The following is a 72,089-nucleotide window of genomic DNA, read 5'->3' as shown; positions in this document are numbered from 1 at the left end:
TTGAGTTCCTGTTGGGACTGTTCTCTTATCATTATCATTTTGGTAGTGATCATATTCAAAACAGTAATGATTTTGTGGTACCTGCTGAGTGAGATTTCAGCTTCACTGTAACATTTAATAAAGCATTATCAGTAATGTTCTGCAAAGCTGTATTGATAAGAGCCATCTTTAGAAGATCTTGGAAAGCTTAGTTGTAACAGCAAGGGTGTGCGAACAATGAAAATAACAGAATCTTTAAAAAGCAGCCAACAAGACACATGATACAACAAGATAACACCGCCTGCAAAAGTAGTGAAGAGCAGAACATGTAAACAAATAAATGAATTCAAAAGAGGCTGACAAATAATTTGAGAAAACATTGAAATGAAGGGAAAATAATTAAACTAATGTTACAATGACTAATATCAAAACAATGGCTTAAATCCAGCTAAGTGTTAATGGGATAAAATATCTATGAGCAAAATTGTGCTGGATTGTATCTTATAACCCAATTGTGAAATATATTTTTAAGCCATTGCACAACCATTGTGCAACAAGTGATTACGTTTATATCTATTTTTACAATTGGTTTTACATAGTTTTGGACTATCTCTTGTGCGATTAGTTTCACAGTTGCTTGGGGATGATAGAAACTGGTTTAGTTCTGACTCTTAAAATGTAGTCAGTGGTCAAATGGATTTTGCATGAAGACAATGTCATAATTGGATACTACACTTGTGCACAGATCCATTTTTAGCTGGTATCTTCAGCCATTCGGCTTATACATTTTGAACCAGTGCTCGAAACAGCAAGGGCCCAGAAATCACAGATTCCTATCTGAAAAGGGACCACGTGGCATTCAATCATGGTTCCTTCTGTGTTATTTGGCATCACAGTTTATTTTGATTTCCCTTTATTTTCCTAATTCATTTTATTTAGTGGGACTGACTGGGAGTTGGGGACTGGGGGACTGTGCATGGGGTGAATGTGTGAGTGTGTTTGGCGGCTTGAAAGTCACCCTTAGCTTCTTTTTCTCCTTCCCTTCCTCTCCTTTAGAAAATACTTCTAAAAGATTAATAATAATAATAATAATAATAATAATAATAGTAATCTCAGCAAACAAAAAGAGAAGCCTGCTTATCCTCTAGAGTAGAAAATAGAAACAGACAGTTTTAAGGAAGCAAAACCTCAAGGAGATTGAAGGCAGACAGTAGAGACAGAGGGGATTTTAAAGGTAAACCAAGGGGGATAGCTCACCGATCTCCAGGGGCATTGCTTTTCCTTCCCTGGGCCTCCTTAAAATACCTTGGAAAGCTGTGTGTTGAGAGAAAGCATGTGTGTGCTTGCCTCTCCTTTAGAGTAGAAACAGCTTTAAAAAGCATTAAACCTAAACCTGGTATCCTCTACAAACAGAAGGTAATGGATCAAGAAAAAGTATCTTAACTCTGATACTTTTTAAATCCAGGTCTTAGTGACGAATATGGAAGGGGAGCCTGTGAGAAGTCCTCCCATAATGGGCTGGATAGGGTGCTTTCTTAACCCTGTTGCTGACACGCAGGATTCCTTGAAAGGAAGAAAGAAAAAGCTCCCAGGGGAAAGGGGGGCCTCGTAAGTTCCCCATTACTGCCAATGGGTCAAAAATATATGGGGGTTTTTTTTGGCTGCAGAACAAAAATGTCTATTCAGCAGTGCACTCATTTTTGGGAGGCGCAAGAAAACAGATAGGGAGGGCTTCCCGTATCTGGCAAGCAAAAACAGATAGGAATTCACCTGAAATACACAAGCCTATTGGGTACATGCCACAGTTCAATAATCCTGTTTTTCTGTTTATTTGTTATAAAACATGATATTTTGGGACTTAATTTGTAAAATCATAACCTAAATTTGGGTTTAATAGGATTTTCCTTAATTCCTCCTTATTATCCAACATCTTCACTTATCCAACGTTATGCCACCCCATTTATGTTGGATAAGCGAGACTCTACTGTAGTTATGAAAAATATTTAAATGGATAGGAGGGCAAATGGAAAAACACCAGATGAGAAAGTGCAGGAAGTTCTATCCTTTTCGACTGCTCTAAGAACAAGAAAGGTGGCTGTGAGAAATAATGCTTTATTTTTCTAAATGTTTAACTCCTCATGTGAAAAAGAGTTCAAACTTGGTGCAGTTTTTGAAGATAACTCTGAGTTTAAGACTTATTTTGTGCAAAATTCTCTTTCATGGCGGCGGTGGTGGTGGGGACATTTGATTTCCTTACTGCTCTTTTTCTGTAGGCAGGTGAAGACTTTTAAATTCAGGCATGCCTTTCAGATTTAAATTATGTAGCAGAGTGTAGTGTGATGTAGTGTGCTGTGTTATTAACATTTTATAAACTTTTATAAAAGAAGACTTCTACTTCATCTTGTATTAGTTAACTGTAGGCCATCTCCAATCTTTCCTCAGAATAAAGGTGGGGTATAAATGCATGCATTCATTCGTCCATTCTCTTTTGCTATCCACCAACATTCCATTTTCCATTTTTGAGCTGAGAGTAAAGTAACTGTTTGGGGAGGCAGTGATTGGGCTTTCGAATGATGTGACCAGTCCAGTGAATAACAGCAACAACAACAACAACAACAACTAGACATCACAATTGTGGAAAAGAAAAAAGTTTGGATTATTGATGTCACCATACTGAGTGACAGTTGAGTTGAGGAAAAACAACAGGAAAAACTCAGCTGTTTTCAGGACCTCAAAATTGAACTGCGAAGGCTCTGGCATAAACCAGTACAGGTGCTCCCAGTTGTCATCAGCACACTGGGTGCCATGCCAAAAGATCTCAGCTGGCATTTGGAAACAATAAACATTGACAAAATCACAAGCTATCAACTGCAAAAGGCCACCTTACTTGGATCTGCATGCATCATTGAAAAATACATCATACAGTCTTAGACGCTTGGGAAGTATTCAGCTTGTGATTTTGTGATACGAAATCCAGCATATAGATCTCATTTGCTGTGACATACTATGGTTTTGTGTCAGAATAATAATAATAATAATAATAATAATAATAATAATAATAATCTTTATTTGTACCCCACCCCATCTCTCTAAGGGGCTTAGGGTGACTCAGCAACATGAATAATTACAACAAGATACATAAAAAATAAAATAAATAATAACACATCATTGTTATCAGTGAAGAATCATTCTTTCAAGGCTGGGTCTTTGCTTCTTCCAGAATACCAATGTTTGTCCGCCAAATATTTCCAATATTTTTGCTAGATTTTTCATAGACAACACTGATAGAATCTTTCCAGAAGTTGAGAGTGACATTTATAGATGATCCATGTTTTGCAGGTGTACAACAGAGTTGGAAGGACAATAGCTGTACATGCAAGCATCTTGGTAATCCTATGAAAGTCCCGATCTTTAAACACTCTCTGCTTCATTTTTTAAAATGCTGCATTCACACAGCTCAGACTGTATTGTATTTTGGTGTCAATGTTGACTTTTGTGGAGAGGTGGCCGCCTAGGCTTTTGCAAAGGTGTTTAAAGTGGCTTGCAGATCTTTCTCTGAATGAGCACAATAACCAACAAAATTCAAGGATCTATATTGTGAGAAATCACACTTCTTCCAGGCCAATCTGGAATAAACCAGAAATCTGTAAAGTTAGACATTTAAGCACTCACTTTTATTGGATACCCCAAGTGTAAATCTTTAGATTAAACAGGCTTAAAACTATCACTGTGCAGTTTCTTATTTACTTATATATGGAGTACATACAGTTTTTGAAAAGGATTTGGGATAAGCTCATTTTCTAAAAAAAAAACACAAAAATATCTGGACAGGTGCACCATGTTTTCTTAAGATGCTCTGTAGATATTTCAGTGAAGAGCAGAATAAAATATCACAGAAGAAAGAATAGTGGTAATGTGGCCTGAGTGATATTCATAAGGTCCTGGCTGTCCGTTTTGTTCTCTGTGCTAAGTAGTATAATAGATCTACACCATCATTTGCATGGTGCATAGCTGTGCGAAATGAATTATTTATTATATGACAAGTGTCTGGTACCTGATGCGCAGTACTGGCTGATGCCTAAGACGTGCTTTATTTGACTCCCGGTGTGTAAATTTGCATTAAAGAATTCATGATCTCTGGCGATGTTTCATTGTAGCTCTGTGGAGATAACTGTCAATGAAAAAAACTGAAGTTACTGCTTCTTTGGATTAATTGTGCCATTTGCAGAAATGCTGTTTTCTTAAAGCGAAAAAACTGTTTCTGTGCCCAGTTCTGAACAATGAGATGCGCTTAATCTTATGTATCGAAAGAATCTGTGCATGGTGTTAATGTTCCCATTAAAATGTTATGCATTTTGATAAAAACAACAGAAGGAAAAAGTTGATGAGAGCAGAATATTCTGTCTCCCAAAGATCAGAGATCAGTATATCTAGCACTCGCAATCAGCAAAATAATAACATTCAGGCTGCTCTCCCCAGACGTTAGGCATTCCTGATCTTGTTCAGCCAGATATATGTTTACATACTAAAAAAGCATTGAAAGGCTGTTTGAATAAGAAACTGTACTATTTCAGCTTTCTGTGTGAGTTCTTTTATGCATCCCTATAGACTGTGCATTAATCTTTGATGCTAGTTTGCTAACCTTGAAATCATGGTATCATATTGACAATTTTCTTCATTCAGAATGCCTTCATAGGTTGGAAAATTGAGGAAGTGACAGAATACTGAAGTTTGGGGCTTTTCTGGTAGTCATAAGTAGAGAGCACCAAGTTGGGAGCTAAGCTAAAGGTTTTACGATTCTAATGTTTCATTCCCATTAAGTTCAATGAGTGATTGTAACCCAAAATCTCCTTTGAAAATTATACCCTGGTTTTCTTTGTGTTTTCATATTTGACTTATGTACATTTCAGCTATCAGATCAGGCTAGTTGTGCCAAAACATGTGAAAGTGATTTTTAAAAACCCAAAAAAGAAAGAAGAAAGAAGTTCTATCAGTCATGCTAAACATCTTTGTACTCCCAAACATTATTACAAATTGACTGGTCATTATATTTCTAGTATGTGTCTTTGAGTGCAAATGTCTGCATTAATATGCATGCTGTGTTTAAATATTTATATAACTATTTTGTCACGAAACATGCATTTTATTTTCAAGCCAAGAAGTAGGCTGGAATGTTTGGAAGATTTGAAAACTGGTGGAATACAAAATCCATGCAATCACATTACTTCTTTCCAGATATACAGTTCATATAAGATCACTTAAAAATTCACAGTGACTTAATTTCCCAATCACAAACTAGCTTTCATTGTCGTCATCATCATCATCATCAAAATTAGGTAGCATATACAAAGTATTGCATAGTATCTGAAACAAAAGAGCCAATTCATACTATTAGAATTGATATATCATTTTAGACTAGAAGTGGTGATACCTCCAGCATTTGGGATAAATCCTTGAGACACCTTAAGATGCATATATCTAAAGGAGCGCCTCTCTGTTAGGGCTGTGCAGAGTTCCATTTTTCAAAATGGGCTCTGGATTATTCGACATTTTCAGCTGCTGGATGGCCCAGCCACCATTCCCACCCACTCCCCCTCAGTATGCCTACATGGGGGCCTCTTCCTCCTCTTCCTCCATCCCTTCTCCATTTTTCCAATACTCACAACTTTTCTTGCCAAGCGAACCTTGAGGCTGGTGAGAGACTGTACGAGAAGGTGAGTTTTGGCAGCACATGGCAACCTTTGGGGGATGACAGGGGGCAAATAAGATGCCCCCCTCTGTGTAAACCCAGATTGTGGGAGGCAGAAAGCCAAGGGATGGAAAAAAAGAAAGGCCGATTTCTTGCATATATACACACAAATAAAACGTGCAGAGAATCGAGAGGGCCTCACTAAATACAGGTAATGGGACCTGGGAATGCTGACAGTTGGGTCTGGGAGGAAGAGGAGTGCCTTTTCTCTGAAAAATCCCTTCAAGGTCACCATTGGAATGGATTAATAGCCTTTCGATAGGGAAATTTGACTTGATATATGAGGAATTTGAGTTATGAGCTTGGTCACAGAACAAATTAACCTCATATGCAAGATCTCTCTCTCTCTCTCGATCTCTCTCTCTCTCTGTGTGTATACACACACATAACATTTATTTTAGGGTAAATGAATACTAAAACCTACAAGCATTTAGAGAAACCATTGCTAGAACAGTCTTGTAAATTGAAATATTTCATTTTATGTAGATAAATACTTCAAGATATATTCATTCTAGCATTTGATCTAGCATATTATCAAGGAATGAAACATGATAATTAAAGTAAATTGGAACAGATGAGATAATAGATTAGTGAAATGAGAAGTCAGAGGAAATAAAAAAGAATCCAGAGGAAAAATAAACTCCTAATGCATGAACCACCTATTTGGTTTAATTTATGACCCCTCTGTGGACCCATTAGTCTTCTGAGAGCTTCTATTGCAGTACTGCATAAATATGCCAATTGTGAATTTCATGAAATCATGGTCATATTTTGGCAGCTTTTCATTTGCACCAAGAGGTATTATTTCCATAATAGTAAAAATAATGGGACCATATATAGTACGATTTTTGAAGGATGTCAGAATTTGTCAAGAACTAGGCAAAGCTTGGTATAGTTCTGACAAACCTAGTCCTCCACCACCCTAATTTTCCTGAAGTTGAAAGAGAAAAAAGTGAACATGTCAGGAGCTGCAAGGAAACAAGAGGCATCAGGGAATGGAAAATGAAGTAGTTGGCAATGAAGTTTGAGTGGCTAGCTTTAGAGAGGAGAACTGTTCTCCAAGCCAAAAGAATTTGGAAGGAAGGCCTGGAACAATTGCCTGCCACTGAATTGTCCCATGATACATTCTATGAATTTCACACACAGTCATTATAGTTTGCTATATCATTGCATGTCCCTGAGGACTTGTGGACTTCTTATGCTGAATGGGTTCCACTCATGCAAATCAGTAGCACTGAAGATTATTGACATTTTCTTTGCTTTTATGCTTTTGTCTGTAACATTTACTTTGTCAATTACATCCTTCTTGGTATTCATAGTCAATTCTGCCTCTGTGTGACTCTAATTGTATTTTCCTAAATTAAAGAGGCATTATGAAGTTGTTACCCTTTGATTTGGTAGCTTTAATTTCATTTTTCTTTAATCTTTGGAGCACACTAGATTATCAATTAGCATAATAAAACACTGACGAATTTAGTAACTGTGCTAGATATTCTATAAGAGGATTGACCAGAGTTTTCATGCTCAAAGGATAGATACCAAATCTTAAAAGTACAATTTCTGCCAATGGCATTTCTTGTTCAGATTCTCACTATCTTAGGGTCTTTTCAACCTTTATGAGCCTCTAAGAACCAGGTTGCTCCCATTTCTTCCATCTGCATTCAATATCAGCACAGGCCCAGCTCCATTATACATAGGCTCAGAAGGAAATGAAACATCCTCCATCCCAACTGCTAATGTCCTGTCTTAGAGGCAGAGGCGGCCATAGGTAATTTTCAACGGTAAGCAAACAGTATTTTGGTGCCCCCACAACTTTTGCCCCCCCCCCAACCAATCACTGATATATATTTTATTTTCTATTCGTCGTGGGAGTTCTGTGTGCCATATTTGGTTTAATTCCATCACTGGTGGAGTTCAGAATGCTCTTTGATTACAGGTGAACTATACATCCCAATAATTACAACTTGCATATGTCAAGGTCTATTTTCCCCCAAGAGCACCTCAAGAGCGCCCCTGGGCAAAATAAACTATACTGCAAATGATTACTTTGCGTAATGGGTTGAGTCACCCCTGCTTAGAGGTCAAAGAGAATAGGCAGGCCCAACTCAACCATGCCTAGGCCCAGAAGCATCCTGTATCCCAACTGCCACTGATCAGTATCAGAGGGAGATCTAAATCTTTTCCCAAACTGCCATGCCCCTTTCCTTTTCTGTCATATTGCAATTCAATTGTAAACCTAAGGATAATGTACCTTTTGTTGTTCTTTTACTTCTAATTACCTTTCCCTGATCCAAGAGAAGCTGGAGAGGTGAAAGGGCTTTGCCTCTTCCTCCCAGAGAAGTAAACAGCCCAAAGTAGTTCCCACCGGAACTACTTTGAGGGCGGAGCCTGGAGGGAAATAGCCTACCTCGGGCTCAGTCTTTTCCTGACGGCGAGGAGGACAGATGCACAGTGCAGGTCTGGGGCAGTTAAGCCTGGGCCTCCTGCCCCAGTGTTCTGGATCCCTGCAGGACAGTCTTCTTCTCCAGGCTGCTGGGCAAGCCTTTTGGCTTCTATGCCCAGCCTCTACAATGATGGGACTGTGTCATGATACAGGGTAAGGGGCCTAGGGGGTGTGGGGAGGCCTTTGGCCTCCTTCCCCCCTGAGGCCCATTCACTGAGCTCTTAGTGCGTGCGCGCGCACGCTAATGCCTGGGGTTGCTTAGCATTGCTGGTAAGCCCCTGGCTGGCAGCCTGTTGGGATAACTTTGGTGAGGCACTCCATGCCCCAATTTTCAAGCCCCCAGGGTGGGAGAAGCCATCACTCCTCAGCGCCGTTAGGGATACTGCGTTATTACAACGCTCAGGGACTGCTTATAACAGCAGATGCCTTTCAGGTCAGTTATGGGGTGGCGTTGGCCCCATTCCCCCTGCCTGCTTTTGTTTGGGCCCAATTTGACCTGCATTATATACATTACAATTTCTCATTCACAGCAATGTCCCTTGTTTTGATAAAGGCATTAGATTTAGCCTTTACACTGTTATTTTCCTCTCTGAGTTTGTGTCCCCACTCCCTCCTGAGATAAAAGGTAGAAGGGCGGGGGGGGGGGAGCCATTTCACACACCTTCTGCTTGCTTGACTGTGGGGTCTCCCCCCCCCCAGCAGAGCTCCATTGGGCTTAAGTTTGACTTTCAATATACATTGAGACTGTATATATACATATGTGTGTGGGTGTGCTTATGTGTGTGTATATATATATATATATATATATATATATATATATATATATATATAACATGTCTATCTATATATGTATTTATGTAGGTGTGTGTGCGTTTGCATGGATATATCTATATCTATGCTTATAATACGAAACAGAAACTAGGCCTCCCTCATGGCCATCAGCCATTTTAACACTACCTCATGGCCGGTGGCCATTTTGGGGGTGGCTGGTGCCCATAAGGCCCAACTGAGTGGCGGCCATCTTGGACCCTTACACAGACAATTGGGGCCAAGTTGCTACTTACAATTATAGAATCAGTGAGTTCTGAGAGACCTCAGGGGGCATCCAGTCCAACCCCCTGCCAAAACCAAAAATATTACATTCACTGCACCCCTGATAGATGGTCATCCAGCCTCTGTTTATAGGCTTTCAAAGAAGGAGCCTCCACCATACCAAGGGGCAGAGAGTTCCACTGTTGAACAGCTCTCACAGTCAGAGAGTTCTTCCTCATGTTCAGATTGAATCTCTTTTCGGTAGTTTGAAGCCATTGTTCCATGGCATCCTGGTCTCCAGGGCAGCGGAGGGCTTGCTCCCTCTTCCCTGTGACTTCCCCTCATATATTATACAGGGCTATCATGTCCCCTCCAGCCTTCTCTTCTTCTGAATTGAGGTTGTTTCGCCATCGAATGCTGTCAACAACCCACTACTAAATTACAGGATATTACTGTTTCATAATCATCCTGTTTTACCTCCATGCGGCGTTTACAATAATAATAATAATAATAATAATAATAATAATAATAATAACAACAACGAAGTTATTATATACCTGGCCAGTCATGATAAGATTGTTAATCAACACAAGATATGTGGATATACATATATATAATGATATGCACATATCTAGCTATATAGTCATATAATAATCCACATCTATCGATCAGCTATTATAATTCAAATTATATCATTATAGAGTTGATGAGCCCTCAGGGCCATCCAGTCCACCCAAAAGACGGCTATGCAGCCTTGGTTAAAAGTTCCATACAAGACCATCCAGTACTCACGAGACGGAGAGTTCCTCAGTTAAACGGCCTTTACAATAAAAATAAGGAATAATAATATTTTGCTTATTGTTTGATTTGCCTGTGTTGTGATGTTATACTTTCTACTGTATTGTGTTGAGGCTTCGGCCTGTGTAAGCCGCATCGAGTCCTCCGGGAGATGCTAGCGGGGTACAAATAAAGTTAATAATAATAATAATAATAATAATAATAATAATAATAATGTTTTTGACTGTTTTCTCCAAATTAACACATAATCGGCTATACTGTTGATGGCAATGAGGAGACGGCTATGCAAGAGATAAGGTTATATAGAAAGACCCTAACTATAGTTCGCCTAACAGCTACATATATACTGGCCAGATCACAATATCTAACTTAATAAGCAATATATTATATAACAACCAAACATGATTTTAATCACGAGACACAACGGTTCCATGGCTCGACAGATACTTATACAATAACGTTAACTGTATACTGATATGTTGTTACAGGATTTTACCCACAAAATATGAGAGGACTGAAGGCCAGGTCCCGGCTGATAAAAGGCCGACAAAATGCAGTCAGCACCCCCGGAGCTCGGTTTCAGATGACGGAACATCAATGCAGGATTCAACATTTTTCTAGCTCTCATTGAGGGGGTTGGAAAGGATATTGACTATTTACTGCCTGAACTATTCCTACAACTTAATGGGGCTCCCTTTACCTAAACCACCTTTTTCTTCCAATTTTACATTAGTGCCTGATGCTGAGGGGGAACCCGATCAAACTTTGACCATCACATCCCTCCGAGGTCCAGTGACCAAAATCAGAGCCTTCAGCGCCACCGGCTTTACCTGCATTGGCTTTCTCAATGATAACAGCTGCCAACGCAGGTCAGATATAAGCGATGCCCCTAGTCGATTCAACTGAGTCACTAGTTAATATTGATTGGCCTTCAGGTCTGAGAAATGATGTACCACGTAAAATGCAGAATGGTGCTTCACTTAAATCAAACGGCACACTGAAGTAATTCCCCAGTGGCCATTAGTTTTAGCACCCAGACACTTGCCAAAACGACCTGTTGTTAAAATTAGCACTCAGCAACTAGTTGATAGAGCCACAACTTAAGGCCATTGTTAGAGGGACTTGCCCCTGCATCGTTGGGGTCACATCTGCAACAATAATCAATAGTTGCTATTTTGGACAATGAAGTTATAGATTTATTCACCCTATTTAGACATCACAACGGGTCATGGATTGAACAAGCACATAAATGACAACACATGCAGCCAGGGTGGATCGGAGCTTGGCCAATTGGATTACTGATTTATGTTTCACGCTGGGAAAATAACACAATGTTACCTGGCTCAGGCTCATTCTCTTTTCAAATATCTTGATATAACTGGAGAGGCATATTGGAGTTCCCTGGAGATGCTGGGCTCTGATATGACAGGTTGTTTCATCAAAAGGCAGCCGGGGAACCTTAACTTGGCTGAGATTTGATAACGGAAATCATGAGGAGATTAACCCCAGGGTCACATGGACTGGTAACCAGCTACGGTCAGCCTCGGTGCTTAACGCTAACATAAGGTCATTTTAACGTACGGCATGAGTCCACTCATTGCATATAACTGAGACCAAGTTTAACTACCTAAAAGGAGTCATATCTATGCATGGACCCAAGGTGGTTAAAATAGTTTGCGGGGACCAGGTCAAATTAAACTTCCCCCTCTCCCCCACCTGTCTTTGTGGAGGCTTTAATCATGCGATTCAGGTAGTGGATACCAGTACATTTTCTTTGCAAAGGGAGCCTAGGTTGGAGCACGCTAATTTATTTAAGGATGCCATAGAGTTGATAAGGGGCGGCCCAGGACAACAAGTTATTTTATGACTGTTACAGGGCTAGGGCGCCTACAATAAATTAGAAAAAGCTGTTGTTTAACGGCGATTTCGGTTAGACTTAAACAAAGGGGCGCCGTATCACAGAGCCCCCCCTTCTCTTCTTCTTCCCAATAAGTTCACTCAAGATAAGGACCAGTGTGCCCAATCTTTCGCCATTTAACTAGCCAGTTATATCCAGAGTTTCCTGCCCAGTCAGCCTCTGGGCCACTACATTTGGCTCCACGGGATCGCAATTAGGCTTTGCTTTATTGGACGTCTGCCTTACAAGGTAGAAAACAAAACTAATTAAACAGCCAAATAAATAAATTTATGATTGGCACATATCGGCTTTGCTATACAACTAGCAACAAGGGCTTTGGGCCTCGCTGGAAAACACTAAGGCAGCTCACCATGAACGGCAAAAGTGGTGAGTGTCACCTAGGATTGGGCGATCCATATCAAGGACGGGTGACAGCCTCTATCTGGAGATGCCAAGGTGATTTCAGATAGTCTGAGATATGTTGGCGTAACAATGTCAACAAGTTACACGTGATATTCCAGACTTCACTGATCGTTAATTGACGTTTGGATCCTCACAAGACAAGGTGTTCACTTAGAGCTGGTTTGTCAGAGTTTTTTCCCAGGCCATGCATTTGCCTACGGCTTAACCAGTTTTTACAGAATTAGAGTCCTTTGGTCATAATACTGCTCTTACATGGATTTGTGGTTGCCAGAACTTACAAGAGCTCCAAGCCGGAATTCTGGTAATATAGACTGTAAGTTATTTTTAGGACGAGCCCCTTGATTAAGTCAGGGCTAGTCAATAAATGTGTTACGTTGACGGGCTCCCATCCAGTTACATCGCCTTTATTGTCTAGGCCCACAGAGCCCAAGGCAACCACTATCGCCGAGTTTAGCTAAATTACCAAAACACATATAGCTAATTATAACCAATCTTGGACAATCCTGGCTTTATAGTTAATTTATGGACACATGACAGACAGACAAAAGCCATCATCATTACTGTTACTTTCCTGGGGCCGCAACATAGACTGTGGTGCCTTGGCAGGTCACCACAATTAAATATATCTTATATAAATTGGAATAAATAGCTAAATAATACTAATATTGCAATATTAATAATAATACTATTACATTAATCAAGAGATAAGACAATGACGAAGAACAAATTCCACTTGCCCATCTAGGGGTTCATTTAATCCAACTTGTTAGGTTTTCATGTTTCTTAAATGCCAGTTAAAATGCTTGTGAGATCTTAAAACCTCATTAATAGATTAGTGATAGATTCCCTCATGTTTTGATAGTTTCTGACATCGAAGATATTATACCAGCACAGCACCAAAAGGCCATTAGTAGTTTGGTTAAGAGCCGTCCCACAATCAGCTGGCACTGGTGAGATTTAAAGGTTAGGGGTCATCGAGCGGACCCAACAGTTCATTACTACTAAACCCTGTTATTTTCACGATTTTGGCCAGCCATAATCCAACAAACTTTGAAATATGCCACAGGCGGTGAGGGAGATCCATTCAAATTGGAAGAGTGCTGGCTGCACTCATTACAATGGTGGTGTCACTTGGCACGGGATGCCAAACAACTGTATCCGAGTGAGAGCGGGTTAGGCCTCACAGATAATGGTCCGACCTATGAGGGTCATGGGGACTGGATTCATTGAGACTATGGATATCACAAGGTCAGCCTTGGATATACAACCCGGTTTGTGGGGTCAGAGGGGTACAACGCCCCCTCCCCCTTGTCTCTGATCTTTGTTTTGAGTCTTACAGCCTCAGTTTGGTGAAACACAAACAGCTGACCGGATGAACCACAGGGTCAGAGCGACGGAGGCTTGTATTGGACTATCTGTCCCATGGTCGGCACTGGAGACCTGCCGTTATTGATGCCAACAGCGAAAGGCTGGTGTGGTTTTGGAACTACGGATCACCGAGTGATTGGACTAGAGGTTCTCTTACTGGTGATCGATGACAACGTTACATTATTGAAGACTGGTGATAACCCAGCTTCTGACACATTACCATCATCACACACGCTGACACTGACATAATGCAATACAATATTAAGATCTTGTTGGATGGTGACAAGATATACACTGTCATTAATCTAAATTAAGGTTACCACAATTATTAACCGTCAACATGCACAACAGGGGGTTGAATTTTGCTCACGCATACATTCTGGGGCAACTTTGTTACAGGTTAGGCTAGCAGTTGCTTAAGAGCTGTTTTAAGGGGTGGGGGGATGGAGCTAAGTAGACACTTGCCCTCATCCTGTGGCGGAAAAACAGCTAGGAAGAAATACATTTGGTGTTCACCCGAAGCAGCCCCCCTTTTGGGGAAAGCCATTAACATAAACATCACTGGTTGTTACCTTGACCGAGGTGACTACTGGATAAATGGCTTTCAAATGGGGAGGGTCTTACCTCAATATCCTTGAGGAAGATTCCTCCAACATTGGCTAAAAGGTTACCCTGGTTTATGTCACACGGGAACCGGGTGCTTCACCCTATTTTGCCGAGGGGTAGGCCGGGAAGGGACACCACCTCGGCTTTATTCACTACACGTTCATGCTAGTCTGATTAAGTGATTCTGTTGCTGAGTTAATTAGGTAACAATAAAGTTGCCCAGTTTTAAATCCATAACTGTTGTCTGGTGTCTTCTTTTGGGGGGTTAGCAGGCAAAGCACCATGCACAGTGATAGTGCCAAAAATATAAACAAAATATCTACGATTCCATTTATTCAGTCTGATAATTTGGACACAAGGGTGTTCTATTGCAACCATTATGTTCTTAAAGTAAACAGAAGCATACTAGTACTGAAATGTTCACTTCTACCCTTCCTCTTCACAAATGCTTTATTGCTGCTTTGTTTCTCACTGTTCCTGCTACACTGTACCACATAATATTGCTGACTCCAGCTTTCTTTCCATGTATGTCCCTATCTATCACATGCACCTTTTTGTTTTGCCATGAATGCAAAAGTATGCACAGAGACGACGAGAAACACATCTACTAACTGAAAAATAATGACTTCAGGAGAAGCCATTGCGCATGGGTTCAGTTGTGCTATGGTGGTGTTATTTGGGTTATTGATGAGGCAAACGCAAAGCCACTAAGGGCAAGCATGATGTTATGTGATAAATTCCTTTGGCACTTGCAACCATCATACTTAATTTGTGATTAAGCAGTTTCATGTGATAAAATCCTTGGTTTTTGATACAGAAACCCCTTTCTCTTCCCAAAGGAGGAGAAAAACAGACAAATGTATTAGCCCATTTTTGTTGTCCTCAGAGGAGATATTCTTCTTCCTCTGGGGACAGTCACACTGTAGAATTAATGCAGTTTGACACTATTTTAATTACCATAGTTTAATTCCAATTATGGGAGTTGTTATTTTACAAGGTCTTTAGCTTTCTCTGCTTCACCAAACTATCTAAGGATTCCATAGGATTGACCCATGTCAATTAAAGTTATGTCAAACTGCACTAATTCTACAGCATAAATTAAGCTTCTGTGTTTGGAGATTCTCTTTTAGGTATTAGAAAATATGGAGACAGGAGATGGTGGCCAATATGGTGAAGGAGGTAGTGGAACTAGCACATTCATTTCCAATTCCCTTATCTATAAAGCATATATAGGAAAAGCATCCCTGAATAGGGTTTGCCAAAAGAAGAGTATGGGAGGAACTATTTTCCTTTCTTCAGGATATTTCAAGAAATGCACTAGCTCTTCAAATGAAATGAAATGTGTCTAGAAGATTATTTCTTCTTCTTCTTTTAAAAGAACACTTCCAGTTGAAAGCAAATGAACTAAATTTTAATTTTAATTTAAATAACAACGCAGAAATCCCCATTTATTCTTTTAACAACAACAACAACAAAACTTTATTTATATACCACTCTATCTCCCTGAGGGAACTTAGAGTGGTTTCCAAGTAACATCATCAATACATACAGAGTAAACAACATAAACATAAAATTAACAAAGCGTTAAAAGCATAAAAATATCAATAGCACACATATATTTAAAATAACCCTGCCTGTTCAAGGCAATTTAAAAAGGCTGGGCTGAAGCTAATGCGATTTCTAGAGGGCCTGGGAAATTAGGTGCAATGCTATAGCAGGCAACAACAATAATAGGTATAGTCTATGGCTGTTCATTCCCAGAGCCTAATAGGAGGAAATGACCTGGATAAGTGGTAGAAAAATATATGCCCATATTCAACAATATCTGGGGCTGAGCTAGAACTAGCCATTCTCAAAGGCTTGTTTAAACCACCAGGTCTTCAAGTTGTTATTTCTCTAGGAAGGGCATTCCAGAGATGGGGGGCCACCACTGAGAAGGCCCGTTCTATCATCCCCACCAATCATGCTTGTGACGGTGGTGGGAGCGAGAGAAGGGCCTCCCCGGAAGATCTTAAAGTTCATAGTAGTTCATAGAGGGAGATGTGATCACGAAGATAGGGCTTTAAACGTTTAGGGCTTTAAACGAATATTATTCTCTCAGGCTAATGGTTTTTCATTCTGAACATCTCTTTGCTTCCCCCTATCATATTTGAGGGTTTTGCTACCCACCAAATCATCTTGGGAGACTATCTGTGATCCTTAATTTCTTTTACGGTTTCTATTTTAGCCAAACAAAAATTCCAGTTAGTTTTCTTCTTAGGAGGTGCTATCTCCAGTGAAAGATTGTTGTTGCAGTGCATATAACAGAGACAACCGAGGAATATGAAACCTTGAGTTCAGTTGATGGAAAATCAAGTGTTTCTTGCAATATCAGTTCTGTTATTTGAACTTATCTGGGAAGTTTCTACATGGGTAAAGATAGATTAATTAAGCAATAATGATCCAGTGGCAAACATAAGAAGGGACAACAACCCCACTGATCTTTCTCTAAAACCATATAAACCTCCCTTTAGTATTTCTCTCTGAACTTTTCATGCCAGTGAACTCTCAAATAGCAACAGTTTGTTTCTGGATAACCCTTTTCAATTTATGCAGCTAGGTAAACAGATTGTCTTTAATCTGCAGTAAAAAGGGCTGCTTAATGGTGAGGATCTATGCACTTTTCTCTGCCTTTGGGTTTCTGTTGGCAGCAGTGGCTCCTCCTTCTTCCGCCTCCTCCTCTTTTTGCTTCTTGTTTAATTAAATGAAATGTCATAGTAAAGGAAGAATCAGACAACCCATTTGTTTTTATACCGTTCTCGGTATTTTCATTCACTTCTTGTCAGGAGTGCACATGGGTAGGGTCTAAGTCATTTCAGATTTGCATCTCTTTGACAACCCCCAGTTTAGACCACCAGATCTCTGACCACACACTATACTGACTGGAGAGCTCCAAAAGAACTTGACATAGAGTGCCAATTCTTTGAATATTTCATCTACTTCTGCAGCCAAATGTGAATTTCTTTATGACCCTATATTATTCCTGATTCCCCATTGTTCCTACATTTGCTCTTTCCTTTAGAACGGAAACTCCTTTGCAGTCGGTGGCTAACACCTCCTGACCAAACACTGTGATGGTATCAAGGTGCTATGTGGCCTTTTGATTTTCCTTTTGTGTAGTTTGCAATGCTATGCTTGGATAGGCTAGATTTAAACCAGTAGTATAAGTTAAGTTCACACCACCACTGGAGGGATAATGAGACAGATGGTGAATTTTATAAGGCAATGATTTGGTTTCTAGGCAGAAACCTATTTCCAACCCTGCTTTAAGAAAACATTGAAAAGATATAAATCTCCCCCCTTCCTTCTGCCTTCCCCTGCTGTGCCTTCTGCCTCCCTGGTGCTGTATTGAGCTTGCAGTCCAGAGACCACCCCAGTATTTTAGAACTGCTCTGAACTACTCATCCCTGAACCTGTCAGCTATAATTGGTGTAAGGAAAAGGGGGAGGCCTCAGCATGGCTTGCATTTAACACTTTTCTAAATCAGGCTTGAAAGGATATAAAGGATGTAATGAGATAGGAGAGCATCAGAGGAAATGTTATCTTTATTCATTAAAATGAAATTTGCTGGCTTAACATCCTGCTTCCCTTCTCATTCTGTAGGTTGCTGCTAAAATTCGACTGCGCTCGCAAGCAGAAGATCATAGTTGACTCTCCTGCCAAATGTTGTAAGGAAACTCTGTGGGAGGATGGCAGAGATTAGTCATGTGTATATGTCTCTGTGTGTGTTTGTATATACATGCCAGGATCTATCCAAGGTGCTGAATCTCCAAAACAGGCCCAAAACTTTGGATAGTTTCATAAAAATTCAAGTCAAAACCAGGGCAAATTTATCATCTGACTTTAGAGCCACCAACTGGCCCCAATATTACACACAAAGACCCCAGATCTGCCATGCTGTTGCTTAAAACCTCAGCATTCAGTGTAGATACTTCATGAATATACAGGTAAAACTTTTACTTATGAAGCTTTAAACATGGTGTAAAAGAAAACACACTACATAAAATCAAAATGTAATAGCTACATAACTACATTGCCCATAAAGCAGGTAATAGCGTAATTTGCACAAGGAAGGCTTGAGGAAATAATGTGTACCCAAAGATACGCATTGCTGGGTAGGTATAATATCAGAAGGAAGAAAATTGAATGGTGTGTAATGTATGCAACTATGCTAAATGCCCTGCTCTGAATGATTAAAAAGACTTCTAAAGTTTTCTTTGACTATTGTGGCTTTTCAAAGGAGCAGACCATGGATCCCTGCTCCAAAGAAATTATCATTTCAGTGGCACATCATGTCACATAGCGGTTCTTACTGCAGAATGGATGCCATAGTCATCATAAGAAAAAACAGGTCTGTGTATGAAATGGTTGGCGGATCACTGAAATCAGTGATATTTATGCATATCAAAGATTTACAAGGTAGAAAAGTCCTCTGATAAAGGATTCAAAGTCAAAATATCTATGAGTCAGAATGGCAACACAATTCATTAAAATAAGGTTTCCTAAGAGCAGTTCTTCAGGATTGTGGTACTTCTGCTATTTCATTTACATAACTTCAAGTTTGACTTATTCAGGTTGTTGTTGTTGTTAACATGTAAATTATTATTGCTATGAAACATGAGAAAATAACATTATTATTTTTAAATGATAAGCCAAAACTGCATGGGCAAGGGAAACCAGTGAATTCCATTTGAAAGGCAGGGAGAACCTTTTCTCCATGGCTGACTATCTTGTCTTCATTTCTTTTTAAAATGTACTCTCAACATCAACAGCAGACTACAACATGGAAATGTATTTATTTATTTAAGATATTTTTACTCTGCCTTTCTCTGCAAGCAGACCCAAGGCAGCTTACAACAGATAAAACATACAATACAGAAGTTAATACATAGTTAAAATTAAATATTCAATATAATCAATTACCACTTCCCCAAAATAAACCCCTTTGACGTAAAAGCATTACACACTAAATCTTTGCTGAGCCTTAGAATATATGGTTTTGTCTTTAGTTGAAAACCTTCTTAAATAAAAAGGTCTTTACCCCCTTCAGGAAACTCAACAGGGATGTGGTAGATCTTTATTCTTCCAGAAGGATGTTTCAAAGTGCTGGTGCCATCCCTGAAAAAGAGCCTTTCCTGGTTCTATTTAGATGTATGCTATTGGGGGCCTGTGTTTAGATAAGGGTCTACCCATAGGATCTCAACGCTCTACCTGATATGTATAGGGGTACACAGTGTCCCTGGTAGCCTGGACTGAAGCTGTAGTGCTTTATAGGTAATAACCAGCACCTTGAATTGTTCCCAGAAACATAGACCAGCCAGTGGAGCTGACTCAGTAAATGAGTAGCATGTTCCCTGAGATCAGCCACCATTAGAAGCTTGGCCACAGATCTTTGTATGGTTTGCAGTTTTTGAGAACTTTTCAAGGGCAAATCTATGTAGAGTGCATTGCAATAATCTGGTTATAACCATTGCGCATACCACAGTGGTCAGTGGCCTCACAATGGGTTCTTCAGTAAAACAGATGATCTTCTACTTCAGGAGCCCTCAAACTATCTTGAACAATTTGATGAGTTTATCTTTTGCAGCTGCAATTAAGGTGGAATATAATATTTTCTAAGTGGCATAGATGCAGTGCTGTATGTGTTTTGATGGAGTCTAGTCTTCTTGTGGCCAGATTCATGCCATTTTTCTCTCCACTTGCACTCTAGTCTCCTCCCCATCCATTTCATTGTTAGTAGCTTCCTGGAGAGCCAGAGAGCCAGTTTAACTCCACATCTGGGAAGGGGGTGCTTTGGAGCAATCATATAGATCACCCTGGCTGCCTCTGTATTCCAGAAGTTGACCAAGGCCTCAATAGGATCAACTACTCTGGCAGCAAGAAATTCCCCAAGAGACCTTAGGAATCCATCTGGATCCATCAGTCTCCTGGGGTGGACCATCTTAATGGGTCCGCCACCTTTGTGGAAGTTAGTGAGTCTAAACCTGACCAGGACATGATTTGATCATGACAACGGAACTAGACAGTTCCTCCACTTTCAGATTCTAGCCATCCTCACCCTCAGAGATTAAAATCAAATTCATAGTGTGTCCAGCATTTTGAATGGGGCCAGTTATCACTTGGGAAAGCTTCATTGTTTTCATGGTGGCCATGAAGTCCCGAGCCACTCCTGATAGGGTTGTCTTGGTGTGGATGTTGAAGTCCCCAACAACCATGAGTTTAGAGGAGTCCAACACCAACCCTGAGATCCATCCCGACAGCTCAGGTAGTGAGGCTGTTGGCCAATGAGGTGGCTGGTACACCAACAAAATCCTCAGTCTGTCCCCATCTCCCACTCTAATGTAGAGGCACTCAAAACCATCTGATTGGGGCAAGGGGATCCTGGTCAGTGGGATGTAATTCCGATAGATCTCATCTTATACCTTCAGACCTCCCCATCCCTCCTGGAAGAAGAAGAAGTCATTACCCAAAATTTGTTGTGTGTTGTGTAGATTTAGGATGGCATAGTGATTAGGCTTTTGAGCTAGGAATTAACAGATGTGCGTTCAAGTTCATATTAAACTGTCTGTCACTGAGTGACTTGGGCCAGTACTCTCTTATGATCTGGCCCACCTCACATGATTGTGCGGATCAAGCAGAGTGTAGGAGATTCTTAGATGTCTCATTGAATTGATTGGAGGAAGCGCAAGATATAGAAACAGTTCTCCACAATTGCAGATTTCACTTTTGTGGATTTGATAACTCAAAGATTCAATCAGTACAATCTATGTAGGAATCTCTAGGTGTGACTGTATTGTCAATGTTTGGGGAAGTTAACCATGGAATCTCACTGTAGAACCTAGAGATTCCTAGAGCAATGTTCTTTCAGATTTAAAAAATGGCAGGTTTTTATTTGTGGTATTTTCACTTTCACTGAGGTCTATGCCCCTAATCTTTATGAAAGTGGGGGGCCTACTGTATATACATATAAACAATGATCCTTAACCACATTTCCTCAAGAGTTTATGGTTATTTCTTAATAGCACACTTGTGAAAAGTACTTCACAAATGTTGATGGACTCATTAATCATGCAGCAGCTCTATGAGGTAGTTCACTTTAATTCTGCTTTATGGTTGTGCATGGATACAATACTACATTTGTTGCATGGGGCTATGACAATTGTGCAGTTTGAACCAGTCACTTCTTGCCTCGTTGTTCACTCTTTTAACCACTGTGTCAGGAACTAACAAGCACCCACCAAGGCATTTTAGCAAGAAATGTGCATATGACTCTGTTCATTTATTATACATTATGAAAAGGAAATTATTCCAATAATACACCTGTGCTATTAATATTCATTGCTCAGGATTGCATGCTAAGGAAAGGCCAGAGGAAATTTCATCATTCCTTCCAATATATATTTAATAAAGCCAGATTAAAAGGAAAAAAAATAATTAGAGGGAACTTTGAGCTAAAAACTATTATGTAACCTTTTGCTCCAAGTGACCATTCCCAGACACCCTGAAGGATTTTTGAATATAAAAATTGCTAGCATTAAGAGACCCTTTTGCTGGGCATAATTACTGATTGGTTCTAGAAGTAATCAGTGTTGAATACGGGAAAATATATTGGAGTCAATTTAGCCTATTCACATTGCTGTGCATCTTTATTTTATATATTGACATAAAATAGCTAAATACAATATGCATGGCCATCTTTATTTCACTCCTGCTTTTTTGCTTGCAGTTTTAATTGAAATATGTTTCCTTCTTTATATAATCATACTAGATCTTTAATTGTTTTTAAAGGAAAACACGCTGTTCAAAATAGGGAAACGATAACTGTGAATATCTCATGCATATTTAGCATCAGGGACAATACCTGCTGTAGTTGCATTTAATTTTGCTGTTCCTGTATTATTTGTCTCTGCCGCTGTCACTCAGACTTAGTAATGCAATTCTTCACTAATTTTATTTTTGAATTAAGCTATGAGTATGTTTAGCAATTTTCTTCCTACTGTGAGAAAATTATTGCAACCTGCTTTTGAAGACTATTCATAGTTCAAGATTTATTCTTTGGCAACATTTGAACTGTGAAGTTTCTTGTTACTTCTTGAGTCTCATGATTTCCTTACAACTCCAAAACACATATTTTTCCACCATTTTTCAAATACTTATTAGTGTTCTTTCCTTCCCTACTTAGGTCTCCCTTCTTCAATTTTCTGTTGCAGGTACAAGTCTTCCTATGTTAACCAATCACTTGTTCTCCATTAACGAAAATGCTTACTTTTGTAAATAGTTACTTCTTTCTTGTTGCTTACATATTGGATTTGATCTTGTATCCATTCTCACAGAGGTTATAATGTAATTTTTAAAAGTCATCAGCATGATGGATTGTTGAAATATCATCAGCCTAACATTGCTCAGATACAGAAAGTATCAGCATACATTCTAGTTCTTATTCTTAAATGTAACTTTTCAAGCTCTGGCTCTACAGTTCTCTGTAGGTGGAGGGTGGAGTGCCCTTTGCTATATCAACATCATGTTAGAGCTGCAACAAACCACAAGAACAATTTGAGAGCTACTCCAATAATTCTGCAGTGTAGATACACCGTAAGGCTGAACTCTTACTAGATAATCATAGAATCCTTGATTGGAAAAAAACTTGTGGGCCATGCAGTCCAATCCCCTGCCAAGAAGCAGGAAATCACATTCAAATCACCCCTGACAAATGGCCATCCAGCCTCTGTTTAAAAGCCTCCAAAGAAGGAGCCTCCATCACACTCCGGGACAGAGAGTTCCACTGCTGAACAGCTCTCACAGTTAGGAAGCTCTTCCTAATGTTCAGGTGGAATCTCCTTTATTTTGAAGACATTGTTCCACATTCTAGTCTCCAGGGCAGCAGAAAATAAGCTTGCCCCCTCCTCCCTATGACTTCCCCTCACATATTTACACATGGCCATCATGTCTCCTCTCAGCCTTCTCTTTTGAAGGCTAAAGATGCCCAGCTCTTTAAGCCACTCATCATAGGATTCTGCAGATCCTTGATAATTTAAGTCGCCCTCCTCTGGACACTTTCAGCTTGTCAACATTCATGTGTGGTGCCCAGAATTGGGCACAGTATTCTAGGTATGGTCTGACCAAGCCAGAATAGAGGGGCAGCATGACTTCCCTCGATCAAGACACTATACTCCTATTTATGCAGGCCAAAATCCCATTGGCTATTGTTTGCTGCCACATGACATTGTTGGCTCATGTTTAACTTGTTGTTCATGAGAACTCCAGGATCTTTTTCCTACGTGCTGCTGTCGAGCCAGGCATCCCCCATTCTGGATGTAGGCGTATCAAAATTTTAGCTTTTGATAAATAATAAAATAATGTAATTATGTAATCAGTAGAATACAATCAAGATTATATTTAATGGAAGTTCTTCTCTTTTACTGAACTCTGGTAGGGAGAAAAGATGTCATCTTTGTCTTTCCCCTAAAGAAACAGCATGCAGACTAAGCATGTAAAGGAACAGCATGCAGACTAAATCCTATGTTTATGCCAATTGTAGTTTTCCCTATATGTTGTTCTCAATTTTTCTTTTTAAATTAATACAAATGTTAACATTTTCTTTGCTGCTTCACTGACACTGCAATTATAAGATTCAATCTTGTTACCTTTTAAAAGCTCTGGGCCTCTATGTAGGCTTTTTATCCTAGAGGACAATGTAGAATGGCAATTACTGGCTGGAAAATATGGATTTCTTCTACTCCTTAAGTAGAAATAGCTTTTGGTTATAACAAATCTGATCCTGGAAGGTATTTTCCATAAAGAAAACTTTGATTCACACACCAATATCATATGATTGGGGAATTTAAAAATACCATCTGTACTATGGGACATTTATCTTTCACACACACACACACACACACACACACACACACACACACACACATTTCAAACAGCTGCATCAGTTAACTTTCTTTTGTGATTGAGTGTGGATATCACTATTGTTATTGTTATATTTGTTTATACCCTATATTTTCCCCAGGCTGGGATTTAAGGCAGCTTGTAACAAGGTGGAGATCCATCTAGAACTGGTTGGAAGAAATTGAGGTTCTTTGAACAGTGTTTATACTGACTCTTGTTATTGCTTTGTCCACTCAGGTTTTTTCTCTTACGGTTTGCCTTGCCTTAAACAGGTTTTTTTTCACTATTTGGGAAATCATCCTTGAAATCAATGGATGTTGTCAACAGATCTTGTCAGACACGTATTTTCTTGTCATGCTGTTTGTGTCCAGCAAGACATCACAAATTCTTCACCACAACATGAACATTTGATGAAAAACAAAGCCTTGAAAAGGAGATGCTGCCTTGAGCTGGTCCTACAAGATATGTACCTTAGGGATGACTTTAAAGCATAGACATCAAAGAAGAATTCATATTATTCTTCCATAGAAATGTTGCCACTTGCAGTAACCTCATCAGCACCTCAAAGTTAGTTTCCTTGACCTACTATTTCAAAATACCGAACAGTTATTTCCATTCATACAAAACTGCATTTCTTTTTTACCTATTGCAGCTTGAATAATCTCAAATATAATCACTTTTCACTTTCAATGACTTTTGTTGATGTTCAAAGTTTATGAATGTTTAACTTCCTTTCTTTATTAAATTCAAAAATTCTACACCTTCTGCACATTTAGACTGCTTCATATGTGTTATGTGAGCCACTGTGAACATGTTTCTATTTACATTTGAGTAGCAGAACTATAAGGGAATATGCTCTACCTTCTGTCCTGCATCTTCTTAGAAACCATAAAAATCTGCTCCAGGAAGTGTGTGTGTATCTTCTAAAGTAGATTTCAAGGGGGCATAGCAGCTACAGTGAAAGGAAAGAGAGAAAGTGTTCCACACTTTGTGATGTTGTTTCTACCTACATTCTTTTAGAAAATGGCATTCTGATCAACTGGAAGTACACAGAAATTCAGTTGAGATTAATAAGTGATGCAACTGGAGTTCACTTTAAATTTATTCTTCTAAATTTCAAGAGGTGGGGGTATTGTTTGAAATTTCAGGGTTAAAATTTCAGCATGCCAAGCTCTGATTGATTCATAGAATCATAGAGTTGGAAGAGACCACATGGGTCATCTAATGCAACCCCTTGCCATGCAGGAATCAAAGCACCCCCAATAGATGGCCATCAAGCCTCTGTTTAAAAGCCTCCAAGGAAGGAACTTCCACCACACCCTGAGATAGAGAGTTCCACTGCTGAACAGCTCGTATAGTCAGGAAGCTCTTCCTAATGTTCCAGCAGAGACATGCAGGGTGGAAGGCAAGACCAGAAGCCAATTTATTGCATCGTTGGCCAAGTAAGATGTTAGGGGAATTTTCCAAATCTGACACCCCTTGCACTGATAAGCATGCCCCCCTCTCTATATAACTGACATTTGGAAGAATTGACATCTGTTGTGATTGGTGTAAATTACGATTCATAGTCTTATGGTTCACAGTACATTCATTGTTGAAATCATAGGCATAACTCTGACTGGTACAAATTATAATCGGCAGTCTTATTGGTTCAAAGGTACATTTATTTACAGCTTGTAAACAATTCATGATATGGCAGAAAACATAATAAAGTTCTTATTGGAGGAATTCTGTAGTTCATCTCCTGTATCTGTGCTACCCCTTTCTGCTCCCAGGGATTAACTTGATAAGCAATGCTTGTTGATTTACTGGCAAAGAAAAAGATTCCCATAGTATGATAATATTTCCAATTTGATGGGTTTAGGATCTCCAGGGAGAGATCTATTATATACAGAGACAGAAAAGTGACATTCTCACGGCCTGTTTTGCCAAAGGCTGCACCCTTTTAAATACTCATGAGTTATTGGCTTTAGGCAAGGCTACTCCACTATAGACAATGCCTTTGTTCTTCAGCATGTTATTGACAAATATTCATCAATGAACAGAAGTTTATATGTTGCTTTTATAGACCTGTCCGCTGCTTTTGACTCTATAAGCCGAGAGTTACTTTGGAGGAAATTTTCGAAGTCCAACATAGATAAAAGACTCCTAGCTCTTATGATTGCTCTCAGTTAAAGTGAGATTAGATAACAGTTAAAGTGAGATTAGATAACAGTGGGGCAGCCTCCAATGGAATACCTACAACTAGGGGTGTGAGACAGGGATGTTTGTTGGCTCCGTTCTGTTTTAATTTTTATATTAATGATATCGTAGAATATTTGAATATGAAAGAATGTCACAGTCCAAAGATTATGGATAGGGAGACAAATATTTTGATATACGCAGATGACATAGTATTGTTATCCACTACCCCAGTCGGGTTAAGGAGGTCTCTGCAAAAACTTAACCAATATTGTACTGAAAATGCCCTCACTATAAATAAATATTATAGATAAAATCCAAAATAATGGTTTTTGGTAAGAAAGCTAAGGCTCCCAACTGGCACCTTGACGGGCACAAAGTGGAGCAAGTGAGGACATTTAAATACTTAGGTCTTCATTTTGCGGCATCAGGGGCATGGACCCAACATCTAAAATTAAGTATTGCAAAAGCTGATAATGCCGTGCAGGCAATTCATAAATTATGCATCCACAATTACCCAGGTTCCTTGCGCCCCTTTCTGAAGGTTCTTAAGGCAAAGGTGTTCCCCATCGCTTTGTATGGAGCTGAAATATGGGGTGAGCAAGACCCTTTATTGGTAGAGAGATTTCAACTGCGTCACCTGAAAATTGGCTTAGGTGTGGAGAGATCTTCCCTGTCAGCTGCAGTGAGAGCACTCATAAGTTATTGAGAGGGAAATGAGGAGCTGACTATGGGGTCAGTTGTGGTCGTTTCCCTTGGTCTTTTGGACTCAGAGAGGTAACTTGAGGGGTTCTTTCCAGACCCCAGAATTTGGGGGCCCCTGTTTTATGGTGACAGGGGAACTGAAACCTGATAGGCAGGATTTGGTTTATATTTATGCATATCTGTATACCTGAAGTCCCTGGGATATGAACAAGATAGGTTCTATAGGTTTGTTTTTAAATGGCATTTGCATGTAAATTGGAACAGATACATTTTTAAGGTCAAACCCCAGCCATATATGTGTGTGTGAGTAGGAAAGTGGGAAATGTTAACACCCCTGTGTTGTTTGTTTTGCTATCTGTGCCCTTGTTCAGAAGATTTCACTTCCCTTTCTTTCTCTGTGACAATTGGACTTTGAAAATTTTGGGTTGTCATGGAAACAAGTCTTAGTGATAAAGCTTTAGTGGAGACACATTCCCCCCCCCCCCCAATAACTCTTACTGGAAAAAAATCCCTCCCGAGGGGTAGATTTCCTTCCACTTCCTGTTGTCTCACCTCTGTTTGTAACTAAGAGTAGGATGTAAAGTGGATGTCTGTAACTCAGGAACTGCCTGTATATGTGTTTGACATATATTGTGTATTTCTCTGGAACCGAGTATGGCAGAGAATCTCTCTATGAAAAATCTACTGTTAATAAATCAGGAGTGATACCTCTCCACAGGAACATAAAAACAGAGATGGTCAATATAAAGTTTTAATAAATTTTAGTATTTTAATGTTAAATGGTGAAAATGTTTGTGGGACCTTTGAGGGCCTTTGGGGATAAAAATTGATTTTTTTTCCAAGGGAGGTGTAGCTCTCCAAGTCTACATGAATAACAAAAATTGAAATTAAATACTTGATTTCAACATACCTTTTTCTTATGCTCTCATGGGAATGCCTTTGCTAATAGCAGAAGAGGGAGACCATTTTTGTGGATTCCCCTTTCACTTCCTTCTTAGATCTTTTCTACACTGCCATTTAAAATCCAGATTATCTGCTTTGAACTGGATTATATGGCAGTGCAGACTCTAACAATCCAGTTCAAATCAGATAATCTGGATTATCTGATTTGATAATGTGGATTATATGGCAATGTAGAATGCCCCTTCTACACAACTTTATAAAATCCACATTATCTGCATTGAGCTGGATTATATAGCAGTGCAGACTAAGATAATCTAGTTCAAATCAGATAATGTGAATTTTCTGCTTTGACAATCTGGATTATATGACTGTGTAGAAGTGGCCGAAGTGGCCTGAGCAACAAGTGGTTAGCAGAACCTTAAGAACAGTTTTGGACTTCAGCTCCCAGAATTTGTAAGCTTTGTTCATGCTAGCTAGGAATTCTGGGAGTTAAAGGCCAATCCAAATGAAAGATCAAAATTTGGGAAGCACTGCTTTAGAAGAATGTAGAATATAAATGGCTTGGAGGGATTAAAATCTCCTTCCCTCTCCAGTTGTTGAAAGTTTCTGTTGAATGCATGATTCTTCTGGGAGTCTTCTTTCCATTTGCTTAGGGGGAAACAGAAAAAGAAGAAGATATACACATATTTTAATTTCATTTTTGAACCCCATAACCCATAATATCGAACAGCATATGCATTTTTGGTACAGCTCTATTAATTTTTGTTATACCATATGCATCACATTAATATGGCAAGGGAAAAAGTTTTATTATTGATAAACTCTGCAGAGTAAATGAGCCTAAATTGACTTAAAATGTATACAGAAATAAACCTCATTATGAATTACACAGGCAATAAACATTTGAACACTCTCTCTGGATGTATCGGGACGATTTGTAAGCAATTAGTTTCATAAGCAGAAATAATGAAGTTTCATGATAAACTTCAAATCCCCATAGATTGCTTGGGCCCATTGAACTGAATAGTATCTGTTATGAGGTACCAGACTTCCAAATGTCCTGGCTTTGTTTCCGCTAAAGATAGTTTGTCTCATCATTCAATACTGTCAGAGATATGGCTAACAGTGTACATTTTGCTCAAAAGTTCTCTAGGGTTATAAAACACTTTGCCTGGATCCCCCCACACCACCCCTGGAGATTCATTGCTTTTAAAAGTGCATTAAAAGGAGCTTATAAAAAGTGTGGGAGACAAGCAGGATGGAAATTATAGGGGAGGCTGAACAAGTTTCTTCCTGGATGGGTTTGAAAAGTCAATTAAATTCTTGATTTCAGTGTAATTTCAGGGTTGCTGGAAACATAACCTTTGTATATTGAAGTCATTGCTGCGTTAACTCGCTGTTACCAGGCTATAATATGATATATGGATGCAAGCATTTCAAAGCTAGTAGAGACACAAGAATTTGTGGTGGGGAAGGACTGTACTTTAGCGATACAGCATATGCTTTGCACATATTAGGTCTGCACTGTAGTTTGTGGCCTTCCATTCAAGAACTTGGAGCACATATGGAGAATATATCTGTCAGTCATAACAGGCATTTCTTGGCTAGCAATGACAATGGTGTGGTTCTATATAAGGTGCTGGTGTTAACCTACAAAGCCCTAAACGGTTCCGGCCCAAAATACCTTGAGTACCGCATCTCGGCCTACGAGCCCACGAGGACCTTGAGATCGTCCGGGGAGGCCCTTCTCTCGGTCCCGCCTGCCTCACAGGCACGCCTGGCGGGGACTAGAGAACGGGCCTTCTCGGTGGTGGCCCCCCGGCTGTGGAACTCCCTCCCTGCTGCGATCAGGCAGGCGCCTTCCCTCATGGCCTTCCGCAAGGGCCTGAAGACTTGGCTCTTCGAAAAGGCCTTCAATTAAGTGCTTGTTTTTCTTGGAATGACCATCGGAACGGACTATGTCTACGAGATTGATTAAGATTCAAACATGACGAAGCGGATTTTTAGCTTAATTAGTTGTGTGTTAGTAAGATGTATGTTATAGTCCTAATCTATTGTAATTGTTGTCTTTATGTTCTATGTTTTGTACACCGCCACGAGTCGCCTTCGGGCTGAGAGTGGCGGTTAACAAATGCAAATAATAAATAATAATAAATAAATATAAAGCAGCTTGATCAAGTGTCAGATTTAACTGCATTGACGAAGGTCTTGTACATTTCTAATGAAGCGCAACATTTCTAATGTTGTTGTTCATTCGTTCAGTCATTTCTGACTCTTCGTGACCTCATGGTCCAGTCCATGCCATAGCTCACTGTCAGCCGTCACCTCCCCCAACTCCTTCAGAGTCAAGCCAGTGACTTCAAGGATGCCATCCATCCATCTTGCCCTTGGTCGTCCCCGCTTCCTTTTTCCTTCCATTTTCCCCAGCAATATACCAGCATAGTTATGGTGAATCTTACAGTTTGAATCATAGGATTGGAAGAGATAACATCCATTCCAGCCCCATCATGCAGAAACACAGAATAAAAGCATCCCCGATAGAGGGATATCCAGCCTTTGCCAATGGACATAAAGACCTCTATAATGATTCATAACCTAAAGTCCATTTGAGAGAGAGTTTTGTGTGTATGTGTACTTATGAAATGATTGGTATGCAGTGGAAATGCACAGTTGAAAAAATACAACCACTTGCAAAACTATTTTATACTAGTATAATGGTTTAACGGAATGGGGCTGCCTTGCCAGGCTAGTGTGTAGGAAAATTTCACGGCCCTGGGAGAAAAGGCCCAATCCAAGCTGAAGGAGGAGGTTACAGCCCACTCCTTATATGCTAGTGATGTATGATTGGTAGGGGAGCTAGAGACTGTTGCTTAGCTATAGAAGATAGAGGGCGCCAGTGAGAGCAGTAGTCTGGGGAAACTGGGAAAAGTCAGAATGGAGAAAAGAAGAGTTTGCAGGTTGGAGGGAAAAACCTCTGGGGTGGGGGAAGGAAATTAAAAATTAGCCTCTGAGGAGAAGTGCTACTAAGGGACAGAGTGCTTATATTAGGAGCCTCAGGAAGGGAAGACTGAGGGGTTTTGAAAAGCCTGGCCCATTCACCTGTGAGTGAACATAGTTCTGTGGAAGACAAGTTAAGGAACCATTTTCTTTTAAGGAAACAGATTGATAATCTTCTGAAACCACAAAGCATCTGAACCTCTCCTAATATCAGAGAAGCCTTCTTGTTCTAGTTCAAATAAACTTCACAAATCTGTTTCTACTTCACCACAAATATTCAGTGTGTCTTTCTGTGCCTCAATAGAAGAAGAGGGGTCTGTCTGGATAATATCTATCACTCTTTAAGTTGGAGTTGCCTTCCATTTTTGAGTGGCTCTGTGAACTGACTCCAGTGGTCGGTGGGCCAGTGGGACAGGGAAGAGTGAATGGTGTGGTCGTAGACCATTACATTTAGATTGGTGGCAGAGAAGTTATATCATCATCAGGCCCATAGCCAGGATTTTGATTCGGGGGGCGGGGGCTGAGTCTGAGTGAAAGAGGGTCTACCCTAGCAAAACTTTTGTATCATTACCCCAATACCCCCATGCTTATGGGATATATTGAGCATGATGATCAGATCATGATATGAATAAACATAACAGTTTAAATAATGAACCAGTAAGGCCTTTTCGCAGACCACCATGAGAATTTTGGGGGGGGGGGGGGGTGAAGCCCCCAAACCCCCCCCCCCCCCAGGCTACATGCCTGATCATCATGTAATTGGCAGTCTGTGGGTGCATTCGAACTTTGGAAATGGCCTGGCAGGATTCGTGACTTTGAAGGCAACCAAATGAAGAAGGTATTTTGCAGAAATCTTAAAGCACAAAGTGGAGCATTTACCAGCAGCATTACTTCTGTAGCTCAGAGGTGAGACATCCATCTTTGGCCATGAAGTTTCCTGGAAGACTCTACACCTTTTGGAGCCTAATGTGCTTCACAATGTGTGGATAAAGGAAATGAGAATTGTGAAGCATTTTAAACAACTCTTAAAATTCTGCCCAAATAACAAGTAAAATAAACATGTTCACCGAAAAAATCCATAGATACCATAAACAGAATAGAAGCTGGGCTTTTTTTTAAACAAATAGTCTTGAAAATAATGAAAAAGGTATTCGGTTAAAATGAAACACATGTCTCTGAAAAGGCCTTTGATAATATATTACAGAACTGGTTTCTACAAAATGTTATTTTCGAAACTCTAAAGGAAAACATATTTTAAAAATGACATATTAATGGCAGTACTCAAATTGTTAGAACGAAAATTGTAGGGAAATGTATGCTTTTAGTAATTGCATTATCCCCCCCCCCCCCCAAAGATGGCTATTTGTACCATTATAAAATGTAACTCTCAGTGACCTACAAATAAACACATATACTACAACAGTGGTTCTCAACCTGGGGTCCCCAGATGTTTTGGGCCTTCAACTCCCAGAAATCCTAACAGCTGGTAAACTGGCTGGGATTTCTGCGAGTTGTAGGCCAAAAACATCTGGGGACCCCAGGTTGAGAACCACTGTACTACAACATAATTAAATTAAGACCTAATAAAAAGCAAGAGCAGCAAACAATGATATGAAATGATATAAAAGTGGGAGACTCTTAGTTTTTTTTAATATCAATCAGCTCTATACAGCTAAGATTAATGTAGCTTCAAACTGGGAAAGTAACAACAATCTCCCCATCTTGTCTTGCTGAAGATATATATGACTGATTGCCTCTTCAAAATTTGGAAGGGTTTTGAAATGAAGGACTTTACTAGTGTTATCAGAGAAAGGGTTCCACTACAAGACAGCTTTATTATAAATTGGTTTTGATTCATTCAAAAGTAGACTGGAAAATACAATGACAGTATCGGTGCATTGTCATTCATCCTTAATATTATGGACAACTTTCTTTGATTTTTTTTATATTTCAAATAAATATAAGCGGTTGGTCTATGCTAAGTATGCTTGCTTGTGTTATGTAGACAGCTCTCTTCCAAATCGCTCAGAGGTGCTTGAACTTTTTAAAATTTAAAACATTCAGATGGAAGAGGAACTGGGCAAAGCTAGCTAAAGCTGCCTTCTGCTTAACACACAGCTAAGATTTAGCTTGAGCTTGAAAAAAATTATATCCCAAAAGTTCACAGGGAGGCTTAGCAAAAAAGTTGAACTTGACTGTTATCTTAAAAAGCTTTCCAAGACATAAATCATCAACACCATCCCAGTGCTCATGTCAGGCAAGCAATTTTAAGCTGCTTTAGGTTTCAGATAGTGTAGATGGAGGAACAGAGAAAGGAATTTTACGACCGTGTCTCTCTGTAGGTTTGGGATTTGAAAACTAAAGGACTTGATGTTTGAAAACTAAGTGCATATGGTCTCTTCATCCAGACAAAAGAGAAGCAAGGAAAGTAGAAAATAAGTTCCAAGGAACTATCAATGCATATTTCTTTCGCACTGATGCTGGCCCTACACAAGGAGGCACTTAAGAGCAATTTGGTACTTAATGGCCCAAATTCTAAGGTTTGAAGAGCAGACCTGCTAAATTGATATGTGGGACAGTGCATAGGGAAGTCTCATTGATTCAATGGGTCTACTCTAAGGGCTCTTCCATACAACCATATAACATAGGGCCCTTCCACACAACTCTATATCCCAGGATATCAAGGCAGAAAATCCCACATTATCTGACTATGGATTCAGATAACCCAGTTCAAAGCAGATATTGTGGGATTTTCTGCCTTGATATTCTGGGATACAGGGCTGTGTGGAAGGGCCCCCAGAATATCAGGGTAGAAAATCCCACAATATCTGCTTTTTGAGTCCATACTGCCATAAATGTGTGGAAGGGGGCTAATTGGAACTACCAACTAAATTAAGGTCACCAACGAGATAAATAACAATTACCCAAGGATAATAGCTCTCGGCTGGAGCAGATCACATGATATAATTTCTATCCTGTTATTCTCCCATTGATGCTGTTTTGAAAGTATTTCTTTTCATTAATACAAAATATCTACTAACAACCTCCTTTCCTGCAATTGTTGTACCTCAATTTCAAATTTGATAATTTAATTTTAAGGCCAATTTTGGGTGGTCAGTGGGCATGCGTTGGTGGGTATCCTAGGTGCCCTAGTGATCAGGGACAAAGGAGAACTTTGCTTACTGTCCCAGCTCCTTTTTCCAGTCCAGTCAGATCCTCTCTCTCATTCTTCAATTTTCTCTCTTACACACACGCATACAATCATACTCACACATGACTAAAAACATACGTGAAAAGAGGCTTCAGTTTTTTTAAAAATATTTCATTAACACTCATCTTCTTTCTTGTTTTTTTTCTACCTTTAGACCTCCTTCAGATCATCTTCAGATATAAATGAAATATTTAGGTTGCAATATGCCCCCCCCCCCCTTATGTGTGGGTTTGGGTGAGTGCTTCCTGATCAACATAACACCAGACAAAGCACTGGCAGATAGATCAGCCAAATGTGTAACGCTTGATTTCATCTGCCAGCACTTAGGCCTTTTTCAACATAAGACTGTTGCCATTTATATTTCTTTGGGGAGGAGCATGTGTGAGTGTATGGTGTCTTTGTGTACGGTGTGTGATAATAGCCAGAAAAGTAGCAAGGATAATGCCATTGTTATAAACTTTTTTATAGAAAACAAACATTCTAATCCTAGAAAGGTTTTAAGTGTGATAAGAAACAGAACAATTCTGATTGCACAGCATTTTTTTTTATAGAAATGATACAATTGTAGTGGGAGAAGAGTCCTTAGGTTAGCTTAAAGTCATAATTGAATCTGTACAATTGGAGCTTCTATGTACTATCCATTCCCAGAGCTTGAAAAAAGTGTGTTACTTCAGCATGTTGTTTGAGGAGGTAACAAAGTTACATTCTCATAAAATATAATAATAATGCCTTATTTCTTTTTTTAAAAAAAAATGGAAAGAGAACATATTGGTAACATGCTAGAAATATTGTATTCACAAAAGGTGACTCTACACTGACTAATAACCGGGGGTTAGTCTGCCATGGATTGGCCTCAATATGGGTCACACAAGGCCTCCCGCAATTGCTGTGGAGGTGGGAATCAGTTCTGATTGCTACCCTAACCATCCCTTCCTATCTTCTATGTCACAAAGGTCTCCAGCCATGACAAGGGTCCAGTTAAAAGAATTTAACAGATGACAACATTTAAAAACCATGTAAATATACAATTAGAATAGATAAAGTCCCAAAGAGTTTACTAGCAATCCATGTCTTGGTTTGGTGGACACCCAAGAGGAGGGCAATCCGACAGTTGTAGTGCCTCAGCCACAAAGTTTCATGTTCTCCACAATGAAAGGAGACAGAGGTGGGCTCCTTCTACAAACCTTGTTCCTCAGGCAGAAGTATTTCTTCAAATATCAAGCTGCAGAGTCATGGTCCATAGTTTCCAAAAAAACAAAAATCAGCACAACTCTTTAGGGTTGTTTAAGAAAACACTTCTGCTGGATATACTGTGGCCTCCCATTACAAAATCTGTCTCTTAAATCTCAGTCTTGGTTGCTAAGAACAGCAAGTCACAGATGCATTGAGGAAGTATATCACAAGCACATTAAAAGTGGCATCCAGTTAGTTAAGTAGGGCTTAAATAATCAATGAAATGTCTGCTTTTCCAGGTAAAGTTCTCTTGCCGACAAAGACCATTTTTGAGTATTTCCAGGTACAGCTATTAGTGTAAATGCCTTTTGTGACTGAACTAGCTGGCCTGTGTATTTTGTAATTAAATTCATTAGACATACAAAAATGTGCACAGGGGTAGGCAAAATTAATTAGTTAAAAGAACCCCGTAACACTGGCTAGACATCTCATTAATTAACTAAAGGGCACATACTTTAAAAAACCAACCAGCACTCAACTGTTGCTTTCATTTTACTTTGTGTTAGACCTATTATTCATAGCAACATTTGTTGCAAACATTTCTAGGCTTTCATAGAAATACATTAATTTTTAAAACTCAATTGTTGATTATTTTGCAAGGGCAACATGAGTAGTTTTCCTGTTGTCAAAAATGCTTTATATTATTCATAATTTTGCCTTGTTCTCTCTCTCTCTCTCTATACACACACACACACACATTCACACACATATACATTTAATTTTTTTAAAAAAATAATCTTGTCTTTCCCATTTATTTAAGGCATACCATGGTGGAGTCCTAGAACCAAACCTCACCTAGTAATGGCTAGAGTACTTATGGGATACACATGAAATAGCCATGGTACAGCAGATTGTTGTCTAGAGGGAAATGGATCCTATGTGAAACTGTGCATTATTCATTTTTCATCTCTATATACAGGCAGTCCCTAAGTTATGAACAAGATAGGTTCTGTAGGTTTGGAATGAGGATTATGGAACAGTCATGGGAGTCTTCAGGTGCTTCAAGACAGCACAAAATTGTGGGTTTTAATCAGGGGCCAAAAAATAACGGGACTTCAGAAGAGGTCCACATACAGACCTGTTGGTCCTGGGATTTCTGCCTCCATTGTCCACACTTGCTGCTTTGTTGCAGGATTTAGAGGCTCCCAAGATTGTCACAGTGGGACTTCTGCTGGAAATTACAGTGGTTTTTAAAGTTTTGAATCATTGTATAAGTTCCATTCCTGGGTTATATAAGCTGCAGGGCCATCTATGCAGACAGGGTGTTGTTCTTGGGTTATACATGTCTGTTCCTGATTACTATTATTGTGAAAAAATGTACAACATTGACTAGGGGACCACAACTTTTTTCTTGGCAAGAGAAAATGTGCCCTCCACAAATTTCATGAAGTTTCTGGCACACAAACAATGTTTTCATGTTCTTCTCAACTGTCACCTTCTTTTTAGGAACCTCCCAATCAGGAACAAACATTGAAAACCTGGGAACAAACCTAGATAAAAAAAATCCCACGATTTTCGAGTGCAGGAATATACAGACATTCAAAAATGCATATGTTCAACTCAGAAGCAGGATATTCCCGCACCTGAAAATCTCACACTTTTTGCTGTTTGTAGTTACTGTTTCCATGTTTACAGGGAATGGCGTCTGGCCACCTTCCTCTTTGATGCTCAAGCTTCTGGGATAAAGGTACCTCAGTATTCATCAGATACTCCAAAGATGTTTCCTTCTAATATAAATAAATTTCATAGCCTTCCACTTTTCAGAGATAAGAACCAGGTTGCAGGTGGCCAGACAACAACAGAGTTTGGTTTAAAAGAAAGGAAGCTGCAGCAGTTTGGGTAGAAATTCTCACTTTTCCTCACTGAGTACAAACTATCTTAGTCCCTTGAACACATTTTGCAACAAGTGAAATAAGCCAAGAAAGAAGGGGAGAAGATATAAATTGAAATGTTTTAAAGACAGGAAAACGTGGGACAGCTGACCAAATTGGGTCAGTTGGAGACTATGGGATGTAGATTTGACAAAGGGCCAAACCCCATGATGGTTTCCATCCAAATGGCATCTCAGGCTGGTCCAGATTACCCCAGAGTAAACCTGGATTTCCAGGTTACTAAAACACCTGAAAAGATCTGCACCTTTCAATCAAGTCCGCATCTTTGCAGTTGTAAGCCCTATGGAGATTGAGTTTCAGGATCACCTTCTGTGATCTAGAGGATCAATCTCTACTGCCATTCAGGCTCCAGGATGGCACTGCCATCTTCCCCTCCGAGCCCCCCTTTTCCCCTTACTGGAGAGGCCTGCCTCCATCCTCAGGTCTCTCAGACTAAGCTCCTGATGTGAGGCCTGAGGATGGAGCCAGGGCTATTGAGTAAGTTTATGGGGGGAATGTGGGACTGAGAGCTGGGTAAATAGCCTCCAGGGGCAATCTCTGATTGATCAGGGAGGGCATCCAGGCAACACCGTCTCCCGCTAAAATTGTAGGATTTGGGGCTGCTGTGTGGTCTAAATCCCAGTTCCTTTTGAGATTTAGCCCTGTCTGGAATGGCCCTGTGTGAAAAACTCCAAGTTTATTGCAAATGTCAATAAACTGAGCAAGAAATCTTAAAAATAAAGACCATTGCCTTCATCCAAGTGATCCATGGACAAGTTGCAGGGCAGTCAACCACATATGAATTAGGCCCAGCAATTTTGGGTTGCTAGGCTATCCTGGGCTGGGTTGTTAGGCTAACAAAGCTTTTTGTTTCATAATAGAATGCTAGCTTTACCTAAACAAATTATTACTTGAAGGTGCCTTTCTCATCAGCATGGCCTAGAGTTTTTAGGTTTCATGGTATGGTAATTATGTTGATTGCAATGACAGTTTTGATGATAAAATTCTAATCAGACTGAATTATGTACTTTGGACTTTGATTTTATTTTACAACAAAGTGCATTAGGTGGTCCATTGAGACTTCCAGAAATTCTATTAGTTGGTGAAAGCAAAAAATGTAAGAACTGCTCAGGCATGCAATACATGGTAAATTGCTAGCTTTTCTGAGTCTTTGTTAATTTCTAGTATGTTACAAATGCAAAAACATTTGTGCTGTTCATGTTTTTTTATGTTCTTTGCTTATCTGTTATCTAAAAGCAAAGTCTGGGTGCATCTAAATTCCAAATTGTTCATACTCTCTGCAGAGAAATTTGTAAAATGCAGCCATTTAAACATGAATTCTTTAAAAGCTTCTTGACATCTCCACATTTCTTGATACATGTTCAGTATGTATGAGGCAAGGTGAATTTGCTCTGTCCTTCCTGTTCTCAAGTGACCTCTTGGCTGTCTTTCAGATCCCTTCAGACCACACACTTTTTTCTGTGACACTTTTCCACTGTGACCTCTCTGAAAGCTCCTGCACAGTGTCATGATGAATTGCCTTCTGGAACATTTTGTGCCTACAACTGTTTTATTATATCTGTTCACATTAGATCCTTAGATTAAAAGTAGCATTTTTCTCTGCACCCATGAAGCTCTAAGATAAATCCTTTAAGACAAAGTGTTTAGAGAATTAATATATTTCGGCATATCGGCCTGAAATCTCTTATAGAGGCAACAAACTTCCAAAGCAGAAATTAGGATAATTTTCTCTCTTATTCATAATCATGGCACAATTAAAATAATTAAGTGGCGGAGATAATAAACATGTTTATTTTCCGAGCCCAATTTAAGGTGCAGGTGCTTACCTACAAAGCCCTGAACGGTTTGGGACCATCCTACCTGCATGACTGCATCTCCGTCTACGAACCCACGCGTTCACTTCGGTCATCTGGAGAGGCCCTGCTCGTGATCCCACCTTCGTCGCAAGTGCGTTTGGTGGGAACACGAGACAGGGCCTTATCTGTGGTGGCCCCCCAACTCTGGAACACCCCCCCCAAAGATCTTAGACAGGCCCCTACATTGGCAGTCTTTAGAAAGAACTTGAAGACCTGGCTGTTCCGATGTGCCTTCCCAGAATAGGAAATCTCCAATATCAAGTCCCAGAAGAACTTTATCGGAACTAAGATTGCTGCACACCGCACACTGCACTTACCCTATAAGCCTTATATACCACTTGTCACATCAGCACTTTTAATTCTGTACCCATTACTCTGGCCTGGCCCAGTTTTATTGTGTCTTAGTGTATTGTTTATTGCTTGTTGTTTATATTGCTTTAATTGTTTTTAATTTGCTTTAGGTTTTGTATTGTTATGTTGTGTGTTGAGGCCTTGGCCTTTGTAAGCCGCATCGAGTCCTTCGGGAGATGCTAGCGGAGTACAAATAAAGTTTAATAATAATAATAATAATAATAATAATAATAATAATAAAACATGCAGTTTCATTTGTTTCTTTTATCCCATTAACTCTGTCTTATCCATCCTTTACCCACATATGTTCACCTAGCCCTCTTGATGTTACCATTTCTTCCATTGCATCCTTTCACTCTATACAATTATAGAGCTATGGTTCAATTTAATGAAATAACAACATTTTATGAAATCATGAGGCTTGCAGCTCAGGGAAACTTTACCAAAGCTTTCTGTTTAAGGATTATTATAATTGTACCTTCTAAACTGCCATCCCAATAGGATGGAATCACCATACAGTGTCCTCTCCACTTATCGTGGGTGTTCTGTTCCAGGATCACTCGTTATAAGTGAAAATCCACGAAGTAGGGATGCTCTGCCAACTTGGCAGTGGCCTTATCATCTGAGGCCTCAGCCCAGCCTGGCAGTGCCATCAACTGAGCCCAAGGGGCTTCCAAGCCGGGAGCAGCAGAGGCGGCAAGGAGGAGGAGGCCACCACCGAGTGGGTGGAGCCTCTTCCTCCTCGACACCTCTGCTGCTTCCGGCCTAGGAGGCCCCTTGGGCTCAGTTGACGGCATTGCCAGGCTGGGCTGAGGCCTCAGACGAGAAGGCCACCACCAAGTTGGTGGAGCATCCCTACTTCATGGATTTTCACTTATCACAGGTGGTCCTGGAATGGAACACTCACAATTAAGTGAGGGAACACTGTATAGCATTGATGGCACTGCCAGGCTGGGCTGAGGCCTGGTCTGGAGCTTCCAAGCTGGGAGCAGCAAAGGCAGCGAGGAGGAGAAGGCTGCTGCTGAGTGGGTGGAGACTCCTCCTCGCCACCGCCACTGCTTCCAGCCTGGGAGGCCTCTTGGGCACCATTGATGGCACTGCCAGGCTGGGCTGAGGCCTCCGAGGAAGGAACGGGGAGCAGCAGAGGTGGCAAGGAGGAAGGGACCACCACCGATGAGCCCAGAGACAAGCCCAAACCCCAGGGCAAGGCTTAGCACCTGGCTCCCCCTCCCCTCCACCTCTTCCTCCTCCTTCTTCCTCATCCCCCCCACGGCTCGGGGGGGGGGAGGAAAAACCCATGAAACAGCGAGTCCGCAATAAGCGAACCATGAAATAGCAAGGAACACTGTAATTAAAGAAGTCATAGCTCTGTAATTTGTAGTGTTAAAGGGACCCACACTGTTTTGGATTATACACCTGCTTCTCAGTAGAAGTTGGAGCTTTTGCTTTTCTGGATCACAACTCTCATCTTTCAAAAAAAAAAAACACCCCAAGGTTTGAAAATATTTGTTATTTCCAGTAACTGCATCCACCATGACTTTGTTGGCTCAGAAATTCTGGAGTACTTTAGTCCATTTTCTGCCTCTAAATTTCTTCATCACCTTTTGACCAACTTGCAGTGAGAGACAGTGTCTCAAACCCACTGTCTCAACACACCTTTTCCAAAGCATGGCACACTTATCAAAGAAAATATATTGTTCCTGAGAACCACACCTTTGTAAATAACTTTGCACATGATTACAAAGGTTTACAAACATTTCTGGAGAGGGATATTTAAATGAAACATAGCACAACAGTTTTATTATTATTTGCCTCTCTTTGAAAGCCATAGTTGTGGGTTTACCATGCTGATTTGGGCAGAGGGCAATAATTGGTTTCTGATCAGGCTACAATGAATATAACTTCAGAGCAACCATTCTTCATATGCCATCCAGTTCATAATTGAGTTTAAGCTTCTGTGGAAAAAAACCACATTCAAGAACTAGAAGTCAATGCATGTGCTAGGGACAGATTTTGTGGTAGTGTTGCTTTTTGGTTCTTATCGGCAGCATCCATATGCCTGCATCTCATAAATCACACTACAGCTAAAGAATCCCTTATTCAAAATGCTTAGGATCACATATTTCCTGGATTTGTGTGTATGTGTGATTAGATGTTTGGAATATTGCATACACCAAATTAGATACCTTGGAAGTGTGTTGTGTATGGCATAAATTGTGTGTACACTGAACCATCAGAAAACAAAGGTGTCCCTATCTCAGCCACTTATGTGAATGATCTTGGAGCATTTTGGATTTCCCAATAATGGATACTCAGCTTCTAGTAGTAAGAATTCCAAAGAGCCCTTCCACACAGCCATATATCCCAGAATATTAAGGCAGGAAATCCCACATTATCTGAGTGCGGACTCAGATAACCCAGTTCAAAGCAGATATTGTGGGATTTTTTGTCTTGACATTCTGGGATATAGGGCTGTGTGGAAGGGCCCAAAACGTGGTCTATCAGCACCTCTGCATCTCCTATTTCTGTGCCACTTTATTGAGGAATACTTGATTGAATTCTTTAGAGCAAATTTCCAATGCACGTTTAAGATCGTGTCATTGTGCATATGGCTTTATCTCTTTTTTAAAGGGGGGAGCCTATTTTATCTGAGAGCCCTTCCACACAGCCCTATATCCCAGGATATCAAGACAGAAAATCTCACATTATCTGCTTTGAACTGGGTTGAGTCCACACTCAGATAATGTGAGATTTTCTGCCTTGACATCCTGGAATATAGGACTGTGTGGAAGGGCCCTAAGAAACCAGGATTGATATTCCAAGTAAATGACTCCTTGTTTGTGCTCCATTGATGCTGCAAACTCCATATTGACTTTCCTGGAAGTAAACTTGTCATTCTGTGGGACTTACTGCTGAGCAGACACAGACACACAGGAGAATGTATTGCGAAGTTTTTTTATGAAGTTCGTTCTGTCTTCCAAAGGATTGGTGAGAAAATAAAAATACAAAATAGTTCAAAAAGTGAGGTGGGGAGAGTAAATCACATTTCATTTCAGTGGAGAACGCCACTGACTTTTACTTCAAGGGCCAGTACAGAATAAATGAATAGAAAAGAATTTATTTCTCAGGCTTACATCAATCTTCTAGTAGTCTTTGATCTCTGTAAGGGCATTCATGGTCTCAATCACTACCACACTTTAATAGAAATAACTGAAACCGGGATTTGAAATAATTGACACCAAAGGGAAAACATATTAAATATAGTAATCTTTACTTGCCTCTTGTGATTCTTTTTCTAGTGCCAACATTAAAGTAACCTAATCCTGGCTTTCTTCTACCTAAACTACTGATTTATTTAAGATAGAGGCACACTTGCGTGTTTTGAAAAGAACACAAATACACTCAATTCACCAAAAAGATGCCTGAAAGAGATTAAAGTAGAAATGTAGAACTTCAGGCACCCCTTACTTCTTTATCCTATTAATTATAACAGGTTATTATTGATTGAATGTCAAAGCAGATGTTGTCAAATGAGAAAGTAACAAACCTACCACAGCTAAAGAATATATATGCAGGCTTATCCAGAAATCTGAATTATTCCAAAACCCAAAACTTTTTGCTACCAGTCATTAATGTCCATCTTTGGTGAAGACACATGTCACCATATGTCGAAAATGACTTGAAGGTACTCAGTAACAGCAACTTCTTCCTGTCAGTTCATCTCAGAGTGGAAAAAACCATTGTTGTTCAGACAACTTTCATCCACTAACTGGCTGCTAAAGACAAGCATGTAATGGGTAATGCTGTGTTTCAATATATTTTAAAATTAAAAACTCATAAATCACATTGCATTTTGAAATTACAGTGTTTAATATTTGTAATTTTTTTGTACCTGTTTTTAGTCATATCATGAGCTGCCTTGGTCGGAAGAAGGTACAACAAAAATCAGATCAAATCAATAAGTCCAGAGAAAAACAATCAATTCCTAGCTTTTGGCCATATATCTAAACCAGTGGTTCACAACCTTTTTTTTTTGACCAGGGACCACTTGACAAGGGACCACTTTTACCAGGGACCATTTTGACCAGGGAGCATTCCCCAACATTTGTACCAAAAGGGTTACGAATCAGTTTTTGGTCAACTTTCGATTTAGGTTGGGTATTTGATTCAGAAAATTGCACTGGATAGACTACATCAGCTCTAGTTTCTGATACAGAACATATACCATCCAGTAGTTGCCATCTGCTCACCCTCAGAAAACCATATTTAATAAGCCTCAGCACTATAAGAGGGTTTTGTGAGGTCAGTCATTTTTGTTGCAATGGTGTAGTAACAGTGAGGCTACGGATCATTTAGTTCTTGTGGACCACAGGTTGGGAACCATGCTCTAAACAGTCTGTACACTTTCCATGACATTATATAGCTGCTGGGGGAGGCAGCTAATATTGAGTGTTGAAGGTGTGATCCACATATTCTGAGCAGGTACTCTGGAATGTATTTATATTTAAGGAATGTTTAAAAATGCAAAGAAAAAAAGAAGCTTTGCTGGTCTCTGAGGGAAGAAAAATCCCAAATCCAAGGGGAATAAATTCACAGTCCACAGTGCTTATAAAGACCCTCCAAAATGCTACAAAATGTTGCCCATGGTATGCAAGTAATATATTAACAAGGCCCCCTATTCTATTCCAACTGAAAGAGTAAAATCAGGTGAAAGGTAAGAGAGGTCCACCTTTGTGTTACATTTTTTTTTCTCAGAAAAATATTGCCAGATAATGTTTCTATGCATTATCATGTTATCATTTCCAGCCTGGTCCATATTGAAGTGCTCTAATAAAAATAATGTATATACTTCATTTCCTTAGCAGATGGATGAAGAAAAAAGGGAGGCTTGCCTGATGAAGATGCATGACATTTTTATTCATCTCATGGTATTAAATCTATTGCTCTCATATGTATATGTGTGTGCCTGTGTGTGTATGTTACAGTATATATACACAAGGAAATATTATCTTTTTAACAATGTCACAAAAGACAGGTTCATACTATTAAGCCCAGATTGTTTAATGCAATTTTCTCACCAAAAGGCCAGATGTGAAATGAGCAAAAGTTCCAGCCAGATGCTTTAAGTTCCTCCCCACTCCCAATTTATTTCTTAAACCAGTACTGACAAGACTACGCAGGGAAGCAGCAGTTATTCTATTGGGAGGATTAGATTGCTGGAAGATTCACTATATCTGTAGCCATTCTCATGTTATATATTCTGTCTGTCATTTATGAGTGGCTGAAGATATAACATTTGATCCCACATCTGCTGAAGTCGATGGCACAATCTCTGAGGTATAAGGCCAAGGCAGTGGTGACTTTTGCCGAAAGTGACTCGTGGAACTGTTCAGAGAAAAAATGAATTTAAAAAGTTCAATGCCAAGTTACAAAGGAAGATTCAGAGAGAGAGAGAGAGAGAGAGAGAAGGAGCACGGGGGGGGGGGGGGAGAGAAGTTTATTCTTTTCCTTTCTAAAGGAAGGGTCAGCAGTCGACAGAGTCTCTGAGGTCATACGTTGCATTATTGTATCAATTTGTCACTTAAATTAAAGCCATTTAGCCCATTATTTAGTGCAGAATGGCAGAACAAATGTGTTTTATTGTATTTTTAATGTGCTTCCCCCCCTTAGATGGAGAAATAAAATAAAAAAAACTGGCAGAGGCAGATGTTGCGAGGATTTCACCAGGAAACCTGACAGGAATAATTTTGGTTGAACAGAAATAATAAAAATAAAGATCTTTAGCTGTGCCACTTATTTCTCAGGTCTAAGTTCAACATAAGATGCCAACGTTAAGGCAGGGCTGGGGACATGCTTTTTTTAGAAGGTCACCTTCCAAGTGTGAAGGATGATGGATGTGATGACAGAAGAAGTATCCCAAGGGCAGTGTCCCCTCCTTGTGTATTCAACTTATGTAGGATTAGAACATCTCTACAGGGCTTATAATGGCACTTTTACTGTGAAATCTCTGTCTAGGGAAGTTTGCTTCAATCTTACCATGTATGCATGCATTTATTTAAATATGTAAATGTATATCCCACTGTCTTTCTGTCTGAATATTTCAGGAAAGCATACAATAAAACCAACATCACTTATTTACAACAAGGGCCGAAATCCTATTGTGGATTTACACAGGTGCAAACACCATAGTTATAGGGCTAAACTTTGAATCCCATCCTGATCTCCACTTTCCAAGATGTAACTACTGCAATCAATAGAAGTCTGCTCCCCATTGATAGGAAACAGCCAACTGTTGGTCCCTGGTGCAACAGGCAGAAGTGGGAACTTTGTCAAAATTCCCTCTTAAATAACTGATCACTTATATAAGGGAAAATAGACTGTCAACCAATTGCTTCCTGATCAACTGGGGAAGAGGCCCCTGTTAATCACAGTGACTTCTTTATTGTAAAAGTGGAAATTGAGAAACTTTCATGGTCCCTACATAGTCCCTATATTAAGAGTTATATAGGGATCATGAATATGAAACAATCATGCATTCTTAACCCTAGGTTGTACATTCATAACTGCCCAACATGAGTGCAGTCAGCATAAACACAATGTTTTCAAAGAGCTAAAATGTATTAAAAAATTTAATCAGCTAAAGAAAAGCAAATTAAAACCAGTTAAAATACTTGTAATCAGTTCAGGATTGTTATAAGAACAGTTAGAAGATTGTAGTCACCAAACCAAGCAACCATTTTCCAGAACACTTTTGGATTGTCTTGATAAATGATATTTCTTGTTTCTGGCCACTGCTGCCACTTATTTATCCATCAGATACTTTATATATGTGGAATATTTTGTGTGCCTATTTTTGAAAAAAATATGAAGAGGGATGAGGGAGCAACAAGTGGAAGACTGGGGGGGGGGGGGGGGGAACCAGACATTTGCCACTAAGCAGGCTATCAAACAGGACTTCCAACCTAGCTCAATTTCTTGGCCGATTTTGCCCCATCTGTTATGTACAACTGTAATCTGCCTGTGCAGTCACCCTGTGATCTTGGCAGAGCCTAAAACATATCGTCTCTTAAAAGTAATAGTAATGGTAGAAATAGAAAATAAATATGGGAATCAGCAATTAATAAGTCAAATTTACCTTGTATAAATGCGGAACAATGCATATTTGTTTTAAAAACATGTGTTATGATTCTTTCCTCACCATACACAAAGTACTATATTTATCAGTGACATTTAATATTGATGTGAGTAGATTTGATCCCATTCTCCCATTGCTAGTGTGGTATAGGATACTTTCATAAATACAATACAGTCCAGAACTACCCCTAACAACTCCTGCTTTCAGCCTCCCCCACCAGTGGGACTCTCTTGCCCTTCACATTTTCCATAGATGTGCTAGAACACCTCATGGTGGGATCATTTATCTTGCCTTCTTGGTTTTCTTTTTCTTTGGGATGTACTTTTTTGCTGCCTCCTGGACAATGTTGCAGACTTCTGTCCATAGTTCTTCTGGGACTCTATTTTTTAAATCCAGTCCCTTAAATCTGTTCTTCACCTCCACTGCATATTCACTAGGAATGTTAGTGAGATCAGACTAAAGAAATCAGGGAAAACACACAGATCATAACTGGTCTGTGTGTTTTCCCTGATTTCTTTAGTCTGATTCTAAATTGTGCAATAAGAAGTTCATGATCTGAACTACTGTCAGCCTCAGATCTTGTTTCACCAACTGGATGGATGTCCACCACCTTTGGCTGCAAAGGATGTAGTCAATCTGATTTTGGTGTTGACCATCTGGTGAAGTCCATGTATAAAGCCCTCTTTTAGGTTGTTAGAAAAAGAGTGTTCATTATACATCATTGAGTTTTCCTGGCAAAATTCTATCAGCCTATGTCCCACTTCATATATTGGATTGCATTGTAATATATTGGTGAGGGATAGTGGACACTATGTATATATGAAGCCAACCTTTGTGTTGAAGTTTCTATGCATCTCAAGATATCAAAGCATCCATAGTTTTTCAGTTGCCCTAAATGAAAGTGTCTAATCTCTCTCTTCAACACTCTGATTTACAATGGTGATATGATAGACTTCTTTTCAAAATTTTATAACCACTAAAAGGCTAAGCTGGCCATGCTAGGGCAAAATTCTGAAACCAAATTAATATAACCGGTTCACGTGAATGTTTAATGGAATTATATTTCTACATATCTACCCTAACTTAAACCTCTGTGCTCTTCATAAGGGGACAAAATCAGTGACTACAAATAATTTTTATTAGTTAAGACACATGAAGACCTGTAATCTATCACTTCTTTCTAATGTACTATTTAGACAGCTCATGCTGCCTTCCATTAGCATTAAGTGTGAAAATCTATGTTTAAGTAATATTAGGGTTATGACACAAATTAACAAGTGATAGGCAACTGGAAGTAAAATCTGAAACAAAATGTTCTTCCTGATCAAAAGAAAACAAATTGGGGTGAGAACATTATCAGTCATGTTGAGAGGACATTACATTTTGTAAAGTAACTATAACCTTCAAATCCATTCTCCCTTCTTCCCAACACTTTCCTAATTATTGGAAGATGGCACAAATGGGTAGTGTTGAGAGATTTTAGTTTGTGCCAATTTTAGGCAAACTGCATGCTCCTTTTAAAAGTGGTTCCAGAAGCTCTTAGAGAAGTGTCAGTTTGCTGGAAGATTAAGAACCTCCTCCCCCTCCCCCCACATTAAGTAAGTCAAACTGTAAAATTTACATTCTCATTGGTGAGGAGTTTTGTAAGACACCCCATTGATTTTAATGGATAAATTAGTCATTAATGGGATTAATGGTCCAACACCTACTACTCTGAATGAAGTAGTATTTGATTTCAGCCTTTAAAGTGGCTCAGTGCTAGAGTTGTAGAAAAAGCTGAAAATTATATCGCTGCTCGGGAAAATAGATAATCTTTCTGAATCAGCTATTTGCTTTGCATTTATTGACACTGTTCCATTTCTTCATCATATTGCTATCAAATATTTCAATACACGTGCCATGTTTTCTCTTATCAACATTTATGGAACTCTCATTCTAATTCTGACCAGGCATAACCCGTGGAAGTTTGGTTCTGTTCTTAAACAATAATAGATAAAAACATAAGACATATGGTCCCTAAAAAGTATGCAATTGTAATGGTAGAAATAGAAAAAATGTCTTCAGAGCAAGTTGATAACAACTGCCATTAATTCCACTTATATATTTGCAATGACATGAAGTAACTCTCTCTGTGTGTGTCAGTCCTAATTTTCTGTAACGTCGCAGTAATTTACAATCTATCCTTGCTAAATATAGAAATTATGAGAAGGTAGGCTGTTCTGAGTGACATTCTCTGGAGCCTGTTGCTCTTAAAAATTAGGCTTTGAGATCTAGGCTAGGTTCACACATTTTGGGCATGCACTTTATATAGGCCTTAAATACCTGGTACAAAAACCATGACTTCCAGCATAAGGTCAAGGAATCCCATGAACATTATATAACTGATTTGCCTTCTATATTTGTGAAATATTCATCTTTTTCTACTCCATTCTAATAAATCTCAAGATACTCAGAGTCAAGAAACTTTCTCTGTGACTTAGGATTATGTCATTTTTGTTGCTGTGAGGAGGCCAAAGGATTTGAAGGGTTGCAAAATAAACAAAAACACAATAACTTTGCTATGTTTTTCTCTCTTGGCATCATTTCCTTTTGGTAGAAAAGCCATCCTGGACATAGAAAGCCAACACACTGGTGTTGAAAGAGCTCACGGGGGGACTGGAGGCATTTGGGGCAAAACATATTTTAAAGTTATATAAAATATGTTGGAACTGGTTTAGGTGGGAGTTCTTGAGGGCCATAAATCCAATGTAGTACAAGACGTTCCACAAATAGAACTCAGCATCTCTCCCCACATGCCATTCCCAGGAAATTTGCTTTAATACAAGCACTGAGGCCCCTTTCACACAGCTGAATAAAATCCCACATTTTCTGCTTTGAACTGGGATATATGGCAGTATGGACTCATATATGCCAGTTCAAAACCCATATTGTGGGATTTTCTGCCTTGATCTTCTGGCTGTGTGGAAGGGCCCTGAGTGGTAATTTCATTTCAGCAAGGTGGATTGCAGGACCATTTGGCTATACAGTAGTCTCGCTTATCCAACCTTCGCTCATCCAATGTTCTGTATTATCCAATGCAGTCTGCCTCCTGCCTGGATCCACACCTGTTTTAATACATTGCTATGTTTTGGAGCTAAATTTGTAAATACAGTAATTACTACAGAAGGTTACCATGTATTGAATTGCTTTTTCTGTCAACTTGTTGTAAAACATGAAGTTTTGGTGCTTAATTTGTAAAATCATAACATAATTTGATTTTTAATAGGCTTTCCCCTCCTTTTGATCCAACATTTTTGCTTATCCAACATTCTGCTGCCCCGTTTATGTTGGACTAGCCACCCCCTGCCATGTGTTGCTGTGGCCCGGTCTGGTGATCTCAAAAATAAAGTAAAGAGAAAGTGTTGGTTTCTAATATATGGGATTTCTTTATGCTTGTGGGTAAACAGTACTTCTTGTTGTTTCTTTGTCAGTGTTGATGTAGAGGTTGCCTGGTTTGCCTACTCTGGAACATGCAACATATTATTGTCCTTCTTTAGGGGTCCCTTTCAAATCTATGATGTTATATCTGTCATGTGTGCGTGTGTATGTGTGTGTGTGAATCATATATATCTATCTATATCTATGGCTGGATGGCTCTTTATCGGTTGGTCTTTGATTATGCTTTCTTGCTTTGGTGAAGGGGGGTGGATTGGATGGCCTTAAGGCATCATTTCTCGACTTGGGGGTTGGGACATCGGGGGGGGGGTCACAAGGGGGTGTCAGAAGGGTTGTATTTTCTGTTGGTCATGGGGGTTCTGTGTGCGAAGTTTGGCCCAATTCTATCATTGGTAGAGTTCAGAATGCTCTGATTGTATAAATCCCAGTAACTGCAACTCCCAAATGTCAAGGTCTATTTTTCCCAAACTCCATCTGTGTTCATATTTGGGCATATGGAATATTTGTGCCAAGTTTGATCCAGATCCATCATTGTTTGAATCCACAGTGCTCTATGGATGTAGGTGAACTACAACTCCCAAACTCAAGGTCAATGCCCACCAAACCTTTCCAGAATTTTCTATTGGTCATGCAAGTCCTGTGTGCCAAATTTAGTTCCATTCCATCATTGGCGGAGTTCAGAATGCTCTTTGATTGTAGGTGAACTGTAAATCCCGGCAACTACAACTCCCAAATGACAAAATCAATTTTTTTGAGTGATGGTCACTCCTTTGGTTAGTAGGTGTCTTGTGGCCAAATTTGGTGGCAATCTGTCCAGTGGTTTTTGAGTTATGTTAACCCCACAAATGAACATTACATTTTTATTTATATAGATAAGCAAGACTCTACTGTACTCCATAGCTACACCCAGATGGACATCCTCTTCTGCTGAGATATACCAAGCCTTGGTTGATATCATTATTCCGTGTCTGACTATAGAACATAACCAGATGCTTCTCCAAATACCCTGGTTCTTCACCAGCTATAAAATGGTTGTTCAGGGGAATTATCACAACAAAATAAAAAAATCCTGGGATTGTGTTTTATTTACCAGAGGATGGAAGAGAATGCTGATCACTATAAAGACACCCAAACTATACATACAGGAGTAAGATGGGCTTATATCACCAACAGGATTAAGGCCTTTGTCACTGTAATATTCAAAGTAGTTTAATTGTGTGTTTAGTATTTATAAATTAATTTTTATTGATACTTATTTTAATAATATTTTAAGCTGCCTTGGAACACTATTTTCGGGAGAAAAGAAGGCTATTGATTAATCCATCAAACAATAGTGTCTTATGTAAGAGAACATTTGTAAATTGTATGTTTTCTGCATGACTTGTGTCACGACTGTTTGTGATGTACATTATAAATCCTCATGTACTTTCCATTATGCTTTATATTTTCTTTATTATTCTAATATTGCTACATATACATACATACTGATAGCAGAATGATGCATGTTAAGAGGCCCATCATGACAGCAACATGCAAATATCCAACCATGAATAATGGAAATTCAGTATACAATGAACCAAGAATGATAAAATTAACAATTCATTTTTTCCATACCACCCACACACTGCAACTAGTTCAGAATCTATTATCTAGGTTCTAAAAATGCAAAAAACAATATTTAAATTCAAAGTAGAAATCATTGCTAGGCAACAAGATATGCATCCTGTATATACATCTAAAAGAGCTTCATGGTTTAGTATTTTTCAGGTAATGTTAAAAACAGAATATGCTCTAACTAACTTCACCTATTGCCCTGCAGTGCTGGGTTAAAATTCCAGTAAACAATGATTGAAGTACTTTATAACAGGTACCAAAAGGTTACCTATAAACAGTGAGGTCACTGAATATTCTTCCTTATTATTTGCCTCAATGCCCCTTGTAAAGTGGATATGCAGTTTAAAGGGCTATTGTGTGTGGTGGCAAAGAGTGATAGTTTATTGTAAATAGAATCACATATATTTTATGAGATAAAGACACAACATTCAAATTTGAATACTAATCTTTCAAAATCAGGGCTCAAATAGGTTATGGACTGAATGTTTTGAGTGTTCTTTAAATGGTTGCATTTAACTTTTGGTCTTTTTTTGTTTTGTTTTATGATACACATTTGAATTTCACCTTTTAGGTTTCCCCATCCATCTTTGAGGTTTTTCAGCTGGAACCAGAATCTTCTATCAACAGAGTAAATTATCTAATTTGCAGAAATCTTTTTGAAATATAAATTGCAGTTATTATAACCTCTATTTAAATACTTATAGTCTGGATTCTTTGTCTTTGTTTTTGTTGTTTTCCTTCATACAATATATTATTATCATGTAAATAGAATATAATATAACTTTTATAAGAATATATCTCAAGCTTTTTATATATTGATTTTATTTTTTTAAAGTCATTTACAAATGCTGATTGAATTTACAAATGAACTGTTCTATAAATTAACAGAACTGGGAAACTACCTATCATTGTTTGATGATGCTCACAATTTTGCTTATGAAGTGAATGAAGTATATAGCCTATATGCCTCAGATCCACTTTATCTAAGGGGCCACATTTTGGGATCTTCTAGAGAGGCCTTTCTCTCTACCACTCTACAGATATATCTAGTGAGAAAATGTTTCTCATCTTTGGAAATCCTTTCATGAAGGGATCAAATTGGCATTTCCCTGCTATTTTTTTGCCTCATACTTGTTCCAAGATAGTCTATGTAATCATCTGTCCAGTGAAACCACTCTCTTTAAAACTGGTTTGAAACAACATTTGGTCAGTGTACATGAGGCTTTAATATGATGATGATGATGATGATGATGATGATGATGATGATAAAACTTTATTTATACCCCGCCACCATCTCCCCAAGGGGACTTGGGGCGGCTTACATGAGGCCAAGCTCAATAACACATCAGTAAACAACAAAGCAGCAAGCAAATAACTCACATATAAGCAATAACACACAAAATTCAAAACCTTATGGCCAGGCCAGATGTAATAGATTAAATTTTTTAAAATAAACACTGGGCATAAAAAGAGGTAGGATGTATCTAAGCAGGAGGGTTTTAAAAGATAATGTAGGGAGACCAACCCAACGGGTAGTTAAAGTGCTTCTGAGGACATTTTGCAGGAAATTGATCAGAGCAGGGCATTATTTCCTTTATTCAGGGAAGGCACACTGGAACAGCCATGATCAAATAAGGATCTGTGTAGTATAACAGACAGAGAGGCAGATGTGTTATAGAATTACAGAATTACAGTATTTACTCAAATCTATTGCACATCCTTTTTTGCTTAAGTGCTTAGCCAAAATTAAGATGCACATTAGATTCAATGGCACATTACAATTGTGCATCAAAGGGTGCCTCTGCCCCTCCATTAGGGTGAGACTAGCAAACGTGCCAGCTTTCTCCTGATGATGGAGCAGGGGCTTCCCTCCCCAAGCCTTTCCCCTTCCCCTTCCAGCTAATTGTCTCCCAGCTGAGGAGAAATTGTGCCCTTTTTCCTCCACAAGCAATTTCTACTTCATCCCCCAAAGAGAGGAAAAACAGCAACCTCTCCAAGCCATTTCTTCCTTTGTCCCGCAAGTTGGGGACAGAGGAAGAAATGGTAGGAGAGAGAGAGGAGGGGGGGGGGAGAGAAGCAGAAGCTGTTGCTCAAGGGCCCCCCACAAAGTGATTTTTTCCAACTCCTTATCCTGAAATATAATCTACTATTGAGAGTCTCCCTTTCAAACATTAACTAGCACTGATCTTACTTAGTTTCCATGTTTTAGTTCCATGTTCCACTTTGAAACCTACAGAGTTCTGGGACTTATAGTTCAGTGAATCCAGGACTTTTCTTGCTGAAAATGGGAATTCCACTCCCTAAAATACATTTCCCAGAATCCTGCAGGCACAGACTTTAAATCCTATTTTTGGGGTGATTGCCTTAGGAATATTTAGTCCCCATAATTCATTTCAGTAAGTCAGGGGAGTTTTCCACGAGATTTGCTTGTGGTTCCCTTTTGCAGCTCTAAGGAGATTTGGGAGCTAAAGTCAAGGATCCCAGCATATCATTTCTAGGATGCATCTACACTGCAGAATTATGAAGTTTGACACCACTTTTAGTTGCCATAGTTCAGTACTAAGTAATCATGTGAGTTATAGTTTGTTGAGGCACCAGCATTCCTTGGCAGAGAAAGCAGAAGACCTTGGAAACTACTACCCCCATGAATCCATAACATTGAATCTTAGCAGTGAAAGTGGTGCCAGCTACCAATATAGAAAATATAAGATCTAATCCAGACAGAATGTTCCATGCATGACCTTGAGGATAACATTCCTTCTTTTTATCTCTCAATCTTTTTCCCTACTTCCAAATATTAGATCTAACCTGATGAAGCAGATTGCACAATCCAATCATTTTTCCTGTTTAGAGATGATGGTTTTTCCCTTATGGAGACAGGTTTGCTATAATTGAACTCTCATTTGCATGGATTACCCAGTCTCCTGTGAGATAGATGATTTCTTTTTCAAAGTCTCTTTAGTGGTGCACATTGTGAATGCATCTGTAGAAAAGATAACTGAACCAACTTGTGTTTGTATTTTTCTTTGTGTGCTTTGCTGATGAATCTGCTCAACCACAGGTTCAAACAAAGCCTGCCTATATGAGAATTGCATTGTATGCTATTCACTGATTTAACATCTAATATGTAATGAAGTCCACCTGCCACTAACTGTCACACGGCATCACAGCCAAAGCAAATGTTTTGTGTCCATCTCTATCTCAATTGCAGTAATAATTTCAAATTTGATGTCTTGTTTGAAACTGAAAATAGTTACAGGTAGCAACTAAATTTTCTTGAAGCATGCAGCCATTTTAAACACAGGCAATCCCTGAAAAGCATTGCCCTGAATGGGAGTATTTTAGAATAAATCAAATCTATTTGCATCACAATGCATTCTTTCTTTGCAAGGAAGCACACTATATAAGTATGCAGGGAAATGCCCTGAATCAATTTGAGGTTGCTTTATTCAAAACACATCATTACTGATGATTGCTCTGATGGAAGTTGCCACAGGATTACAGTAAATCATTTGGACTTTTTAACCACACCATTTATAAACTTCCACATTAACACTAAGAAAAAATTGAAAGAAGCTGCTAAAGAGATGACATTTCATTTTGGTGTTTAGTTAGGCCTTCACTTGGTGTTCATGAGATTGTAAAAGTGTTTATAATAAAGGGGGAAATTATAATTGCACAATTTATTGGAAAAATGGAGTCAAAATAAATGTAATGTTTAGAATCTTGTGTGGATCCAAGGTCTCTATACATTTTTCAAAAGGCATATTTTGGAGTTCCTTATCTCTCAAAATGTACCCCTAACCCTATATTTTAGAAGTTAGTGAAGCTGGTAGGATTTAAGCATGTAGTCACTAGTCATTCCTCAGTCTTTAAAAGCTAGACATTTTTTTTTCAAGAAATGGACCTCCTGTGGCCAACATATATAATCTATGAACACATCTACATGGACACTGAAATTTGGGGTGGTCTGGAACATTGCCGCTTTGGACTATCTCAGGATTTTATGTTCTGCTCCCAAACCACAGCAGGGAAGGCTGTCTAGTTGGGCCGAACCTGGTTCAGCCCTGTTGCACAATTAGCTTTACATTTTCTGTTGTTGTTTTTTTTTTTGCCAAGTACCCATAGGTCTCATCCAGCATGCTTGCTGCATCTAGTGTCAATCATCTGAAGGACTCTGTTTCTGTTTGACAGAGAGCTATGCCATTGTCCATCCCAGCCACATGGATGATATTGCATCACAGAGGCTGAAAGGAAAATGCTCTAACCAATCTCATAATCCTGGAAAACATTTACAAGGAATTAAGAAATTAAACATTAAATTAAAGAAATTAAACATTACAAGGAATTAAGAAATTGCACTGTGCCATGTTGTCACATGAGATAGAAATGGAAGGGTTAGATGACTCCTCTGCCAAAATTCAGATCACAGCCAAAATAAGCCAAAGTCTCCAAAATGTTAGGATAGCTGTAAGGCCAACTTCCATCTCACTATCAAGGATGGACACACCGTCATTTCTAAAATAAACTTGAAAGCCTACTTACCCTGCAGCATCTGAAGATCCCTAAATTTAAGCTCCTTGTGCTAACAAGATATCCTATTAAAAGCAATCAGACATTCTAGGCAACTCCAAGATTTTACCTAATCTCTTTCATAATCCTAATTATGTGATGCAGTTTGCTCACTTCTCCATAGCTGCCCGAGAAACACCTTCCTAGACATCACTACATGACATGCAAAGTTCAGATACCCAATGAGTTCTAGCAACCTTTTGAGTATGGGTTTCTTTGTAAGAAAAGCAAAAACTCATATCCCACATGAGCAAGCTGCATAGTTGCTTTGATATCTAAAATACTACCTAGTGTGCAGGATCTTCAGACATTTCCTGAGCCAGTAGAACTCCTAATTTCTGGGCCAACGTACAAAATACAGCTAACAGGGAAGCACATTGGCTGGTTCCATACTTCCCAATAAACCAAAAGTGTCCAAATAATGTATCACCCTCTTCAGCCTATTTTCATCATAATTTCCCAGTCAAGGAAAGTACTGAAATTCTCAAGCACATCACACGTGATACTGAATTTCCCATAAGAACACTCCAGTAAATCTTGCCATTTAACGAGAAGCCTAGCAATTCAAAATCTTCTTTTCCATTTGGGACCAGTGAAGAAAACACTCTTCCCGAACACTGCTCAGCATGGGAGGAAAAATGAATCCTTGTTCAGATTTTAGAGGGAAAATCTTGCATTTTTTTGCTAGAATCAGGATTTAAAATGGCACCTGGGGTGGGGGGATTGAAAACAAGATAAACTGTTGATAGATTTGTTCACTTACACACATGTTGACAAAGTTGACATGAAGGTAAGTTTCTTGTAAAAATATTATACCTGAAACAAAACTTTGCCTAGTCCATTTGTTCTCCCTCTTCCTTATCCTTCTAGTATTATCTTTTTTTTGTTGTGATACCCCAGAGATAATGAAAGAAGGCAACCGTCTATCAAATATCACAATAGAACTTATTTAAATGTGTCCCAAGTCATGCAAATGTTATTATTAAAATTAAGAAATGGTGGTGGTGGCGGCGTAATTCTAGATGGTGATATAATTTCAGGCTTATATCTTTGGAATATTAAAAATTCTGATAAGTGAAACATTGTGAAGGCTCAGCTGAAGCCAAGAACATTAAGAACTGGTTGCCTTGTGGAAAGCAGAACCTTTCAGAGCAATTTAAGTAAAGACTTTTGAAGAAATATGGGTGGGACAGCAAATTAAAGCTTGAAATTAAAAAGAGAGTCAACTGACAATAGGAATTTGCTATGCCTTGCTTGATCAGAAGAAGCTGTGTGACAGAATCTTAACAGAAATCAAGAGGGGAAACAGCATAGGCTCCACTTGTCAGGCATTTTTAGCAAGAAGGAGACATGTATATAAGAATGCAATGGCTGAAACTTCGTGTTCCTATTAACATTCATAGTTTGTTTTTGCTTTCTGTCATATGCTGTGGGAGCATATGACAGAAACTGCATATAAAGAAAGGTTTTGGAGAGTTTTTCAGTTGGTTCCCCTACAGATTTCCACTACAGTATAAGCATGTAGATGAAGGAAGGAAACAGTTTAAAAATAGAAATAAAAATAAAGGCAATAAAGCAGGGCACAGCAATATTTCTAGAAGGAGTTTCTGTGTACATTTTACTTCAATCTAAGTAGATATAATTGAAATTTCACAGTCTAACTAGGTTAACACTGCTTGAAACAATGCATTTGGGTGTTCTGGTACTCAAATAAAAGTGAACTCCTCTCAACATCTGATATGGAAATTAGGCTTGTTTGTTCCCAAAAAAATGGTTCAAAACTCGTTTTGGATGTAGGGGCGATGGTGATTTGATTTTGAAATGATTTCTGAAATTTTCTGGAAAAAAAAGATCGGAAATATCAAAAATTTCCAAATCGCTTCATTAATAGCAGGTGTCTTGGTAACCCTCCGTGCATTCCCCTGTTTTTGATGTTTCTGTCCCTGACCTGGATTTGAACCAGGGAGTCTTGGGAGGCTTTCGTTTCCAAGGTGGGAGCTTTGCCAGTAGGCTATTTTGCTGCCATTGGGTTGCATGGGAGAATAGGAACCTTTATCTTCTCTCGATCTTTGCACTGTTTCTTTGTATGAATGTGGGTGTGAGAGCCTCTCTCTCTCTCTCTCCAGTGGTCAGAGGTTGTGAAGTCTGCTGGAATCTAGGCAAGTGAGGTCTATATATCTCTGGAATGACCAGGGTGGGAGAAAGAACTCTTGTCTTTTGGAGGCATGTGAATGTTGCAGTTGTTCACCTTGATTAACATTGAATGGCCTCACAGCTTCAAAGTCTGGCTGCTTCCTGCCTGGGGAATCCTTTGTCGGGAGGTGTTAGCTGGCCCTGATTGTTTCCTGTCTGGAATTCCCCTGTTTTTTGAATGTTGCTCTTTATTTACTGTGCTGATTTTGGAGATTTTTTAAAATACTGGTAGCCAGATTTAGTTGAAAAGTAGTTGTTGTTTGTGAAACTTTGTGTAGCACAAACTGTGTGTGTGTGGAGAGAGCCATGGAGCTCCCCTTTTGTGGTGGACACATGCTATCTTTATTGCATGGAAAGGGTTTATTGCAGGGAAAGGCTTTGCTACCTTCTCTTTAGACACCTTTGTAGATTCACTTTATTTTATATTTAGATAAAGACTGCTGCTCAACCATTTCGGCTAATGAGCAGCAAGGCAGTGTGGAATTATTCTGTGATGTTTGGATGTCTCCCACGGTTATTTTGATTTTCAGAACCATTAAGCAAGTAACTTTGGCAAAGCCTAAACAAACAGTTTTAAATTCTCACAGTTTCCCTTCCCTGGTGAGTGGCAATGCAAAGAGGGACGAGGTGGGTGTGGTTAAGCACAGATCTTCTTGAAGGCCATGCCCCCAGTGGTAGAGATTGCAAAAGGTCCTGCAGTTTAACACCAAGACCTTTTGCAATCTCTACCACTGGGGGCGTGGCCTTCAAGAAGAGCTGTGCTGCTGCTTAGCCACACCTACCTTGTCCCTCTTTACATCGCTGCCACGTTCCAGGGAAGGGAAACCGTGGATTTTAAAACCGTTTGTTTAGGCTTTGCCAAAGTTGCTTAATGGTTCTGCAAATCAAAATAACTGTGGGAGACATCTGAAAATAATTCCAAAAAATGGGTAAGTGGTTCAAATTCAGAATTGCTTCTCCCACTATTCCTGCATGGTTCAAAATTGGTTCAAAAGTCCAAATTTGGTAAGTTTTTCTGAATTTTAGGTTTTTCCAAACCAAATGTAACAACCCTAATGGAAATGTGTGAAGTATACTCCATGCCTACAATTGTATTGCTCTACTGCTCTACTGCTCTGGCCTTGCTATACCCAAAAGCATCTTGATTGTGGGAGCATTATTTGGCCAAATGGAATTTGGACAGCTGACCCTATGCTAAAAAGAAAAAGTGGAATAAGACACAAACTAAGGAACAAAATCATAGGTAGAAAAAATGCATAGTGAAATGGGAAAGGAAGACAGAGGCTGGGTCTACACTGCCATATTATGCAGTTCAAAATGATTATATGGGTTTATAATCTACACTGTCCATATAATGACATTTAAACTGCAGTATATGGTAGGGTAGAAGCTATTTCACCTCAGCAGACTGAAAGACAAAATCAAGGTCACAACAATGTCTGTTATAGAACTCCAATATGCTGATGATAATGTAGCCCGTGTTCATTCAGAAGAGGACCTATAAGCCTATAAAACACCTTTGTAGAAACATACAGAAAGCTTGGTCTCTCATTGAACATCAAGAAAACCAAAGTGCTCTATCAGCAGGCACCAACCAAACCCTCTGCAATGCCAGAAATGCATCTTAATGGTGTAACGTTATAAAATGTTGACCATTTCTGCTACCTTGGCAGCCACCTCTCCACCTCTCCATAAAAGTCGACATCAACATTGAAATAAAACACCGCCTGAGCTCTGTGAATACAGCATTTTTTTTGAATGAAGCAGAGAGCTTTGAGGACTGGGACATTCATAGGAATATTAAGATGTTAATATCGTAGGGATATTAAGATGTCTCTGCGCAATGAGAGGGGACGTTTGGAAGTGATAGATACAATAGATATGATTACAGTTTGGGACCCGCCTACCTGCGTGACTGCATTTCTGTGTATGAACCCACATGATCTCTTCGATCATCTGAAGAGGCCCTGCTCACGCTCCCACCTCCTTCGCAGGAGCGATTGGTGGGGACGAAGGAGAGGGCCTTCTCGGTGGTGGCCCCCGACTCTGGAACTCACCTTCCAGGGACATTAGACATGCCCCAACGTTGGCAGTCTTTAGGAGGAGCCTGAAAATGTGGTTGTTCCAGTGTGCCTTCCCAGAATAAGGAGAACTCTCAGCAATATGCCCTCATAATGCACTTTAATACTGACTTAAGATTGACTGCATTCCCTCTTTTCTCTTTGAAAAATCCTATCCCAGTTATATTTTACTTTGTTCACATCACATATTTTCAATTTTAATCTTTTACATTTTGGCCCGTCCATTTTTAAAATGTTTATATGTCACTATTGATTGTTTATTATTTTTTGTTCATGTGATTTATATGATTTGTATTTTATTGATTGTTTATTGATGTTGTGTTTATTGATGTTTTGTTTGATGTATTTTGGGCTTGGCCTCATATAATCCCGCACTGAGTCCCTTGGGGAGATGGTTTGTTGTTCATTCGTTCAGTCGTCTCCGACTCTTCGTGACCTCATGGACCATCCCATGCCAGAGCTCCCTGTCGGCCGTCACCACCCCCAGCTCCTTCAAGGTCAGTCCAGTCACTTCAAGGATGCCATCCATCCATCTTGCCCTTGGTCGGCCCCTCTTCCTTTTACCTTCCACTTTCCCCAGCATAATTGTCTTCTCTAGGCTTTGCTGTCTCCTCATAATGTGGCCAAAGTACTTCAACTTTGTCTCTAGTATCCTTCCCTCCAATGAGCAGTTGGGCTTTATTTCCTGGAGGATGGACTGGTTGGATCTTCTCGCAGTCCAAGGCACTCTCAGAACTTTCCTCCAACACCACAGTTCAAAAGCATCTATCTTCCTTCGCTCAGCCTTCCCTAAGGTCCAGCTCTCACATCTGTAGGTTACTACAGGGAATACCATGGCTTTGACTAGGTGGATCTTTGTTGCCAGTGTGATGTCTCTACTCTTTACTATTTTATCGAGACTGGACATTGCTCTCCTCCCAAGAAGTAAGCGTCTTCTGATTTCCTGGCCACAGTCTGCATCTGCAGTAATCTTTGCACCTAGAAATACAAAGTCTGTCACGGCCTCCACATTTTCTCCCTCTATTTTCCAGTTTTCAATCATTCTTGTTGCCATAATCTTGGTTTTTTTGACGTTTAGCTGCAACCCAGCTTTTGCGCTTTCCTCTTTCACCTTGATTAGAAGGCTCCTCAGCTCCTCTTCGCTTTCGGCCATCAGAGTGGTGTCATCTGCATATCCGAGGTTGTTAATGTTTCTTCCAGCAATTTTCACCCCAGGTAGCAGGGTACAAATAAAGATTATTATTATTATTATTATTATTATTATTATTATTATTATTATTATGTTTGCTTATAAAACTATTGTCCACCCAATCCTGTTATACGGCTGTGAAACATGGACCATCTATAAATGTAACTCTCAACTTCTGGAATGATTCCATCAGCATTGCCTCTGAAAATCCAGCAAATCTTTTGGGAAGACAGGTGGACAAATGTCACCATGCTGTAAGAAGAAAAGATCACTAGCACTGAAGCGATGATCCCTACTATCCCTCTCCCATGTGGGTTTAAAAAGACTATTGCACAAATTTGTTGACTTCTGTGAGACGAATGATCTGCAGGTGAATTATGATAAAACCAAGATCCTGGTTTTCGGGAAAAGCAATAAAAAACAATTCTGGAACCAATATATTCCCTCCAACTCTGCAAGTTTTTCAAGCAAAGGCAATGTCACAACTACTCTATGGAGTGTCCACTTGGTTAAACCCTAATAACAGTGCCATCAGATCTTTCCACTCGAAATTCCTCCACAAATTTGGTGTCCCAAACTGCGTCCCATATGCAGTTCTATGTCTAGAATCTGGCCAATACTCTATAGAGGCCACTATCTGGCCAAACATCATTACATTTTAGTTATCTATGCACTACCAAAGCCCCAGCAACTCTCTGACCCAACTCACCTGTACGAACTCCACCACTCAAAATGGTGCTCAACAGTTCTAGCAAAGATTGAGGAATTGGGCTATGATAGCAACTTCTTGAACTTGCTAACTTCACTGAGATCTTTACCCTTATTAAAAAGAGGCTGCTAGATCTTTACCCTTATTAAAAAGATGCAACTGTTGAGCTTGGCCAATAAATATTGTTCACCTATGAACATGGCAATTCCATTCATACAGGGAAACCCAGCCTTTTATATTGCAGTGCTCACTAACCCCTCTTACAGGAGAGCCTACATGCTGGCTAGATTTAATATTATGCCATCTCCGCTCCATAGAAGACTTAACAGTCTACCGAGCATTAAGAGGCTTTGTCCCTGTAGCACAGGACACCTGGATTCTACCCCGCATATTCTTCCGCACTGCCCACTTTACCAGGAACCAAGATCTAGCTTACTACCACACATTATAGATTCCTTGAAAAACCACAGTGACCCAGACAAAATAATTATGCTTTTAAATTGTCACGATTTTAACTGCTGCTTTTCAGTGGCAAAATTCCTGAATAAAGTCTGTAAACTGAATGTGTAGCAAATGTGATGTTCCCTTTTCTATCGTTTGTACTGTATTTTATTCCTTTTTGCTATGTATATGCCAATAAAAGCTTATTGGATTGATTGAACTTCTGGAATGATTCCATCAGCATTGCCTCTGAAAAATCCAGCAAATCTTTTGGGAAAACAGGTGAACAAATGTCACCATGCTGTAAGAAGCGAAGATCGCTAGCACTGAAGCAATGATCCTTTGCCATCAACTTGACCGGACTGGCTAGACTGTTCGAATGCCTGATCACCATCTCCCAAAGCAGTTACTATACTCTCAATTTAAGAATGGAAAATGGAATGTTGGTGGACAGCAAAGGAGATTTAAAGATGGGCTTGAAGCTAACCTAAAAACTGTGACATAGACACTGAGAAATGGGAGGCCATGGCCCTCAAATGTTCTAATTCCAACAGTGCTGTGGAATTCCAACAGTGCTGTGGAATTTGAAGAGGCGTGAATGGAGGGCGGGAGGGAGAAATGTATTAAGAGGAAGACACATCAAGCCAACTCTTTGTTGGGTCTGCCTTCCATCTGGAAATCGATGTTCTCACTGTGAAAGAACATACGGAACAAAAATAATCTACAGTTACCTATGGACCCCATCTATGGACCCACCGCCAAGACCCTATACACTTGGAAGGCAATCATACTCAGCCACAATTGATAGCATATGATACAGTATGATAGGGTAGATCCAGACTAAGGGTAGATAAGGTTTTGAAGCCAACAATTTTTAGGGTAAATACAGTGTAAGGGATGCAGTGCAACTTATAACAGGAAATTTGGCACAGCTAAAATCTCCCCTCTTTGCATGAGTGAAGTTCTTCTCTGCTCAGAATGATTTCAACTGATTTTTCTAGATTCCTTTTTCTCTGAAATATGCTTCTCACATCCCAGATTTTGGCTACTTGTCAAATCATAACATATGCTTTCCAGAAGAGCAGTGTTCTCCAGGAAGAAAGTGAGGGAGGGTATTTTCACTCAAACAGTAATTTTTTATTCAAACATATTTCTTTTCTGACTTTTGTAAAAAAATCTTTTACAAAGTTTTCCCTTCTTCTTGCCCTATATTAAACACATGTGGGTAAACAAGAAACAATAGTATAGCAAACAAGAAGAAAGGAAATCATTCTCTACCAACAGCTCCCTCAGCCTTAATATAGTGAGCAATTGTTCTGCACATGAACTATTCAGCCTAAAATACAGATGAGGAAAAGTTTTGTAAAAACTTGTGTGCAATATTACATTTACACAACAGATTCCCCAATGTTGGAAATCTGTGTATCAGAGCAAGATGAATAGAAGGACAATATATTAATATGCACTTTGATCATGTAGTTGACAAGTAAGGTTTAGTTTTAATTATTCACAGAAATGCTTCACTGCATATAGCTGTTGTAAATGTTCCACTGCATATTTTATAAATGTAATGAAGTTTTATGGTCAAATGCTAGAAGCAGTGTTCAAGCAGAATACTTGTTAAAATTTACTATGGGATGTGGGATTTTCTTTTAAAGCACAGGACGAACTTCGCTTCTCTTGTGCTATGTGAGGATATTGACATTTTTCAGGTTGCCTGTTGATTTGTGGTCCATCTTAAAATCAAGATAGTAAATGTTACTATTTCTTCAAGGCTACTAAAAAGTAATTTTCACAAGAAAGATGTGTATACAGTTCCTCTTCAAACTTTCCTGTAACATTTTGACTTTTGACAAGTTTGTTCCACAGCCAGTGTTCTTCAGAATTCACATCTAAAAAAATCTGCATTGGGAAAACCTAAAGACTCTAAGACCCTTTCCACACAGCTGAATAAAATTCCACATTATCTGCTTTGAACTGGAATATATGGCAGCGTGGACTCAGATAACCCAGTTCAAAGCAGATATTGGGAGGTTTTCTGCCTTGATATTCTGGATATATGGCTGTGTGAAAGGGCTCTAAGAAGCTATAAAGCCTTAAACGATTCCGGCCCTGTTTACTAGGCTTGGGTAACCACAGAAAAAATTGGTTCTAAACTCGTTTTGTTTTTAGGGGGCCCTTGCGTTTCGTTTTTTTTAATAATTCCGAAATTTTCCTTTTAAAATTTTTGAAATATACGAAATTTCGTATAATTACGAATCGATTCGTTAATGGCGGACGCGATTACGCAATATGCTAAAAAAAACCTCCAAACGGGACAGGGGGAACTTCTGAAGCTTCCCTCTCCCTCTGTTGTTGACTGTTGGTGTGATAAAACACACAACAACTATAAAACTTGCACCAGACATGCAAAAATAATTACGAAATAATTACAAAATAATTACGAAATAATTACAAAATAATTACGAAATAATTACAAAATAATTACGAAATAAATTGAAAAAATTGTTTTGAATCTAATTTACTCCTCACACTATTCCTGCATGGCTCAATATTGGATCGTAAGCTAATTTAAATACGAATTAATTACGAATTACAAAATTAACGAACGAAACCGCCCAAGCCTACTGTTTACCTCTCCGAACATATTCTCCCCTACGTACCATCAAGATTACTAAGATCGTCTGGAGAGGCCCTGCTCTCGGTCCCACCGGCCTCACAAGCGCGCCTGGTGGGGACGAGGGACAGGGCCTTCTCGGTGGTGTCCCCGTGACTCTGGAACTCTCTCCCACTGGAGGTCAGAACCGCCCCGTCTAACCTGACATTCAGGAAACGGGTGAAGACGTGGTTGTGGAGACAGGTTTTCGATGAATGAGACAGCACCCTAGGATTGTGGATGGAAGATGAGGTATACTTGTTTTTAATATGACGACTGACCACTGTAGTTTTAAATATAGTTGTTATTTTAAATGTGTTATTGTAATTATGAACTATGATATTTTACTGATTGTATGTTTTTATGGTTGTAAACCGGGCTGAGTCCCTCTAAGAGGTGAGAAGCTCAGTATAGAAAACTTTGAAATAAATAAATAAATAAATATAGTAAAAGTATGTGTATGTGTCTGTTTGCACAGGTGCATTAGATATATAAGCTGCTTTTCTGCTAAGGGCCCTTCCATATAGCCATATAACACAGAATATCAAGGCAGATAACCCACCATATCTCCTTTGAACTGGGTTACCTGAATCCACACTGCCATATAATCCAGTTCAATCTGGATTTTATACAGCTGTGTGGAAGGGACCTGATCTTACTGTTACAGGCAGTGAGCAATAAAATACAATTAAAATAAAATCTATCTTTCTATCTATTTATGTATAATTAAAATTAATCCTATCAAAAAACATCCCAAAATATAAAAGAAAAAAATATCAATAAGAAAGAAAAAACTGCATTTTTAAAAATTAAAATATTTTTAGCAACCTGTCATCTTATCCAACACAAATATGTTGCTGCATGCTGGTGGAAGGGCAGCAGAGTTGAGTTAGTAACCTTGTCAGGCATTTACGGATTTATCATAATGTCTGGATTCAAAAAGAGAGAGCCAATGCTTGCCTACTGTATCATGCAAACACTTTCCTACTGTATCATGCAATAGATTTGTTAAGCAATTTAATTCCAGCATAAATCATCATATGGCAGAGTTGCAAGGTGTCAGAATCCAAATCTAAAGCACTTTCCTATCTAATCTCTATTTAAAAATCTCCAACAAAGGGCAGCATACCAGCTTTTCATAGAATCATAGAATCATAGAATCAAAGAGTTGGAAGAGACCTCATGGGCCATCCAGTCCAACCCCCTGCCAAGAAGCAGGAATATTGCATTCAAAGCTTTTGGGTCCTTCGCTTTACTTTCAAACACTTCCTGCCACTGGGGGCACATCTAGACATCTCTTTTATTGTGGGAGTTACTGCAATAAAAGGGGGGCTGTCCAGATGAAGTGCAGGACCAACCCGAATTGATTCACCACAAACCAGTAAAATCAGGTGAATTAATTTGATAGTGGGTTTATTCCGTGCCTTCTTGAAAGGACCGAGGTAAACCCACTACTTCTGTTGTCTGGACTGCAGTCCAGACACTATTCCAATGATTTTCCAGGCTAAATTAGCCCAGAGAACTGAAAGAATACCAACCCCCTTTCCCAAAGACCCCTAAAAGCCCTTTTAAAAACAAAGGTACTTACTCAGCCTTCATTAGAGAGCTGCCAGAGTTCTCTTGGCACATAGAAAGGATGTCCCAGGACAAAAAAAAAAAGGGGGGGGGGAGGAAAATCTTTCTCTTGGTGCATCATTTCTATGTACCAGGAGAACTGTGGCAGCTTTCTAATGGAGGCTGGGTAAGTACTTTTATTTTTCAAAGGGCTTTTTGGGGTTTTGGGGGAGAGGGTTAGAGTGCCCAGGTGTTCTCCTGGGATGTTCCAGGAGAACATCTGGACAACCACTCCAGAAAGCATGCACTTTCTTGGGTGTTTGTAGATGGGCCCCCGGAACCATCCACATTTTTAAAATGCAAATGCTCCTGGGATAACGGCCCATCTGGAACCACCCTGGGAAGTTCGTCTCATCATTAAGTTGGGTTTTTCCTTTTTGTCTGTTGGTTCAGGTCATGTCCTCTGGAAGATCAAAAAACAGTATTAATAATATTGCATAACACCATCTACTTTATTCACAAGTGTTAGAGTACAGTGGTCCCTTGTTAGCTGTTGGGGTTTGATTCCAGGAACAAATCCCAAGCATCATTGTACACAATGGTATAGTAAAATGGTGTTCCTTATATAAAATGGTACAATCAAGGTTGCATTTCAACATATTGAGGGCTGGTATTTTAAAGCTCTGGATGGTTAAATTTGTGGATACAAAATTGATGGATATGGAGTGTTGATGATATTTTGATTGAACGAAACATTTTTCTTGGTGTCACACTGAAAGCAGTTAAGGGCAAGACAAGGTCATGTGGCCCATCTATGAGTTTTTATTTGCATTTCATATGAGGATGATGGTGGATGTGTGAAAAGATGTTTGAAATATAGCCTGTTTCAGTAAACTGTTACTTCACTCCACTGACTACATTTTAAAATGCACATGCTGTTATTCACATCAGCAGTATGTCTCATGGCATCTTCGTTCACAAATACTCTTGCTATTTTACACAAGCTCTTCTTTTAGCTACCCACGCAAACTACACCTACACACACTACAATGTCTTTGTGAAAGTGCAGCGAATCTTCTATATTACCAAACACTGGAAGAAATCAAAGGTGAATGGCAAATGTCCCTGTTTATGTGATGAGGTCTTAGTTATGCATGATAGTATCTCGTTGCTTTCTGCAATCCTATCCAAATGTTTAACCAAAGGCATTAGAATGCATTTTGGAGCAATCACTGTGCTACAGCCAACAATGAAAACATATCAAGGGTGATTAAGCCGATGTTTCAATTGAACTAGTTAGTTTTGTTAATTCCTAATTTGCAGGTTTTCCTAACAGTGGGAAGTGTTTAAAACACTAGAAATGACACAGCATGGTAGAAAAAAAAGAGAAATCTTTTGTTTAAACTACAAATTATGTAAAATGCTTTTTTTAAAAAAAAGAAAAAGAAAGAAAGAAAAGCTAAAGCGATTCATTCTTCCCCATGCCATGGAGCCAGGAGAAATATTAACATAATGAAGACGGCCATATGCTGCCTAAGGTGTAGGATTCACGTTCTTTTTGGCAGGGGTTCTGGAGACACCATGTGAGGTCCAAACAGATTCCAATTTAAATAGCTAAACTCCTGTTATTTTAATTTCCGATTTGGGTTGCTGTTATTAAAGAGGGTACTTGGAGATTATATAAATGTTGTGTAAAGGAAAACCAGCAGTACTGAGTATAATCTTAAATTATTTTAGACTTTAAGCAAGTAATTTTGGAGGACTTTAAAAGAGTTTATAGGGTCAAGTCATTCAATCAAATAAGTTTAATACTACTTCTATTGAAAATGATGGTTAACATGGGGAACAAATGTGCAAGATATATTTATACTTTAAATGCATATTGATGTTATCTTATATCCGTAAGCAAAGCAGGTTCAAGGATATCTCTAGGAGGGCAAAATTTCATTTTTACTTGTGAACCTGCTAATTGATAGAGCCAATCTAGTTGAGCAAGCAGTGGACCACAATGAGCAACCCTGACTACTTTTGTGTCTCGTACTACAGCACAAGCATAATGACGTGGATTTTGTTAGTTACTTCCAACAGAGTAAACCCATTGGGTCAATTATTTGATGTTACATAAACACAGAGGTAAATCTCATTGATTTACTCTACTTGGGACTAACAATAGGATTTATGCTGGTAACTATTTATAAAACAAGGATGGAAAATTTATGTGGCTTTGGGAGCACATAAATTTGTTCAGAAATACCTTGGTCCTTCACCATGCACCAATTGAATACTGCACTAAGGAAGTTTATGTGGCAACCCCCATACTCTAGTCAGTTCTCATTAAATAAACAAAGTCTGAAACCTGCAGACTCGGGCAGACCACTTATCCCGAGACTGATCTAGTGTGACATATGCTGGATCAGCCAAATGATAATTTATTTCACCAACTCCTTGGATACCTTTATCATTCCTTCCTGTTCTTCTCATTGTAGCAGACAGCTGGTGTGACATGGATGGTGTTACTTGCTCATCACCTGGAGTAACGTCAGCCAGGGGCACCAGAATTGTTTCCTTCTCTGTCACCTCCCTTCTCTGCTCTCCTCTTCACACTTGGTAATGAGCAACCAGCACAACCCATGTCACACTCGCTAGCTGCTGTGATGATAAGAGTGGGAGGAACTATGAATGCCATCCTATGTCATTGGGCCAGCCAATATGGGTTGGCTGTGTAAATAGTTGCAGCTAGTTCCATCTTAGAACCAGCCCAAACTGCCCAAAATTGCAGTTTGCTCTGGATTTTGAGGGCAAATTCAGAGCAACTCATGACTTGAGGTTATGCAGTTCAAGGCTACATTAAACAACTTTGGCCCACATTAACCTGGATTAGCATCATGTACCATTCAGCTGCCATGGAACTTATTTGTTGGTCTTTCATGCTAAATGGTCAGTGCAGATGTACACCTATCTTCTTCCTAAGCCAGCTCTGGAAGTCCAATCCACCAAAAAAGCCCTCCCAAAACATTTGTTAATTTGGGGGAAAGTCATTTTCTTCTTGTGAAGATGGTTTGCAGAAGAAATATATCTTGTTTACTTAGATAAAAGCAGTGATTTTGCTACTGCTCTGCTCCTGAAAATTGGGGGAACAAGAATAGTAGAGATTCTAAAAACCACTAGACAAAACAGAGCTACTGATCCTGGTACAGGTATGGTTGTCTATGAAAAGTAAGCTAACTGAAATAAATTGTAAAGGCATTTTCTGGGAAAAAAACATTGTTTCTGCACCAAAAACATTTTAATGCACAGAAAATGTGGGGAAAGACGATGTATGAATTTTTCACTGCAAATGGATTTCAAAAACAGTGTAGTTTTTGCAATGGATAAAAAATTGCTAAAACCACTCAGTGCTTTCTTTAAAACGAAATCTATCTCAAAAGTACATTCTTAGTAAAATTTTAATCATCTTTTTGAATTGCAATTTATAGCTATAACTGTGCTTTATCATGGCACCTTTACAATGTTAATGGCATAATACCAGTTACATAAACAGAAAATCTGAGCAATTTACAGAAAATACACAAAATAAGCAAGGTGGTTTGAATTTTATAGATATGACAGCATGCCAAGAGGTCTTCATTATACATTTTTTTTAAAAAAAATGTTTATAGGACTGTTACTGGGTGAATTTGAAATTTGCAAAATACAAGGATGTTCATTTTTACTTTTATGTTCTCTCTAATGAGACATGCCATCATATGTACAGCTGTCTGTTTTGGAACTATTCCTATTTGATTTGCTTTTCTGCAAATCAAGGTATTGAAAAGTTAATTTCTATAGTTTGTGCATGTGTGCATTTGCAAAAGATTAATATTGATATTGCCATGCCAAAGAGCGTAGTCTCCAATTTATCCCATAATCTCCCAGATTATGCAATCTGAAATTTCATTGTATATTTTGAAATCTGCTGAACCTACAACAAAATATGAAAAGAGCAAAAGCATATCACATTTTCACTGCTCAGCAAGATATATACACTTAAACCAAGCTCACTCCCACATTACTTGTGCATGGGATTGCAGCCATGAACTGATAATTTTAACTAGGATAATCTGAACTTCTCTTTTAGAGATATATAGAGAAAGGTTTTGAAACATGTTGGATCATCATATGGAGCTCAGCTAGCAATTTAGGTAAGCAAACAAAAACCTCTAACAAGACCAGCATCTCACTTAGGATGGTTTTAGCCTCCCAAAAAATTCAAAGCTGGAATGAAATCCTGTGACTTCAACCTCTTATGTAGCATCCAGTCTAGTAACAGGATGACTTGTTGGACCTTTATAGAGCCAAGACACAGGCAGTCGCCAAGTTACAAAGAAGATAGGTTCTGTAAGTTTATTCTTAAGTTGAATTTGTACATTTTTTACATTTGAGTTTACAAACTATGAGCTGTTTGTAAGTCAGATGTTTGTAACTTGAGGACTGCCTGTACCATCTTAGGGTTCTCTGCCAGGTTTGTAAATCATTCCTTCTACTTCTGGGTAACAATATAGATTTCTCTAAATCAGCATTGAGAGTAAGAAGACATTTTCTGGATTTATTCCACAATTGACGTCTGGAATTGTTTTTCCCTCCACCCAATCCATATGGTTATTTTGGTTCCTGGAATATCATTACCTAGACTAGGGGTCCCCAAACTAATGTCCGTGGGCTGATTATTTACCCAGCCCCACCATAAACTTTAGACTTAGGATCACCCTACACAACAACAACAATCCTAATTAACTTGATTATCTAGCCAAAAACAGGCTGACACTTCCCATTGAAATACTGGTAAGTTACTGACCAGTTCTAGCCCAGCCCCAAATATTGTTGAATATGGCCTTATACTTCCTACCTATTACTCCGGTCATCCCTCTAATGAGCAGCCACAGACCCGTATCTGCTATTTCTGTTAGCCTG

The sequence above is a fragment of the Anolis sagrei genome, chromosome 1 (genome assembly GCF_037176765.1).
Source record: "Anolis sagrei isolate rAnoSag1 chromosome 1, rAnoSag1.mat, whole genome shotgun sequence".
NCBI lineage: Eukaryota > Metazoa > Chordata > Lepidosauria > Squamata > Dactyloidae > Anolis > Anolis sagrei.
This window is presented reverse-complemented; position numbering follows the sequence as displayed.